A 72,089-nucleotide genomic window follows, 5' to 3' on the forward strand; every position below is an offset into this window, starting at 1 on the left:
TAACGCGTTCCAACCTCCTTTCTTTTCTCTTCTTCTCTTTTTCTCTTCTTCTCTTTCACTTCCTCCTCCTTCTCGTCACCATCCCCTTCTTCCTCATATATTCGTACGTCTCTGCACCACGTGGTGTTACCACGCGGCTCTTATCTTGGAGGCGCATCATTACTCAATGACCAATGTCTTCGCCGGCGAAAAAATCATTAAGAACGTTCATCCATTATCAGGGTCCATGAAAGGCGGCCATGGCATACGCAACAGCAGCCGCCCTCCTTCAAGGCTCGTTTCAGTGCTCGAGGTGACCACGATATCTTTCTTTTCGACTCCCAACCACGCCTTGTTCTTCCACACGAACAAGAATCGATAGACGCCTATGAATCTCGTTCCCTTTAAAGCTTCGTACTCTATTTTTCCTCTCACTCTTTCTCCCATGTCTCGACGTAATTGTCTTTTTACTTATGATTGTTATAAAAATGTTATTGTATTATATGTTAAGCTAGGAGATGAAGTTAGTCGACGTCATGGGTTGGTTTGTTTGGCTTTTAAAACGAAAATCACGCGATTCCGACTAATTTTCCTATAATTTTTCGTTCAAATTATAATTCTTGTTTGTTCGAGGTCAATTGTAAATACGGTTAAAACATTTCTGTTTCTCCGGTAGAATTTTTATCGTTACGATCGTTATAACAGAGGAACTTGCGTTAACTGATTTTTCGATTAATTTATGATAGGAAAACACGTTCGAATAATTTAATTCATCGTCGTGTATAAACCGGACCGCGCGTCAATATTCATGCTTGAAATTATGAAGTAATTATATTTCACGGGTGCACACGCAAATGCATGGTTTTCCCGTACATCGACGCTCCTGGTAAAATAATTAACGCTCTTTGCCACGTAGATATAAATGAAAACACACGTTGGAAAAATAATATTCGAAATGCGAGTTTGGAATCGGGCGACGGCTGTTAAACAGGCTCGAGAAAAGGAAGGATCTTGAATTACGCGAAAAAATTTGACGTTAACGAATAGTGGTAAACCGATCTAAAAATAATGACATCTAAAATTAGCCCGGACTCGTCCGACCTTTCGATGGGTTCCATCGACTTACATCGTGTCGTCATAGCACGCGAATCGCTTATTTTCAAACATTCCCCACCGCTCCTTCTTCCTTTAGTTTACTTTTCTTTTTTTTTTCTTGTTTTTTCTTAACTAACGTTTACTAACGAGTATCCGTGTTTTTCTTGGCTCGTGATTTCTTCCTCGTTATAGACGAAAAATGATGCTTCTTTAGTCTACACACAGGGAACAAAAGGGGGAAGGTGAAAGAGCAGAACTCGTTCTCTAAAATAGGAAGTATGTTTAAGATACGAGGCGAACTAGATTTTTATCGCCATAGAAGCACAAAAGAGAGAAAGAGAAAAAGAGAGAGAGAGAGAGAGAGCACGAAAACGTTTTCGGTTTGAGCAACGAAGATTTGGCCGCAGGGTAGGCAAATTCTCAGGTGTCAGAACCGACAGCTTTCGGTTCGTAGCCGAGTAAAGAGGAAGAGAAGAAGGTGGAGGATGAGGATATGGTGGAGGAGGGTGAGGAAGAGAGGGGCGGGGGAAGGAGGGAAGAAATCGCGCCTTCGAAGAAGCTTCTTGTCTCCTCGTCGTCTTCCTCTTCGCGGCGTTTAGCTCGGAGTCCCGAAGAAAAAAAAAAAGGGCCCCTTCTCACTCGTGTACACACCGAGGACGACGTCATGGGATGAGACGCGTAAAAGATGAGAAGTCGGGGGCGTGGCACCGCTCGTCCTACCTTCACCTCTCCGCTTTTCGGCGTTTCGCGAGAGGATGTCGGTGAATTCGCGGTTATAAGGCTGAAACTGTGGTAAATCATTAACGTTGCCTCCTTCCATTCCTTTTCCCCTTCTGAATACCCTTCACGAACTTTCATTTTTACGCGTATTTTCTTATTAAAATCTCCCTCGTCGAAAAGGTACGAAAGAACCTCCAATCATTATTTCCATGCCCGGATAGGTCATTACCACTCATTATTTCCTTTATAATCTTATCTCACAAATGTTGTTTTTTTTTCTTTCGGTCTTATTGCAACGAAAATGACGATTTTCGTATCGGTATGATTTATTTCTTTATAATATGTAGATAGATTTAAATTTCTTTTTGTTTTAGTGAGAGGAATAATATTAAAGTTTTATGTGTGACGCAAAGGTTTTGAAAAAAAAAATATCTATTAGAAAGTCGTTCCTTCTACCGTAAGCGTCCTTCTATTCCATAAGTAAAACGCACGACGTCGAAGACACACAACGGTTAGTGCACGTCGTGGGGACAACCGCTATACTCGTTACGGAACAGAATAGCGTTGTTAACGTTAACGGTCCGTTAACGATTATAATCCTATGAATCACCGTGTCGTCGAGAACGGTGCACGCGGTATATTATCGCGAGTTCGTGAGCGCAGGTGAACATAGAATCGTGTCGTCTTTCCTTCGGGTATGTTATTGATATTAAGACTTAAAGAGAATGGGCGTGCAAGAGAGATAAAGATAAATGAATCATTATTTAATTGTCGCTGGAGGTATTGCACTTATTTAATGAGCCGCATCTCGATCGAGCCATTTATCGAATAAACACGTTTAAGAACATTCAGATAGAAGTTGACAATTTTTTTTTACACGAGAAGACATTTTTTTCTTTTGTTATTTTACGGAAGTAGGAAGACAAAGAATAGTAGGAAGGGAGAGAACAATTTTTTCATTTACGTGAGAGTAAAGTTTCACGGTGGAGATGGACGTCTTGCGCCTGGAAGGTGAATCAAAGCACCGGTGGCAGGAGAACTAACTTTTTAAGGAGTAAAGAGAAGAAGACGAAGAAGAAGAAAGATAGCTACAGAAAGAGAAAGAATGAAAGAGAGAAAGAAAGAGAGGGACGGATTCTCTGGCATACCTCGCAAAAGTCGAGCGTGTTCCTCCCCTGTCACTCGCGCTTACTGCACACCGAGCGAAGCAGCCGTAATCGAAGCGTGCTCGTGGATCCACGACGGAATATAAATGGATCGGAATAAATAAGCGTTCGTTCGGCGATCTCGAAACGAGATCTTGCAGGGTGCTGTTGCTTCTTCTTTCCTCGTTGCCGGGGAGGATCTCGGCAGAAACAGGAGGAGGAGGAGGAGGAGGAAGAAGGAGGAATACGAGACGATGAGCCTTCGTTGTATTCCTCCAAGAAGAAGAAGAAGGAAGAGTAGTCACGGGAAGGTGGTGCGAACGGGCGCGAGCTTTGAAATGGACTTCGTCCTCGCCGTCATTGTCGTCCTGTTGCATGAAAAGGATAAAAGAATGACAGAGAGAGGGAGGGAGAGAGAAAGAAAGAGAGAATGTGCGCAAAGGAAAGTATACGTCCTGGTGGCACCTGTAAGGGATACCGAAAGCTACCAATGCACTGTTCCCCATCACCACTGTGTCCCTTTTATTTCCTCCTTTCTTCTCTCGTCTGCTTTTATATATATTTATTTATCGTTTTATTACATTTTTTTTACCTTCTCTCTCTTCCCTATTTTTAATTCTTTTTCTATTTCTCATTACGATTCTTCTTCTACTTCTTGTCTTATTATATTAAATTCCTTTCTCTTTAAAATAATACTGGTACTTTCTTTTTCCATTTTTTTTTTTTATCTTCTCCACGCACCGAGTTCGATCCGCCAAAGAAGGACGAGAAAGAGATCCGTATCGCAATCTTGTTGAGCCGAATGAAGAAATGTAAACTCCAATTAAACATTTTATTGATATGCTTATGTCGTGTTCGAATGTCTGTTCTTTCTCTCTCGGACTTCCGTTCCGTCCCTGTCTACGGAGGAGGACAACGACGACGACGACGACGACGACGACGACGACGACGACGACGACGACGACGACGACGACGACGACGACGACGACAAGGAGTAGTTCAGAAGAGGAAAAGGAAAGGTGGTGGAAGTAAATACTTGTGCAAACCAAGAGAGAAAAAAAGGACTTGTTTGCGTGGTCGGGTTAAAAGGAACACTTGGAACACGTTTCTCTTTTTGTTTGTGTTTTTTAAGGGCTTGCTTCTTTTCCTGTCTCTCTCTCACTCTCTCTTTCTTTCTTTTTTTTCGGTTAATCCTTGTCCAAGGGATCGGGAGAGATCGAGATAGAATCGATTTCGTATAGTCGACGTCCAACGAACGCTAATCGCGCGAATGGACGTGACTTTTGCGAGAGTACCCTTCTTTCCTTTCTCTAAATGGTCCGAACGGACGTTGTCCTTCGAAGGATCGACTTATCTTTGGTGCAATAAGTCCCACAGAGGATTTTTCTTGTCCAACCTCTGTCGTAACTCTTTTTCCCCTTTTAGTTACGATTTACAGTCGGATATTTCTACGGAGCTGACATTTCGACGAAAGCGTAAGAAATATCGAGATCACGTGAGACCTCGAAAGATGAAAGACGCTTTAGTGAAACCGTGTTTTTTTTTTTTTTTTTTTTTTTTTTTTTTTTTTTTTTTTTTTTTTTCTTTTTTTTTCTTTCCTTTTTTTCTGGAAAGAAACAACCACGAACGAAATTCTCAAGAACGAGCGCAAGGAGTATCGGTCGTTATGAAGAAAGAGCCGAGCCGGTCTTCTCCAAGCACGAAAGATAATACGAGAAGGATGAACTTCTCGCGAGATAATTAGACGTTGCCACTTCGAGTAAGCCGCGAGAAACAACGCGTTGAACGACGACGGCCCAACGAACGTCTACCTTCGTAAACGTAAACGTAGGAATCCTTCCTTCGAACCACGTGTTACTTACTCTCCTTTTCTTCCGAAAGAGAAACCGTCGTGATTCTTCCACTCCGGCTCGTTCATATTTGCCAACCCCTTTCGCGTAACCACCCGTTATCTTTCTTTCCCTCGTTACTTTCTTACTTTCTTTCTTTCTTTCTTTCCTTCTTACTTTCTCGTTCGTTCTTTCTCTACGAGTACAGGTAATATGACTTATACTGCTTTTCCCGCCCACTATAGAGTAATCGTACTCGCCACGCCTTATTTCGCGAGGAGCTACCGTATATATGTGTCTCGAGACATTTCAATTAGCGAATCTTACGAGATCGTTGATCCTCTCCGTTCTTTCTCTATGTATCATTTTGTTTCCACAGTCTAACCACACACACACACACAAACGCATATACTTATAATATATACATACATAGGTACATAACATTTTAACGTAATTTAATAAAATATATAATACCGATTTTTCTATATACACTTTCGGACCGTCGAGCCCGACTATGCTCTTAAAAATTTTTTATCCGCGAGGCTCTTCGTTTTAATTTAATTCATTAATAAGTCCCCCAAGTTTAATCGAGGGAAAGGATTCTTTCGTCTCGAGTTGTGTTTCCAGAGAGAAAAAAAAAAATTATTGACGTTGAGCCGCACTTTCATTGATAAAATTTTATCTTTCATTCTCTCGACGACAGTCGTTCACGACGACGACGACGACTACGACGACAGCATTTTGTGAACGTTTCTTTTTCATTTTACCATCCCTCTTGAGAAACATTGAAACTACGAAAGAAAGGAAAACCCATTCAACTCGTCTCGTATCATTCGTATACTTTTTAATGTTGAACGATAAAATATAATATCAAAATTCGGAACGAGACCGAAAAAAACAAAGAAAAAAATGAGAGAAGATATGAGAATAGATGGGAAGAAAATTCATTCCCCTTTGGCGGATTAATGAGCGATCGTCGAACATTGATCATTATCTTCATCCCGTTGCCATAGATCTCGATGTTTCGTACCGTTATCTCGAGCAATGCTCTGTTATCTTTTACCATCTATCCACAGTGTGTATCGCCTTAAAGGTTACGAGCTCTCAAACGAGCTACATATTCCTTGGGTTTGATACTAGCATCGCTAAAGTAAGAGAGAAAGAGAGAGAAAGAAAGAGAGAAAGATGAGTATCGTTACTGTTACGATTATTATTACGATTGTTGCTACCGTAATCGACCGATACGAATCGACTTTATTGCCAGGCGCCTACTTTCCTTATTTCCTAGAGAAAATATTATTTACCTTTTCTCTTTAACTTTCTATAGTTTATTTGATATTATTCATTTTATTATACATTTTATTATTCGTTTTATTATTATCATGCATTTACTCAAACTCGTGCGATTAATAATATAAAATACTAAATCTAATTACAATTAGTGTTATTGTGCAAATAACATTGATCTTATTTTAGTATCCCTAGTTTTCCTTTTTGTTTTTTAATTTCGTTAGAAAATTATCATAGAGAGTGAGATTTAAAGAAATAAAAAGAAGTTGTTAGATTAGAAATTTTAAAGTCAGATACGTCGTTGAGATAACAAAAATTGTTAATATTAATACAAGTATGTAAGTAGTGGTGGGGAACGCGAATAACCATTCTCTATCTATCTCTCTTTCTCTCTCCCTCTTTTCTTCCAACATCAGAGGTGATGTCGCTCACATTGTTTGCTGTTATGGTGGTTGAAGAGAACGCGTTCCTCTTTTGGAACGTTTGTGTATAAGGTTGTAGTATACGCGTGCTTTATATTTACTCGCGAGTGCGAGACGGTGTACCTGAGAAATGTCCATTGAAATCTTCTTTCGAGTGAGGAAAAAAGAAAAAGAAAAAAAAGAGAGAAAGAGAGGTAGAAGAGAACAATCGGCGATATTACGCGACCGTCAGAGACGTAAGAAACTGGATGGACGTCTTCGTCCGGCGCGTCATTTGCGCGAAGGTGGTGGCGAAGAGTAGAAACGGGAAGAGGGAGTGTAACGTGGGGTGTCTTTTAGGAGGGAACGCGAGGAAAGAGGTGACCTCGGTCGGTGCTCTCGCACTGACGAGCCACCATGAAGAATAAAGAACTTCACCGATGGATATCTTAATGTTTTTGAACGTGTACGTGAGTTTGCGCCATGTCGCGGATCGTGTATCTCGAAGGACCACCCGACGTTTTCAACTTTTCGACTGGAATAGAATAAACAATCAAACAAATACAACGCGGACGCGAAATATTGTTCCCATCCCTTTCCCCGTTTATCGTATTTACTTTTCCCTCGAACAATTTTGATTTATTCCAAATTTCAGATTGTGTGTCTGTTGGTTGCAAATGGGAAAGGATATTAAAGCGAGTCGAACGAATATTCTCAGGATCCCCGGAGAGAAGAAGGATGAACCGGTCGGTTCCCTTTCTCCCTTTTCTAGCCCTTTTACGAAACATCGAACATAATTCATCGGTGCGAATGCGACCAGTCTACCGAAAAAACGCACTTTTATTCTCCTATATTCGACCCATTCGTGTATATCTATCTATCGGTCGCGCGTTCCCTTTTCTCGCACGTCGGCAAGTTTCTTCTTTCTGCACTTCATGTATCCTTCCACTACTTCTTCTTCTTCTTCTTCTTCGACTTCTTCTTCTTCTTCTTCTCCTCGATATGGCGTGTTATCCGGCGCGATCTCGATCGGATCGTTCTCGTCCTTGATCTCCATCTCGCCTCTACGTCGCTCCTCTTTTTTTTTCTTTTCTTTCTTTCTTTCTTTTCGTTCTTCTGTATTATTTTTTCCTTCCTTTTTAGCCCTACATCCTTTAAGAAAGAAAGGTATACCGAAAATCGTCGCAAATCTCAAGGTGCCGACGCGCCGCCCAAAATCCTTTCGAAACAGAATGAGAAAGAAATATATAGAATAAAAATATTGCTTATTGTGATGGCGAGAACGCAGAAATGCAAGCAGTTTGTTGCTAATATAAAGTTACGAACACGTAACTATTTTGTGTATTAATCGACAACGAGAAAAATAAAAAGAGAATTAAAGGAGGATTGCGTATAGGAAGTCAGGACGAAACACATTTTCGACTTTGCAACGTTCGCGTGTATGCAAAAACGATAAAGAAAGATAAAGAAAGGAAGAGAGAAAGCATCTCAGTTAGCAGCAAGGTTCGCTTTGGTTTATAGCACTACATCCGTATGACAATGTCCACGCGGCCTTAAATCTCCCTACTTTTTGCCAGCACACCACTACCCTACGAAAAGGGTACGGAGACCGTCTTGGAAATCTTTTTCCCTTTTTTTTTTTTTTGCCCTTTGCATTATATCATATTCCATTCCTTCCGTCGTAAGTTCCCGGTTTTCTCGTTGCTCTCCACCTTATTCTCTTCTTCTTCTTCTTCTTCTTCTTCTTCTTCTTCTTCTTCTCTCCTTTCCAACACGTACCATCACTTCGTCCCTTGGCCCTTTTGCTTTCTTATTTTATGAGTGCCGGTGTTGCGTTGAATCCCTCTCTTTTCTCTTCTTCCTCGGTGATCTCAGTGGTATAACTCGTATCGCAAACATACACTCAGAGAGAGAGAGAGAGAGAGAGAGAGAAAGAGAGAGAGTGAGTGAGAGAAAGGGAGACATAGAGACAGAGAAGAGGCACTGCGGCGTGGAGAACGAATGTTTATGCACTGATAACCGACGGGTAGTCCCTCGGAGAGTCCGACCAACTTAGCTCTTACTTCGATCTCTTTCTCTCTCTCTATTTCTCTCTGTTTCTCTCACCGCCTTCTCTCTTTGCAAATCAAAGTCCATTTCTGCGCTCGACACCCTCCAGACCCCTGGAGAGACCGCCGCCACAACCACGGCTGCCGCATCGTCCATTCTGAGTTCCTCAAAAGCTTTCTTCGCCTTCTTTTTCTTCTTCTTATTTTTACTCTTTCTTTTCTTTGTCTTTCTTTCTATCTTCTTCTTCTTCTTCTTCTTCTACTTCTTTTTTTCTTGGCTATTTTTCTTTTACTCGGATAGACTATCGGGAATGATATTTTACGAGAGAAAAGACTTTATGAGAAAGCCATGTCAGATTCGAGAACGAAACGATCACGTTCGTTCTTGCGAAAGTAGGTCTTCTCTTTTTTCCTCTCTCTCTCTCTCAAGTAATAAATCCTTAAAAATCAAAAGTATTTTGACTTATCTGACGTACTTCTTGACGGAAAAGCCGATATTCTGCCGTTCGTTTTGGTGTCTTAGAAATCATTCGTTTCGTTCATTTCTGTAAGATTTGTCCGAGCTTTTGGTTAGAGATGGTTTCCACGCTGGTCTTCGAAAGTACTTTCTCAACTCGAACTCACAGTTTACGATCGCGGATCCGTTAATTCAACGGTCCTGAGGCAGTCTGCTCGTTCAGAGATTTACGGTGGTGCTTGGCGTGAGGAATACTACCCCGCATGAACGCGAGTCACTATGAACTCGAACACCCTTTTTCTGTTTTTTTTTTTTTTTTCTTTTTTTCTTTTCTCTTTATCTTTCTCTCACTCGTAAGTAGACGACGAGACCTTCTTCGCTCTAGTATGACAAATGTTATCCTTGACAGTAAATGTCACTAGTTTAGGTACGATGATTCACTGCACCATGGGCACACGTGCGAAAGAGAGAAAGATAAAGAGAGAAATAGAGAAAGAGAGAGAGAAGGCGTGAGGCTTATTTTATTTGCGGCTTAATTTTATGTGCCCCTTCGAGAAAGCCTCGTTTCGTTTCCACCCCCTCCTCCTACTCATCCACTTCCAAGCTCAATATTGCAGTGCTTCGTTTACGAACATGCCTGGAGAAGTCCATGAGGGCTAGCTTGCTAGGACGAAAAAGCCGAGCGAGAACCAAAGTCCATCCTCTTCTTCGCAGTAGACGCAAAGCCGATCGTAATTTATTTCTCTTCTTGTTATCTCCACTGGTTACGCGTTTGTTTGGCCCAACGAGGGCGTCAGCTTCTTCGTTTACAGTCTCGATTACGCATGACAATAGAATTCTTTCCTTCTGCGACGGAACGATGCATCGTTAACGAGAGCTCCTTATTTTGATATCTTTTAACCTTTTCATACTACCACTGTTACCCCTAAGTCGTTTTCATGGAGCATATTTACGAAAGTTTACTACTCGGATCGGTACAGAAGATTGCTCGAAGAATCGAGTCACTAAATAATTACGAAGAAGTTTGAACAAGACGGTTAGAAGAAGAAAAAGAAGAAGAAGAAGAATCGTATTTCGCGTTTCCGTGGCTTTGAGGAAAGCAGGAGTTCGTACGGGTTGTGTGTAAGAACGGGCTAACGGTGGAAACGTTACGACCGGGAGATGTCGTAAGGGAATTATGATGTCGTTTTACGAGCGTCTGGTGAAGTCGAAAAGGGATTAAAGGGCACGGTTAGGTTCGTGCCGAGGTGTATCCTTGCTTTGTGTACATACGAAAAGGAACGACGAAAGGATCTTTGAAAAAAAAAGAAAAAAAGAAGGGATAGCGACAGTAAAAAGTCATCGTCAAATCGTCTTTATCGTAGTTGTTTTTCTTTTTTTTGGACGGATTATGGTAGAAATATTGAGCGAACTTAAAGATGGCCGTGAAAATGAAATTGCATCGAATCTCAGCTTGGATGGGAAGGAAACGTTGGTAAGATGACGAATGGATGAAGTCTTGACTCCCTCTGAGATCTTTGAACTCGTCACGAAACGCGTTCGCTCATGTACGACATTGCGACGTGTCGTGTCTCCATCCTCCCATCTTCTTTCTTTTTCATCCTTTTCTGTACACGAAGCTTATTATCCGTAGATAGAACGTTCACGATTGTATTAATCATAGGAGGATGCATCGTATATCTATGACCTCTCCCGAGACCCAGAACTTAACCTTAAGAAATCTCCCTGTCGCTTATCGATAACCATCCAAGCTTTGAGAAACAGGTTCGACGTTTCATCTCTCCTTCTTCCCCTTTTTCCTTTTTCTTTTTCTTTTTCATTTTCTTCTTATTCTTCTTTTGATTCTGATTCAGATTCTTCTTCCCTACCATTGGAATAACTTGATAAAGAATTTATCTACCGGAAGACAAACTACAAATGGAGCTTTAGTTCTCTTATATAGTCAACGCGTTCCTTGCGATTCAAGAAAACGATTTCGAGCGCGTTTTAGGCGTGCCCGTTTCAAAGTCACCTCGTCGACCCCGACGATGCTTTCGCAAGAAATTTGGGGGCGTCACCGAAGACGAGGCGCCGCGACTCCAAAACCGTCTATCGTTTTGCGGTCGGTTAACGCGTCGGTGGCTTTTCCCTCCTTCCTTCTCTGCATCCTCCTTTATCTCCCGAGGGAACAGAGGGAGGATCTTCAAATAAATCAGTACCTCGTTCAAAGCCGAGATTCCGAAATCCTCGGGAGTACGGTTTGTTTTACGTGAAACCAAATGTACACCGAGTACGTTTAACACGAGCAAAGTCACCTTTCTTCTGTAGTATTATTGTAATTCTTCGGACAGATTTCGTTTGTAATCTATCACGAATAATCACCGTATAAATTAACACGGGAGACGTTTTATTTCATTGTATCTTAATTAACGAATACAAACTACATCGAGTTATACGTGGAATGGAAGAATTTTCATTTAAAAATTCTCATTCCTCTAACCGGCGTAAAGGTAAACCGATTATAATCTCGAAGTCGCGTAGGCGTAACGAGAAAAAAAAATGGTACACGAATGCATTGGTCTTCTTATTCGTTGTCGAGAGGTAATCAAAGGTATTTCCAAGCTTCGGATGAAAGCCTTGGTTGGAGTCTTTAGATCTTGAAAGAGGCATCAGTTTTGCCATTGAAGGAGCTTGGACCGCCGTCGCATCTTTCGTGGCATCTCGGGGAGCTAACGGTGCCGTGGAAAGACGATCGTAACGTGGTTTGGTGCGAGCGTATCGCATTTAAGAATGACGAAGGAGCACGAGAAGGTGTTCTTTAGAAGAGAGAGAAAGAAAATAGACAGAGAAAGAGAAAGAGAGAGAGAGAGAGAGAGAGAAAAGCTAGAAGAGGATAGAGTTGAGTACCAAGGCAAGTTTGCTGCTGCTGCTGTTGCTGTTGCTGTTGCCGTTGTTGAAGTCGATGACGACGCCGACGACGACGACGAGAAGAGCAAGATAGAAGAAGTTTGAGAAGAGAGGGCACGCAGAAACACGCGCGTTTGTATCACGAGTTACATGCTACAAAAGAAAGAGAGAGAGAGAGAGAGAGAGAGATAAAGAAGAAGATAGAGATAGAGATAGAAAGAAGGAGAGAGTAGCAGAAGAAGAAGAAGAAGAAGAAGAAGATAGATATAGAGATAAGGAGAAAGAGAGAGAGAGAGAGAGAGAGATAGATAGAAGGTCGCTCGAACGGCAAGGAGAGAGAAGTGTACATTCGTTATCTGATCAGAAACTTAAGGCTACCTTGAATGAGATGAATGCCTTTACGTGTCTCTTGCACTTGCCTAGGCATATCCATTCGCCCTTTCATTTCAAGAGCTCCGCTGCCCTTTTGTGGGCGACTGCCCTTTCTCCGCGGGCATCATCGCTCTTTGTGCCCCTTCTCGCGGACTTTTGCACCGTGTAATTTATCGTATCTGCAAAATTTCGGCTTCCCGAAAGGTTACCGACCTTTCACCTCTTTTTTTTCCCCCTTTTCTTTTTCTTACGTCAATTAATTCATATTAAAGTTTCATTCCAGTAAAGAAAGAGGATCGGTTTTTGGACTCGACCTTGTATACCGGTGACCCTGATCGATTTCTCGTCGTCCTTTAATTTAATTTAATTTAATTCGCGGGGAGAAAGTTAGTTCGTTGTTTAGTGCGAAAAAACTTGACATATTATCGAGCCGATAAACGTCGTTTAGTTTTTCAAAATATAGAATTGATTTTTGTTCAAAGAGATTTTTGCTTTAGGGTTTTGGTGTCATTGAAATTCCATCGGGTCCGTGATACAATGTGATCGGCAGTTTTGGTATCTCGAGGGATACGAAAAGAAAGCGTAATGGAACTTGGCGGATCGACGATTGGCGGTAATTTAACGACGTATAAATAAAGGCCGAAGTTGGGAAGACTTTGAGCAGGGTTCGAGTGGTGAGGATATAGAATGAGAGAAAGGATGTGTCTGGTGGGTCGAGGATAAATGGAAAGGGAAGAAGAGGATAGAGAAGGAAGAAAGAGAGAGGTGGTTGCTTGTGCTCGGTCCGAAAGCTGGTTAGTTGTTTCGGAATGACAAGTTCATTTTATTAAGACGCCTTCAGCCGCATTATGGTCGTCACGTGTTATTCGCGGAGCCGTCGCGGCCGAAGCCAGGCTACCCGTATCCTCCACAACGCAGCCCTTCCTTTTTTTTTTTTTCTTTAGCCTGTGCACGTGTTTGCGTGCCAAGTTCTACAGCTATGTACAAACACACATGCACGCGCTCACGCATAAACACATATGCATGTATAGAAGAAAGACATGGTACATGTAGGCACCGCTGGAACACGAGAGAACATATATGAGTGTCGAGTGTAAACGGATATGTCGCCTTCTTTGATGTCTCCGTCTTTCGTTCAAACCGACGAAGATGAGGACGACGACGACGACGACGATGACGACGACGACGACGACGAAGACGAAGACGACGATCATGATGACGGGGTCGTGGATGACAGCAAAGATGCTGCTTTTCTTTTCCCTTTCTTCTGATCCTACTTTCTTTTCCTTGCAGACGTCCCCCTTCCTTATTAAGAATTTCTTAATGCGTATAAGAATGAGAAAATAATCATTTCTCATGAATATATTATCGTCCTTATACTTTGAATAATCCGTTGAGAATTGTTAATTTATGAAATTCTCGTGTTGTAGTACTAATTTCGTTTAGTATTATATATATATATATATTTGAAAGTATTTGAGACGAGATCAAGTTTGTGTAAGGAGGGAGGGACATAGAGAAAAATCGAATCAAATATACGTCGTCGGCGAGGAGGACGGAAGTACGGTTGGTCGAATGTAGTGGAAACGGCAGAATAGCTCGATTCGGTTTTCGGCTGGTGCGGGAATAACTCTCACAAAGTAAGCCTATAAATAAGACCAGCCGCCTTTTTTCTTTTCCCTCGTATCGGAGCCAGAAACATTCCTATCGTCAGTCCGGGTCTCCGTTCGTTCTTCTTCGTTCTTCCTTCGGTAGTGCCATCTTATTTCTCTTTTCTATCTCGCGGTCCTCCTCAACGTTAGTCCGCGTACTCGCTCAGAAGGGGTCCTACGACTTCGCTTGTATCTGATCGAATCGAATGGCCGCCCTTATACCCGATCGAAGAGAAGAACTTTACCTTCGACCGGAGTACGATCGTCGCGTCACGTTCCTCAACGTTCGGAGAGGTCCTGAGAACCGAAACGATCCCTTCCTGCACTTTTTCTATTTTAAGACCTTTGAATCAAATCACGATTTATACTGTCTTTTTACGATCGTCCTTCGAGGCAATTAAGAGTTCCTTATTTTTAGAATTAACAACACTCTGATCACATTTATTATTATTATTATTATTATTATTATTATTATTATAAATATATTTTTTATAATTTAGTCAGCTGGCATATATATAATACAATATTAATATAAATGGCCCTCAACGATCACATAAAACAATATCCACAATTTTATCATCTTAATTAATGAGACTTCGTTACGAGAAGGTTTATAGCTCGTTAAATTGTTATAGCGTCAAAGATCGCGAGTTCGTAGCGCGGAAGTAAACTGCACCAGTTAATAGTTTCGCTATGATACGTATGAAAAACGATGCCATTTGTGAAAAAATATATTTTCATAGTCCTTACCCGCGCGATTTATTAACGTACGAAACGGCGCTTGTTGATTTCAAATGGTGGCAAGGTATACGCGAGGATTTGCACGTCGTTTCAATTCTCGAATTTTTGCACCTTTGTTAATTAAAAATGTTTCTTTGCCTGCGATTCATTACTCACTTTCTATCTTTCCTTTATTTCTCTCTTGCTCTTTGAGCAAGTTTCTGATTACCATCATTGATGAGGTTTTCTAACGGTTTACTTTCTTCTTATGTAGGGAAATGAACAACGACGAAGAGGAAGAGAGCACAACAGCAACGACGACGACGACGACAACGACGACGACAACGAAGTTGCTTTGAATACATAGACGAGAGAGCGACACGATAGGAATATTAATTAAGTAAGATCGCATCAGGTACGTCACTGGCAGCTAATTAGTGAGAGGATTTGCGTATTCTTCGTCAAAGTGCATCGCGAAGAAAGCTAACGAAAAAAAGAAAAAGAAAAAAAAAGAAAAGAAGAGAAAAGAAATAAAGAAAAAGAAACGAGATCTCTGCGTGATGAAATATTGCGAACAATCGTGTTTGATACCGTTATCGGTGTATATTAATTAATTATTTATTCTCGTCGTTGCGATTTTACTTGTAAGAAAAATAGGAAAAAGAAACACGGTGGAAGGATATTTTCTTTTTCTTTTTTTTTTTTTTTTTTAAAAAGAGATTATTACCTAACTACTCAATCGATTTTATCTTTTTTTCGTTTCATGCAAGAGAGATGAGACACACCTAAGAAGGCTTTGGAACGACTTCAATGCTATTACTGTCGACTTATTATTCGCTCTCTTTCTCTCAACCTGTCTATTTTTTTTCTCTCTCTCTTTCTTTTCAATTGTAGAATATCTATCTCTTTTTTTCTCTCTCTCTCTCTCTCTCCTCTTTCTTTCATGATTACGTCTCGCAGTTTACCAAGATAGTGCTCAAAAGCAAGCTTTCCATTTCTCGAATATCTCTTCTCTTTTGTTTTATTATTTTTTGTTCTCTTCGAGATTTTAATTATCGTCTTTTAAAGAGGGTTTTTTCTTCATGAAATTATTATAAGATGCAACCTCGACAAGAACCGTTATCGAAAGTAGCGTTCGAACATTATATTTCATAGTTGCCTTCACGTTCACGGCTCGGTCCTCGATAAAGATGCACGTATACCTCATCGCGATATATCACACGCTTCTCTTTTACCCTTCTTCTCTTTCTCTCTCTTTCTCTCTCTCTCTCTCTCTCTCTCTCATTCTTTCGTTCTTACCTATCTCTATTCCTTTCTTCGTTGACTTCTACTACCTATTTTATCCTTTCGCTTTAGAGTTAGCGGCATACGTTTATACGTACATCGTCGTCGTCCCTGGGTGCACCTACCTATGCACCTGATGCACCGAGCCATGCAGCGACGCTAACGACCAGCACGATCTTTGAACGTTTATAAGAGGTCTTCTTAACGAAGAGATGTGTCAGGACGTTGGGCAGGAAGGCGCTTAGAAAGTTTGCGATGCGTGCGCTTAGGCGTATGCCATACTCGATCGTGGGCGTGATCACCTGCTGCTCTCCCAGCAAACCTTTGCCCTACGCACCTATACCATAATACGAGTTTTATCTTAGTAAATGCACCGAGTTCAAATGTTCTTTCTAACGCGATCATAAATATATTCAACCGAGATTTATGACGTACAGATTTAAATGCTTTTTGTTTTTTTTCTTTTTTTTTTTTTCTTTTACGATAGGTGATCAAATTCGCGGTGTAAATGATTCTATTAACGTGAATAATTATCTTTATTACGAGATAAAAAAATAGTGTAGGATTGTTTGTGTTGTTGGGGGGGGGGGGGAATAATAAATTAAAATATTAAAAAATAAAATATTTCAATCTTAATTTTATTTAAAATGCTTAATACAAGAGGAAATAAAATGTAGAAAATGTACGTGATTCCGCTTTAATATTAAAGAGTTAACTTATACGAGAAAGGCCACGCGGTAGCGGGACAAAAATCTAAAAGAATGAAGTACCGTCCGTAATATTTCTGCTTATGGTACGCGCGTAATTATACGCGTAACCCTAATTAACGACTTGGCCGTAGACTATTCCCGTTCGAGGAACGAAGGCGTTACATGCCACTCTTGCATTCCACGGGCATTACCGAGCCGTCATTATTCCGGTCATTCCGGACGGGCAGCTATTCGCGTGCACGCGCGCGACCAACTCCCACGACCATTATTGTCCTTTTTTCTTTCTCTTTTTCTTTTTATGTCTTCCTTCTATATATTTTTTTGTTGTTTTTCGTCCCTTTTCCACCTCACGGCAATTGGACTCGTCTACGCAAACACGTATAGGTTTATACACACGTATAAGAGCGTATTTTTAGCTAGTAAGTACCGTATGCGTTCCGAAAAAAAAAAATAAAAGTAGGATGTCTCGTAACGAGCCGCAAATGACGATAATGCGAAAAAACAAGTTCATCCGTTCGTAATAAATTATGCCTCATGATTATCGTCAATTTTTATAAGATTGGTTCGCGTGTTTGTCGTAAATAAGGTTTGCACTTTATCGAGCTTCCTTCGTTATGTTCTTTATCTTGTTCTTTTGTTTTAACTTTTTTATCTCCTTTCTTTTACCACCATTCCCTTATGCTCTCTTTCCCTTGGAAAGACCGCTTATCGAGCGGGTCCGAAGGTAAGAAACCATGACGGCGCAATTAGCGAAATTGCTAATTTACAGGCTTTTTAATCAAATTAATGAGAGGGTAGAGGCGCACTTTTATGCCTCTGTCTAGTTATTTATGGTTTATGGTAACCGGGCCGAAACGGACAGTGTTCACCGGTCGTACACGGGCCCCTGGCCACGTTCGTTGGCCACCTCCGCGAGGGTTTCACCTTTCGCGTTTCGCATCTCGCATTTGAGAAACGGGAGGATAAGGAAGAATAAGAAACAGAAATAAATAAAGTGGTACGTCCTTTCACCTTCGTCGTATTCGTTTTCGATGGGAAGGAACGCTTTGGAGGCCGACTTTCATTAGACGGTTATTCTCCCATTTAAATTTGCCAAGTTAAATGGAGACTTTTAAGAATAAAACAAATTCAATGTCTTAGCGGATAGGTTGGTGGAAGCTTGGCGAGGTCGTCGTTGAGGTTACCCATTCGTATAGCGGTATATACCTACTTTGCGCGTATATACCTGAATGCACTGGGCGCAGATGCCCATCGTAACGGCTTTACTCTCTCGCCGTGAGGAGAGGAGGAGAGGACGATCTTCTAGAGATGGATCAACGACCTCCGACACAGGATGCCTATCTACGGACGCGGCTTTGCGAGAATCGATTCGCCGTTGACTCGCTCAAACGAAGATCATTCCGTTGTGATACCTACCTAGATGTACCTACTGCGAGTTAAGAAGCCGCGTGACTTGATTTTTCTTCTTAACAAATACAATACTTCTTTCTTTTATCCATTTATGTTATTTTAATCGAACGATTATAAGCCAAGGAATTATATATTTCTAAATAAATAAATAAATATAGATATGTGGATTGGAAATAATCGTTAATAATTATTATTATTACTATTTTGAGACTGATAGAAAACAAATGTCAACTATAACAATAAAAGAAAGAGAATAGAGGATATATGTCCCGTTGAATCAAGACCGGACTTTGATGTACTGTCAAGGGAACATCGTAAACGCATTAGTTCCCGGTACATGCTGCCTCCATGAACGTCCCCCTACGTCGTCACAGGATTCCGTTATAGACGTTAGTCCAGCTACGTCGGAGTCCATATCCGTGCAAGCGCAACATACCTTCAGAGCAAGCGGAGCTATGCGCACGCGATGGAGGCGGATAGACGTGTACCTTTGATTAGAAAGAAAGGACAGAGAGAAAGATAGAGAGCAAGAGAGGAAGATTTCAACAACGTCGAGACGAGGGCAGCTGGCAAAGGTAAAGAAAGAAGAAAAAGAGTGAGTGAAAAAAAGGAAAGGGGGTGGAAGAAAGGGACAAGTACAACGCGAGAGCAAGAATCGAACACGAGAGGTGATCGATGTTAGATTATAACGCGTTCAGGACCCCGCGAGAATTGTAAAGAATGTTCGACTAACAAGGCTAACACACGGCTGTCGTAACAACCGATAGAGAGGTCTCTCTCTTTTTGTTGGATGAATCCTCCCGAGAAAATAACAGAACGCACGCGAGTCAATATCGAGAGACCATGTAATAGATATCAATACGGTTAACTCATCTTCTTCTATTTTCCTATTTATCTTTCTCACGTGATCCGCGACATCCCGGATATTTCGATTGGAAAATCAACTCGTGTCTGGGAGCGTATGTATTCGAGAGAGAGGTACGATCGAAGATCGAGAAGGAGAAGAACAAAGAGGAATAGGTTGGAAGAAGGAAAGGAGGAAGGATGAGGAGGAGGTAAAGTAAGGTTCGAGTAAGGTTACGAGATAATCGAAGGATCCTAGAACGATGTCCAGTATCTTGGAGCAAAGAAAGCCATGACCTCCTCTGCGGCACCGCCTAGGAACGCGAGGTCGAGCATCCATCATCCAAAGATTCACGGGACGACGCGATCCATCCGCGTTCAACGATGGCGATACGATATCTTTGACCGCTTCGTAGACGATCATAGTTTAAGAGAAAAAGTAAGAGAGAAAGAGAAAGAGATAGAGATAGAGAAAGAGAGAGATAGAGAAAAGATGGTTCCTCCATCGACTCGTTAGCCGTTAACCTACGAGCCGCGTATCCTAGCCGTGAGTACGCGTCGTCGCGAAAGCTCAACATGATTCATCGCGAGAAACTCGGCAAGACTATGCGGAACCATGCTCACGACTCGGTCGACACGAAGACGACACATAGAAACAGAGAGAGAAAGAGAGAGAAACAAATAGGAAAAAAAAAAAACAAAGATTCTTATTGTTGGAAAACGTAAAGTAACCCTTCTTCCCAACGGATTGACCAGAGGAAAAATCTCGTAAGACCGTTATAGCTTGCTGTTGCTGTTGCTGTTGCGGTTACTACCGACGATTTGCTCTCGGTTTAGACGTCGTCCTCGTGTACTATACGAGTACGAGACTAAAAGAGAAAGATGATGAAGAAGAAGAAGAAGAAGAAGAAGAAGAAGAAGAGAGCGCGATACGAATCGTCGAGAGTTACGGGCGACCTGTCGTGACCTCGGATTATTGCCTATGAGAGTATACTAATTAGAGTGAATATCTACTACTGTAACTATTGCGATAAATATCATTGCGAATAATATTCGCGTATATCCCGTTACTGTATGATAATGAAAGGTAAGAGCATTATTTCTAGAAACGAGAAGAGAAATCTTTTCCAATCTTTTTAAAAGAAAATGTGAAAGAAAAATTTGATAATGTTGCTTATTATAGTAGTAGGAGGTTTCAAGTAAATGAGCATCCTTTAACACGTCGTCGGTGACATTAAAATAAAAGGTCAAATCGCGATCTTTGATTCTCGTCGATTTCATCGGCGTTAAAGATCGAACGCTTTGCAGTACCTCGAAGTAAAAATCGATGAGTGTGTGATAAAAATGAAATAAGAATAGAATTGTCCAAAGTGGAATAGTCGAATCTGTCGTTCGGGAACGCGCCACCAGCAGGTGGTCGGAAATCATAGTTCTTGGTGTTCAAAACAGATAGACCGTATCTCTGAAACGAAAGAGAAAGAAATAAAGAAATAAAGAAAAAAAAAAAAAGAAAGGAAGAAAGAAAGAAAGATAGGTGGATAGATAGATAGTTAGATAGAGAAAGAGTTCCTTATGGGGGCTATCTTTTGCTCGGCCGCTGCCACGACTCGTCGTGTTCCATGAGAAGGAAACGTAATACTAGGCAGAACGGGAGCCCCGCACCTTCGACGTCGTCTTGCCACGAGAGAAGAGAAGAAAGAGGAAGAGAAAGAGAGAAAAAGGTAGTCAGGGTTGCCTACCACGTCGGTGTGTTTCGGTTGGTAGTCGAGAGCATTTAATATGGCAGCGCGCTCACAGGAGACACTGACAGATCTTGGCAATTAATAAAACGTTTCCCTGCTTATTGTCGTGGGCTACTTGGTTATGCTTCGTGGCTACCCTTTTCACCGTAGCTACTTTGCCTGGAAGTATCTTTCTCTCTCTCTCTTTCTATCTTTCTTTCTATCTCCCTTTCTGTCTTGTTCACTCGTTCGTTCTCTCCCTACTATTTAGGCCCAGTACAGACTCCATCTTCCTCGGTATGTCTTTTCCTTCTTTACTCGGAGTAGAAGTTACCTTCCATTATCTTTTTCTCTCTTTTTCCTTCCTCCTTCTTCTTGACACGAGGAAATACAAAGATGTACCGGGTGTGCCGTGAAAAGAGCACTGATCCACCCAGGGAGAAAAAAGGAAAGAAAGAGATAGAGATAGAGAGAGAGAGAGAAGGAGAAAGAACGTGTTTCGAACGGACGCGTATTAATTGGGTCGGGGGCCAATGTTGGCACTGGTGGATGTCCTCGTGTCGAGTTTCCAACTTGGCGATTGTTGCCCCGCTAAGACTCGAGAGATAACGAGGAGCGCAACTCGTGACGCCTCGTCCGCTCCCGTGCTCGTCCGTACGCGGACCTCCTAGGCTCGTGAGATCGACCCTTTCGTGCCCTCTCTCGCTTATTCTCTTTTATCTTCTTTCCTACATCCAAAACTTTCCCTCTTTCTTCACGAAGAAACAATTCGTGCTAACCGATTCGAGCTGTGACATCATTTGGATCGGTGAAAGTACGAGATACGATCGAGACTCGTGCAAAATGAAATCTTAGGAAGATGGGAGAACTGAATGCTCGAGATAGGTTTTTAACTTAAACGTGGAAATAAAAAGAAAAAGAAAATAAGAGGGTGGGAATACCCGGAAGTATATTTAATAATCTCTCAGAACGTTCTTCGAAAATGATTACGTGACGGATTCTTTTCGGATTCTCGCGGTCTTCCTTTTTTATTTCTTCTTTGATTCTAGCTATAAAGATAAGAAACTCGTGGTTTCTATTTGCAAGATGGAAATGGTTTAGATTGCATTAAAGCAACATACGCGAATAAGAAGATGTCGTCGAGAAGTAAGACGACTAGTGTGTCAAAGGATCATTGTTTTCTTTGTCAGCTGTGGATTTAGAACTCGTTCAAATGGTCTTTCATTTGGGTGTAGATTTTCTATGTGCTTGCGCGAACGTGTAAGAGAACGTATAGAAGGTTCCGAATATAGATCAAAGAAGTGATTCGTTTTACGATCGTCAACGACGTCTCGGGCAACATCTTTACACGGATTCAAACGGCAAGGGAAAGGTTATTGGCTATTAGAGTTGCTACTCTTCCAAAAGATGTGAAGAGAAATAAAAGGAATGTCGCTTCGATGGTACTAAACGTCCTGTCTCATCTTACTCGAGTAACATTGCTTCGTGCGAATCGTGCTAGCGAGAAATCGCGAAACTAAGCGAGAAACCCACAGGACGAGGTACGGGAAGAAGGAAGAGAAATAAAAAAAATAAGAAAGGAAGGACGGAAGGAAGGAAGGTAGGAGGAGGAGGAGGTTGGTGGACGAATAAGAGAAAGTTTGGCGAAGGAGGAAGAAGCTGACCTGGACGTCGGTTCATTTCGAGTTTCAGATTCGGGAATTGGTTATGAATAATGCAAGCGTTCTCCGCTTGGCGTTCGCCGTGCCGAGCTGAGATCGAATCCGCACTGGTCAAACGGCGGAGGTTCCGGCTGAGAAAGAGAGAAAGAGAAAGAGCCAATTTTAAACGCGAACCGACGATGACGACCAAGACTTGCTTGTTCCGGTTGACTCCTCCTTCTACCCCCTTCTACTCCTCTTCCAATCTCTTTCGTCTTCTCTTTTGCTATACCGATACTACTCCTCTTCTTTGTGCATAAATACCCTCACCTTATCCATTTGGAAGGGTATAACGATCCGGAAGCGTCCGAGAAAATACGGAACTCGGTTCTTCCGATGAGCAGCGTTTCGGTATTTTCATGAATAATGGATCCAAACGTGGAACTACCGTGCTCCTTACAACGTAATGTTGTAAGATTTAAATGGGGGAAAATCTTTTGGTTCTTTTTTAAACTTTGAGTTTAGAAAAATGTTGGAAATAAGGAGCGCGAATACGTTTCTATAATTGTCGAAATACGTTTTGCGATGTTATAGCATTGTCATAGAAATATTTGTGTAATGCAAACACGTTTGAAATTTTGGTTACATCCGGTAATAGATAATTGAATTTCCAACGCATCGACATTCACGATTCGTGCAGTTTCTATCTATACTCGTCGATAGGAAAACGTCTGCGTTGAGAGTATCTAAGAGACGCGATGTTTCTCTCTCTCTCTCTCTTCTTTCCACCCCTTTGCACGCAACGTTATTGGAATCAAACTGAAATCGAATCGGACAGACGTTGTTCTATTCTTCCAATCGTGGACTTAATACCATTAGTTAAATTGCTAAGTGCTTCGCTGTCTACGTGCCATACGTCAAGAACAAACATCGTCGATTTCGCTGGCAGTGTACGTTGAAAAGTATTACATGTCGTGAGTCATTCGAAAAACGAGACCTGTTCACCGATCGATCGGTCGGTAAATTTGGAAAAGTAAAAAGAGAGAAAGAAAGAAAGAGAAAGGAACGGGGAGTGTGGGCAAGGGGGAAAGGGGGCGGGGACGGGGGAGATCATCCGGTTGACAAACAAGTTAGTTCCATTGGAAAAACACGAGCTTTGGGGTACGCCAGTTTGCATTCTCGTTGGCCCGTTTTGATGATCTAGGCGAAATACATCGAGTTTCATCCCTTCGACCTATTGGGCCGCAGATGTTTTCGTTTTCGGACCTTTTGAGGAAGCCAATTTCGATTGGGTAGATTTTCGCCCTCGGCATAGTCTGTTGCTGACCGCACTTATCGACTCGAAAACCGACTTTCTATAAGGATACACATATACATATTCATATGTATACAAAATAGTTAGATCAAAATGTGGGAGAACTATAGTTTATTTCTAACAATGGATATACGAGATATAATATTTCCTCTTATTTTCTCATCTACCTCTTTCGATACCATGGTTTCGTATTTAAAAGAAAAATCATATTTTGAAGAAATGAAATAGAGGAAGAATATCTCGAATATATATGTTGGAAAGAAAATCAACGGGAGATGGAAGTAAGATTTATCTGTAAAACCTTGCGGTGGAATGATTGATCTTTTTCACTTAGGTACGTCGTGTTTAAAAGAAATGAATTTTTGGCGCGTCAAATGCGCTTAAGGAAGAGAAACCCTTTCGGTAGCTCGGAAGGGAAAAGGTACGCGTGTAAAGTGCGCGTAACGCACTTAGCGCTTATAGGAAAGAGATGTGTGTCCATCAATACGACAGTATTCTCGCCTCAAGAGCCACGATCATCGGCTAATTTTGAATAGGCGCTCATTTGCGGACCGTGGAAGATGAATAAAGAAGAATAATAAAATGACGAGGTGAAGAGAAATAGAAAGAAAGAGTGAGAGAAAGGCGGAGAATGAAGCGATGGGTGGCGAGAAAGGGGGTAGGAGGGTGTGGAGGATAGGACAGACGTGCGGGTTGTCCAAGCGGGTACGAAAAAGAGGAGAGAGTGAATGAGGAGGAGGTGGAGAAAGGAAAGAAGTCGACCGTCTGGACATGGACATCTTTCGAATGCTCGACGTGTGCGTTCTTCCGTTCCTTCGAACGCCGTATGTCGTCCTTTCAACTTCTCTCGCGGCTAATCTCCGCAACCATTCGCGCGACTCGTTCTTTCAGACTTTTTCGAGAATTTTACGAAGCGAAACTAGTCATCGTATAGATCCTATCGACTTTGCGGAATGAGAGAGAGAGAGAGAGAGAGAGAGAAAGAGAAAGAGGAACAACGAAAAACTATTTTACGAGATGGACTATTCTTCCTTATATTCGACACGAGACACGTTTCTTCCGATAGCATTTTACATGTTGTAAACGTAAATAAAGAAATAAAGAAAGAGAAAAGTAACATTCAGGGGAATAAAAAGAATAGTAAAAGAAAGGAAGAAAGAGAGAGAAAATATAAAAGAATTGACGATGCCTTAAACTTCGCGGTCTTTCCTAGAAGCCTATCGTTCAGGAAACGTGCCACAAACGAGTAAACGAGTGAGTCAGCGCGTCTCGCGTGATTATTCAGCAGTCAAAATAATCGATGAACCATCGTTTCTCACTCGCGTATCGCTTAACGTCGTTAGAAGCTTTTCTCCAGCTCGCTGATCTTACCGATTTGAAAAACGATCCATTGTATTCGAAGTGAGAGCACGAGTCAACCTCGACGCGACGTGCACGTTTCTGCTCAGCTCACGTATAACCAGCCACATATGTGAATAACATTTTTTATGATATTCGTTTCTAGAGCTTGTACTGGTTCTGGTTCGAGCTGAAAAGGAAAGTTCGACCGAGGTCAAATCGATTTTGGTTCTGAGATGATAAGCCGTTCGCATTTTTGCACGGTCGGAGATCGTTGTTGCGTAGTCGTCTTCGTTCGTTCGTAGTCTCTCCGTCTCTCTTATTTCTCTTACTCTTTCTCTTTCTATTACTTTCTCACATACTCGCGCGCTCGTGTATGTGAGCAAAAGCATAAAGGTCGAAGTCAAAGGCAAAAGGCAGCCGAGTAGCCGACCGACGCATTTCACACGTGTCAATCGTGCCAAGATTTACCGTCGTTCTTTCTCTCCTTTCCTTTCCCTTTTCTCTCTTTCTCGAACGCATTTGCGTTTCGTTCGTTCGTTCGTTCGTTCGTCTTTCTTTCTCTTACTTCGTAAATCATTGCATATGCTTTGCTCCGTGGAATATGGCACGACGTTTACGGGGTCCTACGCTTATTGGATCGACTCGAAACGAGACTTTTACGGAATTATCGTTCCTCCAAAATATTTCTTTTATTCGATTTAAAATAAAAAAGAGAAAAGAAATTAGAAAGAAACATTCGTTTGATAATACTCTACGAATTCGTATAATTCTGATAAATTTATTTAGCACACAAGTGCACATATTCACAAAAGAGTGTCTTTATTTTTTAAAATAATATAAAAGAAAACATGTTTGTGTCACGTCAAACGATTTTGCAAATATACATAATTCATCAAACGAGAACTAGCATTATAAAGTCACGCGCTTTTGCGAAACACAGGATGTGATTGAGGAAACACGCAATGTGTCAGAATGACGCATTTCGACGTAAATCATCATCGTCGTTCTCTTTCGCGACCACAAAATAGTACATTCGTTCGCGAATAGATTTACGACGACATTGTTATCGTAGAATTCTTTTTTCTTCCAATATTTTCTTCGCTCGTCCGTTACTCACTTCGCTCTCTTCTCGTTCTTTCTTTTTTCTTTTTTTTTTTTTTAATTTCCAAGCACAGAATACATAGCGTGGGTATCGTCCGAGTAGAAGTGGTCTAACGCGTAGGGCAAATTTTCCTAGCAATTTACGAGAAAATTCCGCGTTATTTCGCACGCGTTTCGCGGATGGCGTTCGTGCACAAACAACATTTAATAAGGGTCTATGCACGAGTTCATTGTGTATACGAGACCAGGAGTTGGTATGTACGGTATATACGGTAGAAGCATGCACGTGGTGCAGTCATTACACGTAAATCACCGAGTTTATCATAGTTTCTTGGCGCGATAGGTAAGTTTTTCATTTGGGATTAAATACTTTTTCTTCTTTTTTTACGTAGACGGTAGCGTGGAGTTACACATTGACGCTCCTTATTCCGGCTAATAGAGCGAACGAATAGATAAAAGAAGAATAACAATAAGAGTAACAAGTAGAAGAAGAAGAAGAAGAAGTAAAAGACGAAGAAGAAGAAGAAGAAAACGTTTCCGAAGGAGGAAACGCTTGACTGGTGGTGCAGCCAAGCGCGAATCCCGAAGAGCTTAAAGATACAAAAGCGAATGAAAGAGAGATATAAGGTTAAAGTATGAGAGTAAAAGAGATAAAGAGTTAGAGATAAAGATAGATAGGTTAGTCCTTTGCGGAAACAACGGAGCCTCCAATTTCGAAGCCGTAAGAATGGAATTCATCTTCGTAGAAAAGGTAGGTAATCGAACGAACGCAACGTTTAGAACCAAAGAGATGATTTTTATTCATTACATTTAACCACGGACCTGGTGGAATTCTTCTTCGAACGTTTACACTCGCCAGTTAGGTGGGTCGCATCGACGTCCTTTTCAAAGTCGGTGTACTCCAGCGGGTCCCTAGATTCCGTTAGGAATCTCATCTGCGTTCCCACAAGAGGAATAAACGTCTGCGGATAGCTCTGTACCATCTTTTATCTCTCTCCCTCTCTTTTTCTCTCTTTTTCTCTCTTTTTCTCTTTCTCTTTCCTGCTTTGAAAACCGCCTTGGTGTTCGATATCGATGCTTACTGCGCGAACCATCATGGTGCGGCTTCGAGAGAGCCGGAAGAAAACCAAGGAGGTCGTCTCCGAAGCCTTTGCTGGACGAACGAAGAAGGAAAAAGAAGATAGAAAAGATAGAAAGGTCGCTCGTCCCTATATACTTGACGTTGGAATTTCTTCAAGGGAAGGATGCGTCGATATTGGAATAATCGCAAGCGTTAGATTCTTGAAGTTCATCGGTAACGAACGTAAACCCAATTCGATTAAGTCATCGTTACAATTTTTTCGACAGATTTTTAAAGAATTTTTTTTAAAGTAGAGAAAAAGAGAGAGAGAGAATGTAGAATATTTCAACGGCTTAATCTTTCAAAATGTAAGCTAATCGCAATTATTTAATAACAACTCTCATTTCTCTCTTCGTGCTTTTCTTTTTTTCCTCCACCACGGTGAAATATCTATCTTTTCTTTGTTGAAAAAGCAAGGAAAAAGTGAAAAGTAGGTCGAGTGAATTCATCGAGTAATTATTTTTCGCGTTCCAAGTGCACCATTAGGAAGCACCATGCACTTTGCCTCCGACTTACGCGAAGATAACGAATTTTGTCGCGCGTATCATTTTTCTTTCGTCTCTTTCTCTCTTTCTCTTTGGTCGTTTCTCTTTCTCTCTTTCTCTCTCTCTCTGCAGGTGGCCGTTATCGCGCGAGCTACGAAGCACCGGGAAGAATTTTAACCAAGAACGAGTCTCTCTTTCGCTTTTGAGTTTATCTATTCATGCAAGGCCTTTACAGCGTGTTAATGAAAAATGCGGTCGGTCAGCTGGTGCTAGTCGTTGCTTATACCGGGTGGTCTTACGAACGGTACGATAGAGTAAAAAAAAATAGGGAAGAGAAAAAGAATGCTTCTTCTTCCAGTTGGACGAACGGTCGCATCGATTTCACACTTCTCCAAGTTCGGTTTGAAAATGTTCTGCAAATATTCTCGTCCGTTCGCATTTCGATGTTTCTTGCTTTCCTTCCTTCTTTCCTTCTTTATCTTATTCCTGGAAATTGACAGCAAGAAAACTTGGGAAGAAAGTTACGGGCGTCGAAGTAATGAGGGTTCACGTAATTGTTGGAAAATAATATAATTAGTTTATTCCTTTAAAAGAATGTCTTCTAACGCGTCAACTTTGATACCACGGCAAGCGACTAAGAAAATTCTGCTTTTTTTTTTTAAGAAGTGTTTAAAGCAAGTTGGAAGGGATATTTGAAAGATCGCACGAGAATGTTACGACGTACTTATAACGGCAAACGTAAACGTGTTGTGAGTAAATTCAAAGTCGTTCAGTCGTTTCTTGTCTGGAAGATTATCTTATAGTTTCTTGCGAAGATCTATAGCAAAACAGATTCTAACGGATAAACGTATAACCTGTATCTATGCGCATCGAGTTGACGTAAGTATCGTTCTCGAATTCGTATTAAAAAAGAAAAGTAAGATATCCGTCACCCGGTATAGATGCACTATGCACCGACTAAGGTGACATATACTAAATGTCTACATAGATACCTTAAATACATACTTAAGCTTAAATGTGGTGGCACATAAAAGTCCATAAGAGATGGCTATCTGTGCACTACGTGGAAGACATAGGCACTTGCATTATAAGTTCCTGCCTACCATCAGTATAGCGTCCATTTATGGCCGGCTTTTCAGGCTTGCCCGAGGCGTGTCTTAAAGCGTCGAGCTTTGTGTGTTATGCCTTCGTAAGTAACATAGTATCAACGAACCTAAATGCGTGGCTCGCGAATTCATCGAGAAAAATCGGGTCGACGAGGATCCGCATTGCTATTCCTACGAATTATTAACGAATTCACAAACAAACTTCGACGATTTGTGAGAAAGTATCGAGAAGAAACTCTAACGAAAAGCTTCACCTTTTTTTCCTTTTACTTACCTACTTTTTAATCCTTTTTCCCGAACGAACGGAAATAACCATACAGCTGTCACTAAAATTTTCACGAATCAAATGCCGGAAATTATTCATCCTTCGATGATCATCGCCGAGTGTCGTGCATGATTGAATCGAAAATAGAAATCGGAAGATGATACTGTCGGAATCCCAGGAAAGTTCAATTTGTCGTTATAGAATAGAAACGGTTACCTATATTATTTTTTTTTTTTCGGAGCGATTCTCGGTTCGATTGAACGAACGGCACGTTTTAATGGGCGAATATTGAAACGCCATTTTGACCCGGTTGTTTAAATTAGAAAAGACAAATGTGGATGAATCGGGAACCTATATAATCCGTGCACGTATTTAATTAGTTTCATTTGTATCCACGGTAAGAGTGGATTTACAGGAACGTACGTAGATAGATTGGTTCCTTTTATTCACGAGTTAATGATTAATTCTATAGAAAAAAATACGAAACTCGTGGAATAGAGAAAGGAGACAGGAATGAATCCTTATTGCAAGAAGTCGATGTAGGAAATAAGAAAAATTTGCCTCCTACGACGATGACTACAACGACGTTGCGTTCGCAAAGTCTCACTGTTTCGCATCGTCGAACGAAACACCTCTCCCCCTCATTTTCCAACTGGTTAACATCCATGAACTATGAGCGAGTCCTTAGAATGGACCGCGAGAACAGCTGAAAGACATTATCAATGAATCTACCTTCGCGTATACCTACCAAAGGTTTTATTTGTGCTGCTGTTAAGCATGTGCATACGTTATACGAAGATTGTTTGTTTTTTTTTAACGACTACTCCTCGTATCTCCTCGAATGTCGACCTTTCCTTTCACGTTTATTTTTCAAACTCTTTATCGCGAATATGTGCACGTTTATTAACGTCAACCAGTTCGATGTATTTACTTCGATGGATAGATATCATATGAGTCTTAATTTCATATACCATATCCTCAATTTTCAATATTTAATATACTTCAAAGTAATTTGCATATATTATATTTATACGATTAAATTATACGCATGGATGATTTTTATTAGAAAATGTCGTAGAGATCAGTTGCTCGATGATCAAGACGTTAATATTACATGCTGCGGTAATTGATATTTCTCATAAACTTTAAAACTTTATGGGATTCATCGATAGTTTCTTCATTTTGATTGACATCGATACGACGCGTTTACACTTGGTTGTATAATATATAAGACTGCGAAAATAAACATTGAATATTTCATCATAGAAAAGTTACGATAAAAAGGAGAAAATCATAATATATTTTACGATGTCTTGAAGAAACATGCTAGTATTGGTAAAAGTATTATTTTATTTTCCAAGCATGTTTCAAGGGTTGTCTTGTGTTTATAAGTACTAAAAAGACAGACTCGGCAGCATACAATGAGACGCGGCCTGCTTTGATCACTTCTGACATTTTGGATTTTAATAATTTATTCCACGCTTCGGGCTTCTTTTCATCGTCTTTAAAACTCCCTAGTATTTCGACTGGCACCAATAGAATCTCATTCACTCCTTCCTTTCTATAATTCTAGCATACTGGCTCGAATCTATTCGTTATATCCGCCTGTTTTCTCCGTCTGTTTTGAAACTTGTTGGTTACGAGGTAACATACATAGAAGTGCATTAACGCCATGTATTCTTCATAAATTAAAAGTCCAAACATGAACGCGTGGGCAACGTTTAATAAGGTATTTTAGATAAAAGACGAGCCTGTCTCGAATTTCTTTTGAATTTATTGCTTCTGAAAGGTTCTCCAAGTTGAAACAGAAATTTGTCTATCGATCATTTTAATCGAGGACGAGGAGTATGCGTTTCACTATTCGACGTTCCTTTTTTTTTTCTTTTTTCATTTTTTGCGTAAACAAATTTCATAAGATATTTTTGTTTATTTTCATTCTACGAAACGCTTACGGTAATCTTGTTTGTACCGAGCATTAACACACGTGCCCGGCCGATTTATGTTCCAGATGTATGGTTTCCAATATCACGTCTGACTTGCAACGTATGTCTGCCTTATGGTCTCATTAGGCCGGAAACTCATTACAAAGATCCACTAATAGCAAGTTCGAAAATTAGAATTCCGTGCATTCTCTTTCTACGGAACACCAAACAGTTGTTAGTTGTGAGTGGTTCTAAAAACATATCTATTTTTTGGCTTGGGTATGGGAAAACGCACAACGATCCGGATCTAATATATTTCAGGATGAAAGATATTCTTCTTAGAAATCCGACGTTTTAACTGACGCGGTAAATACCATAGGATCATTGTGAATAGTCGTTCGAGGCAAATTGTATTTCTCCCTTCGTTTTCCGTGAGTATCAACAGTCAACACAAGGATTCGTGCACCTGAGAAGAACGCTCATTAAGGGCTCGCCGAGGTCGTCTAGGAAAGAGAAGCAGAAGCAACAAACGAGCCCTAGGAATTACGTGGAGATAATTAATTGAGTGACATGGTGTGCGTTGGTTTCTTCGTGGCATCGTTATATCTATTCTATGGTGCGTTATAAATAACGCGTACCGCATTCACGTATTTGCATATTAATTTCATGTAATGAAGGCGATTAGGCTAATGAGCGTCGAATGTGGTCTCCATGTGACTGTAAGTTGTAACTTTATATATTTTCTTTCTTTTTTATACTTTCTCTTTTCTCTCCCACTCTCTCCCATTCTCTCCCTCTCTCTCTCACTTATACAAGGTCTTCAGTACTTGCCGATAAACTCCCGTATCAATACGTGAGTTTGCGTCGTATGCGTTTTGTCGATCGATTCAAGTGGAATTCAATTAAGCCGGCGCATAACGCGCCTATCTGAGCGATTCAAAAATCTGCATTGAACGCATCGCGGATCACGAATATGCATATGGGTTCCGATTATATGACACGGCCGATACTCCCTCATGAATTATCCTATCGCTCGGAGGCGAGATCGTTAGACTGCGAGCGGTGGCCGACCTTTGTCAATTCGAACGAGGATAAATAAATTAAATCGAAGCAGATATCGAGGAATTAACCGGTGCTCCTACAGAAGCCGTATCTGCTTTTTCTTTTTTATTTTCATTCGGCTTTACAACCCTTATCCAGGTACCGACAGTAAAACAAAAACTTCCGCTGAAAGTTAGGAAATACCGAGATAATAGGAGATGTATTAGTATACATATAATAATTTAACATTTATGTCATTTCCGTTAACACATAAAATAGTTTCTAAATTTAATTCATTTGCAGTCCTTTCTTCTTTTAGTTAAAAAAAATAAAAAAAAAAAAAGAAGAAAAAAAAATGCTGTTGTAAATAATGATTGCGCCTATTTGTTCCCGGACTATTAGGATCGATAAATTTTAGTTAAAATCAGTGATAAAAAATTGGTTTCATGCGCAGATTTCACGACAGAGAGAGTCAGAAAGAGAAAAAGATAGATAGATAGATAGATAGATAGAGAGAGAGAGAGAGAGTTTGTCCAAGCACTCGACTCAAAACGTCCGCTGAGTCGTAAGCGAAAATTTATCGGCACGGCTAGCGTGTACGCCCGTATGATTTATTGGCGCGGATAAATTAGCGACTCGCTAATTAATATGCGACCACAAAACGAAAGGTCGGAAAGCGGTGAGTTTTTTACACATCGCGGTGAGAGTGTGAAATACAAGGAGAAAGAAAAAGAGAAGTAGAGAGAGGTGGTGGTGGTGCTAGCGCAAACGAGCGTTTCTTCGGACACGTTCATCGTCATATAATTTGTAGAAGAGACTTTTGCAAACAGGATTTATATTATATAGCACTTCACACGGAAATTCTTCATCTATAGGAAATCGCAGAAATATGAAATATCGTCCGATACTTGGGATTTATGATGAACAATGCGATATATCGAAACAAAGCGCGCCTATTTACGTAACAGATTCGGCCTAGCAAGCTTACTCGCATACTCCGATCCATGAAAGTACTGTTACAACGAGGAGTCGAACCCGTGCACGATGTGGTTTTGAAATATCGCACGATTCTAATGATATATTACCTTCCAACTTCCACGTGTAACTTCCATTCTCAACTCCTCCAAGTGGAAGTCTCCGTACCAATTCGTGGCAAAATGTAAGCCAAAAGAGAAATGATTGTTCTTTTGAAAAATATTCAAATTTAACATTGTACCGAAGTTCGGAAAATAACGTAATAATTTGTTATTATTTCACGATAAGAGAGTTATAAGACAATTGTAACTTAGATATTATTTCATAGTATTGTACATCATATAGTTATACAAAATGTAATTGGAAATTTTTTAATGAGAAACTTTGAGTAATCTCTAACTTAACTCATTGAAAGATAGATTTTTATTTTTGTCTTTTTTCTTTTTCACTCTTTATCGATACTCTTCAGCACCACCTTCGTCGCCGAATATTATTAAGAACGTTTAACAGCTTGTAGGCATCTACATCGAAGCAGCTCGACGCGAGTATTAGCTGTATAAATCACCGGGCCCGCCCGCGGGTCCACTGACCGGCCATTCGTAGGGAAATTAGACACGCGTTACTAGTCTCTCTTTCTTCCTCTCTTACTTTTTTTTTCTTTCTCTTTTTCTTTATATTTTCTATCTTTCTCACTTGTTCACTCTCCGTCTTTCCTTCTACTTTAAACAGCAATATCGACGCACCGTTTCTTTAAGTTTTCTTTTTCTCTCTCGTTCTTACACACACGCACTCAATCTTCTCGTTTACCACCGACGAACGACTAATTTATGTAATTATGCGATCCTACCGTCGTAGAAACCATCCTCCTTCACCTCGTATCCTGAAGCGCGACCGAAACTTTATTTACACGAAAATCTTTCGATAGCCTAACCTGTGTTTCACCGCTCTACATCATGCTGCTCTTTATATTATCTTTTTTTTCTTTTTACTTTTCTTTTCTTTTTTCTTTTATCCGCGTTATTTTCTTTTCTTTTCTTTTACTAGTTTGCATTCAGAAAACTACATCTCTCTTTTCGCGATGTGTAAAAAGGAGGACACGTAAATTTCTTACGAATAGAAGAAGAGTTCATCCACTATGTGAACATGCGTTCTCGAGTGTTGACATCGCCATGCAAAACATTATTCTTTTAAAACTCCTGTTATATACGAGTAGTTAGTACGAATACATACATTTTTTCGCTTGTTCATCAACAATTCATGCAGAAATACAACCAATTACTTAATTACGCGCTGTTTACATCGATAATAACATGAAATGTTTTCTTGACAACGAGCATTAACTATCATTAAATCGTATTTCTCGAATGATCTTATACGTGTATCAGTTAGGAATAATTTCTCTTATTCACTCGAATGCATTAACTGCGGGATAAGCATCGGTACAAGTATATTTTCTGCGATTCTCCGAGTAGCTCGTAACATCGTATCAAATTTCTTCGGTACTTCTCTTTATATCTTTCTATTTCTTAATTAAACAGTTCAAGGATTTTAAAACAATATATTTTGCATTAACTATAATATCGCCTAATGAAAAAGAGATGCTTGATAATTTGATAAAAAACATGATAGAATTTCATCAATTATAATGTTCCACGATTAATCCTTTCAATTATATTTATCATTTTATCTAAATTCAATCACGATAATTTATTTCATCCCATTTATTCTTAATTTTGTTCGATAAAATTATACTTAGTAGAAAGTTACAACAACAAAAAGATGCGTTTGGTTTTATCAAAGATAATTGTTTGTTGGAGATCGAAAAAAACCGTTAACGAGATTTACTCTCCCGGAATATAAATAAATATCATATCGTTTTATTTATTTTTTTTTTTTTTTATCGAGAGAGTTGCATACGAGCGAAACTAAAGAAGAATGCGGGATACTATTTCACTTTTACTTTCTCACTCTTTCACTCGTCCTTCCTCTCACTCTCACCCATTCTCCTTTAGAAGCGTATACGAGAAGCCGGAGGACGCACGTATCTGAATCAAAGCGGCTTAATGAGCGGCAGATTAGCGCCTGGCTAACGTCGATACGCGTCCCAACCGTATCGAAGGATAAGGGACGACAGGTTGTTGTACGTGCAACGAGCCAAGAGAATCGACGATCTCGTCCTGCATTCTGTCTCTCTCTCTCTCTCTCTCTCTCTCTCTCTTCTCATCCTCCGAACCTCTTCCTCTCGGTCGATTCGCACACCGATCGAAATAATTGGATCGCCCTTATTCCAGCACGGTTCGAGGCATCGCGAAGTGTTTCTTATCGGCATGGATCCCCTTCGGCAGTGTAAATAGCATTGTTTGTACGACGAAGCGATCCAAAGAGTAGAAAGAAAGAGAGGCAAGGGAAAAATCAAATGAAAAAGAAAGAATAAGAAAAAAGGAAAAAAAAAAAAAAAAGAAAGGATAGAGGAAAAGGATGGAAAGGAAAAAAAAATGGGAAAAAAAAGGAGAAAATAGGCGGGCCTAACGAGTACGAGTAAAAGGCGAAGTCCATTCATCGTCGTGTCGATGATAACGCCTCTATATTTTAACCGACTTCTCCCTAAGAACTCCGAGTATTCTCTATCCTTTGATAATTTAAGCGAGACTACTTCGCCGGGCTCTGTGTGTGTTATTTCGATTTCGTTTAAGAGAAATTTATCTTAAGGTATTATCTATCGACACGTTTCATCTAAAGAAAAAATTCGGAACGTTTTCATCATCGAAAAAGGGTGCTTAATTACCGGGAACGGAATACGAGAAAGAAAGAGAGAGAGAGAGAGAGAGAGAGAGAGAGAGAGAGGGTAAGAGGGTAAAAGGGAGGTGGTAAGCGTGTTGTAACAGGAAGTTAGACGGCGTTATAACGAGATAACGGTAATTGGTCGCGAACCACCAGCGGTATACCATAATTCCATTTAATAATCCGTGGTTTAATGCCGTTTTCATGCAGCCACGTTGCAATGCCCGTATATAATACATTGTATTCGAACAGGGCTAATAATCGGCGAGTTTGCGCGCAAGCCCTCAGAAACGAACTCGAGTAATCACGAAGAGAGAGAGAGAGAGAGAGAGAGCACGAGGGAGAGTATGGTAATAGTGGGTAGGTGGTAGCCAGGCTCGGTGAACAAAGCGACCGATGAAAGGGTTCTAACTCTGGTTTAATAATTTTCAACTTCTCCCATCTAGCAAGCTTTTAATCCACAGTTGCTCGACGGTTATTCGATACTTTGCAGATTTCATTTAAAGGAAACTAGCACGGGCCTCATTTATAACGTTAACGATTTACACGAATTCATATTTTCCAATTCAAGCTAATTTCATTCTCCTACCTTTCTTCGTTTACGAATATTCAAATACGAAAGGACGTTAATGAAAAGAGTTGAAGATTTTCGTTTAAGAGATAAAAAAACCTTTTAACGTTACATTTGAAAGTCACGAAACCGTGACCGGAGATATTAAATAAATTTTTCTCTTGTGCATGAGAGACTCACTCGACCGAATTTTTGGACGCGTCCTCTCGTCTCACTCTCACGCAATTACACGACCGAGCGAAGGAACAATGCGCGTTTACGCGCGCCGTCATAGATGCGCCCCAGGGCGGAGTTTCATTAGACGCACGCACGCACGCACGAAAGCAACCGAGCACGTAACACGCACCAACGGGCCCAGCAAGGTCCTCGTCTTTCTGTCACGGGGGCGTGATCTCGAAAATGCCGGATACATTCGTCTGAAGTTGTTTGAAATAACGTTTGCCTGCACGAAACCCATTTTCTTAACACTCTACCTATTGTTTAACTCGAGTTGATTGAATAACAATTTGTTGGCAAATTAACTTGTCTATATCTGTCTCATTTAAATATATACACAACTATTAGATTAATAATTATTTCTCTTGATTATTCTAAATGGATGTTAATGCATCGTTGGACGTTTATCTATGAACAATCATCTTAAAAATATCTTAACACTTTGTAAATTAATATTTTTCCGTCATCGATCCGTACGATCGCAAGAGGTAACATTTTCTCTCTACCCCAATTTCTCTAAGGAATTGCCGTCGGTGAATTTGATGGATTTCAAACTATTACATGTAATCGTCTAATTTTGAAAACTTCCCTCAACGAAGGTACAAACTTCCTCTTCCTGGGTGACGTTGTATGATTGAGAATGGGAAAACTGTAACGACTACGATCAGTTATGAGCTCAAGTGCAAGAAAGTAAGAAAGTAAGGAAAGATGGAAGGAATTAGGTAAGTAAAGGTATCTGTTATGTAAACATTATCGAAATATTAACAAACGATAATTAATACAGCTATAAGGAAATCTATCTCTAATAGTAATTCTATATTTTATACTTTAACGTTTATTATTATAATATCAAGCGATAAGGATCTTTTATCACGATCGTCGAACAATACTCGATCACCAGGAAGATCTTTAAAAGATCGTGCTCCTTGTAGATCGTGAGGAAGCAAGAACATCCATATGCTCTATAAGACGAGTAGGTATCTTTTATTGGCTGGCTCTCTCTCTCTCTCTCTTCTTGAGAGGCACGAATTATTCTCGTCCTATCTTCGTGAAGCAATTAGTCCGGCGCAGAAGCCGCCCACGTTGTATCGGACAATTAATAGATAGGAGAGAGAAGGAGATCCTTTAATGCACGCGATCGCACGCAGTGAAACGTTGTGGCCTCGACTCGCACAATACTCTCTCTCTCTCTCTCTCTCTCTCTCTATCCTCTTTTTTTTCTCTCTTCGTCTTCCTCTTTCTCGTTCTCGCGTGTGCGCAAGAATACACGACAAAGACAAGGACGAAGATAGTCCTTTGAGGAATGGCCCGCCGGGGAACCAAGATCTACCTGGTCGAAAGAGCCGATCTCGAAATAGATCGCGAGTCTTTGTTGGCGCAGGTAAAACTTGCCAAGCATTCACCCTTTTTCGCGAGAACTTATCGCCCTTGAAACACGTGATACTCTTCTTGCCCTTATGCCTTTTTTTGACAGGAATATTTAGTCGCTAGAGAATAAGAAACTTCGAGAAGTAAGGGAAGAGAATGGAAGAACGAAAAAAAAATGGTTAATTTCGGATAGATTTTAGTTTTAAATAGTTTAGAAAAAATTTTCCATCGAGCCCTTTCCGTAACGAATCTTTTCTGTCATTATTTTCAGAAAGACTCCCTACAGTGTACAATTTTCAAAATAAATGTCTCTGACATAAGTCGAATTCGAGCAGCATAAAGAAAAACTTCAAGGTAACAGCTTTTAGGTACGTTTCGAAAATGAAAAAACGATCTGGAATTTGGTTCGTTTAGAATGGAAATATTTTTTATTTTGAGAGCAAGTCTTAAAGGATAAGGTAAAATTGCAGAAGAGTTGAAAATGGAAACATTTGAAACGGAATACACACCGTAAGATCGATTGTGTGTGGTCTGCCATCTGTAGGATTCGTTTTGAGATCTTTCTGAATTGTTTAGAGAACACTTCGCGTAGGTGGTGAATCGGTTACGCCAAAGTCTGTTTACTTTGGGCTCGGGCTTTTGAGTGCGAGAAGACGATACTTCACTTCTTCAGAAAATTTCCCACGTCTTCGATTGAGAACGATTCGAGGGCAGTGTTACGCTTTAGCAACAAATTCGCGGCGAGAAGAACCTTTGAGACATTCTTCTATATCAGAGCCCTTCGTTCCTTTTTCCCGTCAGTCTTTCTCAATAACCATTCGAAAGTTTTTCATCGTTCGTTATATTACAAAAGAAAGAGAGAAGCCGTAAGCATAAAAACGGATCAAAGATTCGAACCCTATGACTAATCGAAAGGTTGCTTCAATGCCCTGTGTGTCCTTCGATTTTGATACTAGCGCGTAGGACGACGATGAAGACGACGACGACGATGAAGAAGACAAAAAATAAGAAGAGGAAAAGGAAAGATAAAAGATAGAAAAGAGAGAAGAGGCAGAGAAAAAAAAAGAACCCTTGATGATATCGAGATCGCACAATTTTTTCGTCGGGAAGGTTGCTTTCCTTTTAAAAGATGTTCTCGTGTTCCGACATGAATTTGGAACGCATAGCAGACCGGAGAGTAGGAGTAGGCAAGAGGGAAAGGGCCAAGAGAATAAGGTGATGGGGAAGACGAGGAGGAGGAGGAGAAGGCGGAGAAGGAGAGCGAAAGAGAGAGAGAGAGAGAGATATGTGTGGAAAGAGAACGAGCCCCGGAGAAAAAGAACGCTCTGTCCCATAGCGAGTTGTATGGGTTGGGCATGGGTCATTCAGTACGCTGAGTGACCCATTGTAACGTAGGACAATATGGTGCCGCTCTTCAATGGCCGGCTGTTCCCGAGGTGTTATGTTATGTGTTAGCTGTTATTCAGATAGAGGTAGGTAGGCATTCAGCGCCATTTGCCGTTGCTATGGGTTCGGGTCACTGTGCACAAGCAAGGAACGTGCTGCTTTCCAGCGAAATCGACCACTACCAACATCGCCGTACACACATCACCCTCTCTTTCTCTTATTTCTTCTCTGATCTACCGTGACATAGAACGACGTTAAATCTAGCGATTTGTAAGTACAACCAATCAACAAATTGGATCAGTTCGAATATATTTTGTCTCGTCGAGCGAAAATACCTTCCAGGGACGAGCACGACCACCTGTTTGGATTCATGCTTTATATTTCTCTTCTTCATCTCTATTTCTATCTCTCTTTATCTATTTGTCTCTTTGATGTCTACCTTTTTTTTTCTTTTTTTTTTTCTCTTTTCAAAGGAGCAATCAAGAAAGTAATATCGCTTTGTAGTAATACGATAGGTTTTAACAATATTGACGCATCCCATATATCCGTTACTTCTCGTTAATATATCTAATTGTTAATGGATTTATACAGGTGTCATATACAAAGAACGAACTATTGTCACGAATACCGGACGTGCTTGTTCAGAATGCCGGTAGGTTGATGAAAAAATGATAGAAAGATCAGTAGGGTTGAGTCAGCATTCTGCTTCAATGACTCATCGTCCAAGTGATCTTATGTTAGTCAAGAAAAGAAAAAGGGGTTAAAGGACTGACCAGAGCATTGAGTCTGTTGTTGAGATTCTCTCTTACTACCACTTACGACTGATGCTTTAGAAAAAGGGAGAAGGAAAGAGAAAGAGGGCAGAAGCTACTAGAGCTCGAAAACGATGACGACAACGAATACATATACCTTTATGTATTATACACTTCGACATATACCTAACTATGTATAAAGATCGTTTCCGTTCCTCCCATTATGAACTATTTGGAATAAATATTTTCTATCGTAAAGAAAATCCAATATTTAAAGTCCAATAATATTTCAATTTAGATGCCACCTAACGCTAATATAAGAGAGTTTATAGAGCCTAAGAGTATTTATTAGATCGATATAAATTTCTTAGAACGTGCGTAGGAGACAGCCTTGCAGAGGTTGTTGCTACGGTTTCTTCAAGCAAGATCTTCTCTCTTCTTTTCCCTCCCTCTCCTCATCCCTCCTCATCCCTCCTCACTCTTTCTGTCCCTCTCTGTCCTCAACATCTATGGTTCGAAGCACGCAATGCGTAATACACGATTTCCTTTCTTATTTTCAACCCCACTCTTGTACCTTCTTTCTCTATCTGTCTCTCTCTCTCTCTCTCTCTCTTTATCTCGCATGCACGAATATACATACTGCAGTTAGCAGAGAGAATAAGAAAGGACGAGTCGTCGGTTGGCACACTTTATGCATTGCCAACTTTAAATCATAGGCTGGAAATAACTTACGTATGGATAGGTATTGCTAAGAAGCTAGCAGAGAGTAGGGTAGAAAGAATTTGTGAGGGAGGGAGAGAGAGAGAGAGAGAGGGACTCGTGCGTGCGGATAAGAACACCAAGATAGTCGCTCCCTTGCACGACCGTCTGACCTCAACCTCTTCTTTCTCGTTTCTTTCAATTTTTCTCTTTCTCAGCCTCATCTTCGTCTTTCTCCACCTCTTCTCTTGGTCCTGATATTTTCCGAAGGTTGTATTGGTGGTAGTAGTATTAGTATTAGTAGTAGTAGCAGTCCTGTTTCTGCTCCTCCTCACGACAGGATCGTTTCTAGTTTCTATGCCGGCGCACACGTTTCTTCCACGTGCTCGTTTACACCGGACGAGAACTATTATCTTACGCGTCTAATGTTACTCATTCGAATAAAAAAAAAAAAAAAATAGAAAGGAGACAAGAAAGAGTTCTTGATGAAGGATTACGAAAGATTTTACGACTTATGTTAGATCGGGGGATAGAAAGAATAGGAATAAAATCGATAAAATTAAACGAAAAATAAGAGGACAGAGTGGATATTCGAAAGGAAGAGATATAGATGCATTAAATAATACCGGTTTTCAATCACGATTACATTTTTATATCTAAATCTTCCCAAGTTACCGAGCGGATGCCGAAACTCGTGAAAATAACTATTTTATTGGCATGTTAACTACCCTTTTATCGATCGTTTCTTAACGTTCGCGAAACTCGATACCGATTTCGGGTCTCTCGTAATCGTTTGAATATTCAAACAAGGTTGAATTCGGTAAGATTTTCTAGGTAACGATATAAAAGAGCGTCGTCAGGCGACAAAAATGTGCGAAGAGGAAATGGCGCGAGAATGGGAAAGGTGTCTTTCGTTGTAATAAATTAACAGCGACGATGCGGAAGGAACCGAAAATGGTTGGGAAAAAAGATTGGAATAACGGGGATCGATCTGTCGGGAAATGACTCGTGGTAAGACAGAATCCTCACACGGTAGCGATCGTAAATGGAACATGGTACGCATGGTATTCTACGTACGGGTTAAACAGCGGAAAGAGTACGAGGATGCAAAAGAGAAAGAGAGAGAAAAGAGAAGAGGAGAACGGGACGTTCTCAAGTCTGGCCTGCCTTCTTGCTGAATATCATTTTTTCCGCTCGAGAAAATTTTCACTTTTTCGTCCTCGACTCCCATAGCCGCCAACCAGCGCATTTTTCAAGAGGATAAATGCGATACGAAAGGAGGAAGATTCTTTTTCTCTTTCTAACTTTTCTTTCTTTCCTCTTATTCCGTTTCTGTATTCGAGTATATGCTCAACGCCAGACGTGTACGCCTCTCTCGTCCTGTCGTTTGTCAAATCCAACGCGAGATCTCGTCCATGTCCTTTCACGCGTTCTCGCCTACTTCTTTTACTTCTCTTACTCTTTTTCTTTCCTTTCGATAGTGACAGGGAAATCGTTGTGGATTGAGAAGCTTAAGCGTGGATCGTCGCATTCGCGACAACGAAAGGTACGGAGTGAAAGAAGGAAGAAAAAGAAGAAGGTGACAACTTATCGATGGGTGACAGAGTATACCGATGCTCGTGTCCCTCGAGAAATCGTATTGAACAGACGACGCGTCTCGATCTTGGAACTTTCCAATTTCTTTTTTTTCTTTTTCTTCGATGAAAAAAATCCTCCCATTGATATATTTTTATGACGTATATAACGATACGTTCGTAAATATAAATAAATGCGTAAATAATTTTTTCTTTTCTCTAACCGGATCAACTTGATTTCTTCTTTTTTTTTTTTTTTTTTTTTTAAATAAATCGATTTATCACGGGGGGGATGAATTATTATAGGAAATTAGCATTTTTCGTTTCGGTTCGTATCGGGAATTTGATTTGGATAACGAAAATATTGGAATACATTTGAAAAATGTATTAAAAAGGAGATCTTCTTCGAGGATTCATCGTTATTACATGCACGTGGACACTCGGATGGGGTTTACATTCTTACGGGCGAAGAGGTCGGACCGATGCATCGATACGAATAGCTACGCGAGCGCACTCAAATACGTAGATACACTTATGTATACATTTATACTTAACATGTATAAGTTTGTGTATCGGAGGAACGTTCGGCAAAGCCGCAAAACGAATACACCGTTCACATGCGGATGCGATACGCGAATCACATTATTGCAGGAGGGGCATAAAACATGCGGATAAACATATTTAAAGTCGTGGATGGGGAAAAAAGGGCGGCCGTGGTCCATCGATTTGCCAAGGCATACCAACGTTGGAGTGAGCGAACGAAGGGAACGAACGAACGAACGAACGAACGAATGAACGAAGGAACGACTGAGTAACCGGTCGCCCCTTGCTCATCGTTGATACGATGATTTTTATACACTCGTGTGCCTCTTCACATTCGACGCTGTATATTCAACGATCTCGACTAAATATTTTTCATTACGAACACCGTGTTCCACCTCTTTTTTATTCGAGTTCTTTCTCGGACGAAGAAAAGATTACGAATTCACCGAATAAGAGAATTTAATACTAAACCAATGTAACCGTCCCGTTCTCGGAGAATCGACATTTTAATCGTTCCTTTCTCACGTTTGCTTTTCTACGTATATACATATGTGGGTATATATATAAATGCATAACTACATCGATTTCGTAGAAATTAAAATTTAATCGATCCGCGACCTATTCGACTATTTTAACCATTTGATATTTTTCTTACACGACGGAGAGGTTCTTTTTTTTTTTTTTTTTAAGAAAAGAAAAGATATTTTTGTAGGAAGGAAGTTGATAATTCGTATCCGGTCAGGAGAACGTACGCGGGCATAAGAAGACCGTCCATATTTATTCGGCGTATTTCGATTTTATCGCGAAACTTGAGAATCACGTTCCACCACGAAACTCCTCCTGGCCCGGCATCTCCGGCTGCAAGAAACTGGCAAGAACACCCCGGGTACCGAAAACTTATTTTACATGTTACTTGAATCCGCCTACATAGGTACACTATATAAAAAGAGAAGAAGATAGGAAGAGAGGAAGAGAAGGAGAGTGCGGAACTTGGGTTGTCCAAGCGTACGCTGTGGTTCAAAGATAGCGAGAGGTCTAAGCTGAGGTCACGAGACGAGCGCATTACCCTAAGCGTAAGCGCATAATAAAGTCGCCGAACTAACGACCGAAAGATTCTGCGACGCGCCGTGCAGAGGTTCCCCAGCAAATTACACGTAACCTCTTTTCCAAGACAATTCCCACAAAGGGATTACGATAAATGCTTTCTCTCTAATTCTCTTGGAAATGTTACCATTTCTTGGAAGATTCAAGTTACCGACGATCCTTTCGATTTAACTGATAAATATATTGAACTTTATACAAATTTATTTTCTCGTAAAATTAGAAGAAAAAATAAAAAGATATAAAACAAGAGTTCGTCAAATAAAATCCACGTTATTCATCAAATAGTTGAATATCCGGAAAGAGGATTGTTTTAAGCTTCGATAAATGGTAATAAAAATTGTTCGTTTTAATAGAACGAAGAGGGATAAAATATATGATCCTGTTTTGTACAACGTTTGAAAAAGACATAACGCCGGGGGCTGTTTTCTCGGAGCGGTTCGCGCAATACGGGCGCTTCCGATAAACATTTCCGGACACGCTTGGGGCGATCAACTTCGATTTTCGTTTGGACGTTGGTCGAAGAACGAAAAGTAAAGGGAGTGTATTTACCCACCCTTCCAGTACAATCTCGCGATCCCTTCCATTTCTTCGTTTCACAGGTTCGAGATTTAGTGTTTTTCGCGCATCCCTCGGGCGATACGTTGGATAAACGGCAACGTGTTGCTTGCTCTTCAACGAGAGAGGGGTTACATTCCCTCTTTTTTCCCTCCCTATCTTTTCGAATATATTGTATTTTCAGGAAAAATCTCTGCATCCTCGGTCATCGATCTCTGTTACTCTAACCCATCGAACATCGAAGCGTTTAATTACGCTTCTCTGTAAACTCTCTCTTGCTCTTTATTTTTTTCTGTAAAACTTCGCACACAGAGTCGAACTTTATCGGAAACTCTAGGTAGCTTTAGCATCGTTATTGCTGTGCGAACATCTGCCGCGATAAAAGTAATTGCCATTGCGGAAAAGCTCGTAGAATGCTTTGTTCTTCTTTCCACTTACCTACCTCTTAATTCTCTTTTCCTCTTAGTTCAGTCGTTCTACTTCGTAGCGAGGCGCATGTTATCGGAAATCGAGAAAAGTTTGCAACCAGCTGGCGACTACTTACCTAAAACAAAAAAAACAAAAAAGGAATGTGAACAGGTGATTCTACGGACTCGATCTATCGCGGTTAGGAAGATTAACGCTTCGATATCGTCAGATGCGGGAGACGGAAATTACGATCCATCTTTTACCAAGTGAAAAAGAGAAAGAGTAAGAAGGATGGATAAATAAATGGATGAGTAGATAGATAAAGAGAGAGAAAGAAACCTTGGGAAAGTTCTTCTTCTCTGATCGCTAATTCTATCCATGATATTTTACACGATTAAATCGTAATAGTTGATCACGTTGAGCGAGTTTTTCGCATTTTTCAATACACCTTCGGCACGTGGTAAGAAACTGGAATATTTATCGCGTTAAGACAAGAACTCACGCAAGATATATATCTGATTCGTGATTTGGCTAATTTGTTTGCACGAATCGTTGCGCGTTTGAAACCGATTAATCGGAAAGAATTCGTTAACCATCTCGTTCAATGAGATTCTAGTGAGTTTGGAAAAATGTCGAAATTGCGATTGGAAAAGGTGGATAAGGAAGAGGAGAAGGAGAAGAAAAATGGAAAGGAACCAAGTGGTTGGTTAGGTATAATAAATTGAGAGGAACTCGAGCGAACGCGTTCGGACTCGCTTATACGGTCTTTCTTCCCTAGAAAGTTGAAAGGAGTAAAGGAGGAGGTGTACGCGCTCGCGTGTTCACAGTCACTTACACTTTAGTTGTGTACCTATGAGTTTAACGTAGAAGAGAGAAGGTGCGAGCAGAGGTGCGACGTGTGAGGTTTTTCACGCGGTTCACCTGGACGACTCCGCTCGAGGTTTAAGTGGGTGTCCGGGAGATAAGCGGCCACGACTGGCATAACAGCTCGATAAATTCTCGTGTTTATTGGATCGCCTTGCTTTTCTCTCTCTCTCTCCCTCTCTCTCTTTCTATATCTCTTTTCCACTTTTTTTCGTCGCATTCGACTCGACGCCTCTATCCCTCGACCTTTTTCTGATTCTCTCTTTCTGGAGTCCATTGCGCGAGTCTTTCACTTTCCTCGGTCGTGTCCTCCGGGTAAAACAGGGTCTTCCTATCCCGTCACCTCTTGCCCCGCTTCTTAACTTCGAATTAGAGACTTTCTCGACTTCGATAATTCTCTTGAAATTTTCGATAGGAAACGGTAAAAAGATAAAATAATTAATATAGGTGAGTTAAAGTGATGGCTTTTAGAATATAATTTATATTGAATATATATACATTTTTTTTTTAATCGCGATAACGTTCTAAAGAGTTTCGAAAAGATTATAAATGTTGAAGGAGAAAAATTGAACGAAGTCACAACGACGAAATGTGAAGCTTTGAGAGAAAGAAATAACGCGAGCCTACTTACATCTATCTCCTTTCTTCCTTTTCTCTTTATTTCTTTCCTTTTACGAGACTCGCATAGTAGAACTTTGATTGGATTTGCCACGGAGTGGCCACACAACGCCCACTTGTAATGCTGTATTAGCATTCACGGCCGGTCACCGAGAGTAGCAGCGCCTATATAACTATCGTAAATCGTTGGTAACAGTACTCTCCTCTCTCTTTCTTTCTCAATACGCCGCTCGGTTCACTTATATACCTACATACACACATACGCGATTCGATTTCAAATACCGATCGTTCGAGCTCGAGAAAGAAGAATAAGAAGAGTAAGAAAAATAAAAAGAATAAAAATAAGAAGAAGAATAATAAAAAGAAGAAGAAGAAGAAGAAGAAGGGTTCTTCCTTCTTTCGCTCTGCACGACGAATTTCAATTATCGTGACTTTCCCGTTAAGCGGATTCCGTCGTTTTGCTCACAAAGACGACGTAGACGACACCAACTACGACGACGACGACGACGACGACGACGACGAGGACATGGATGATGAGAGAACAGAGTACGTTATTACTCGACGTGTAGTATATAAGCTCAAGTCTTTATGCGTTTCGTGGTTTTCGCATTTTTTCCTTTCTGCATTCTCTCGTTGCAATACACCGTTATATAAGACGATCTTGGATATCATAGGTGGCAGATGCATAAATATATCACGAGTTTTGAATCTTAATACGATGGCATTCATAGAAATCGATCGATGGTTTATTCAAATTTATTTCTTATATATATTATTTCCTTCTTTTAAGTTTATTTCAAAAGCTCGAATTTTGAGTTTCGAGATATTGTAGTTATTAAGATTTTTGTTAGCAATTTTTTTTCAATTTTATTCTATTTCAGATTTAGTAGAATGTATATACATTTATATAAGTAATTGCGAAATTTCTTTCTCTCTCTCTCTCTCTCTCTCTCTCTCTCTCTCTTATGGAGAAAAGAAAATAGTTTCCTTTAGTTATATGTATATATTATCCCGTCTCGTTCGTCTCTTATCTCGCAATACTCGAGAATGCGTATTCTAGGTGTTGCGAGATCAGATTATCAGGACCCATTGTCTATATTTTATAGACGCGGCTGAATAGGACAGATAAAGAGAAAGAAGAAGAGGAGAAGATTTTAAATTGTCGCGATATACGCGAGTTGTCAAGGTGCCGCGTGTCGCGAGTAAATGCGAATGACTTTTGCTCCTGCCATTGCTCGTCGTCCAGCACAAGTACCAGCAGAATATCCAACGATGTCTTTATACCGAACCCTCTAAAGTCTTTCAGCCCTCTTTCTCCATGTGATTTACGAGCTGCCACGGCACGTCAATGCTTCACAAAGCATTCGTTGGGGACGCATCTTGCCTATTTTACGATAGTTTGTCGATACGAGAACTACACAATTCTTCAACAAGAAGAAGTTTGCGTCTTACAACTCTTGCTCGATTCTATTACCTACTTTTCTTTCGTGATAATTTGTTAAAAGTCGACGAAACTCTGTTCGGTTTAAATGAGTCATTGAAAACTATAAAAAAAAAAATGTAATCTCTCTTCATAAAAAGTAATCTCCCTTTCATAAAAGAAAAGTAAGATTATTTTTCGAGTCACTTTTGTATTTAAGAGATTCTCGAGATTCTTTGACTGTTAATCCTAGTGCTGTGAGCTTAGAGATAGCGCTGCGAAATCTATCGTAATTTGAGAAAAAACGTTTCCACTCGAAATCGGGTTGTAAAAAAATACTCTCGGGTTTCTATCTGTCCGTAGTGGTGGGTAGAGATGGAGGAGTTGAAAATGAAAAAAGGATTCGAGGAAAGAGAAGGAGGCCTCGTATATCCTTATCGTCACTCTCGTCACGCTCGGCTCCTCGTAGTTGTTGTAGTTTCTTCTCTCCTCTTCTAGCTCGTTTAACATCAACCGTCGCACCTCAGCACTATCTTTACTTCTCGGCTCGGAATGCGAGACTCGGCCGTGAACGAACGAACGAGCGAGTAAGCGAACGAGTATTCGAGGCCTTAACCCTTTCAACGTTAAAGCATTTGATAAAAACGCGTCGTTTCAAACACCTTAGGTTAAATTGAATAATTTCGATTCCATCAATAAAAAAGGTGTTCGTTCGATCTTAGCAGCTCGTACGTCTCCAAAATCGATTCGTTGAAAGCCTCAAAGCCTAATCTTATCTATTCCTTTTTCGAAAGACGAGAGAACAAATTACAAGAATGGAAATTCTACTTTCTAACGATTAATATGCGGCCTATGAACTAAGATCGAGTCGTAATCGAGACACGACCGAAGCCGGTCGGTCACTGGATCGAGTTTGTATTACCAATACACACATAAATGTCGAGCTCGGTATATTGCTATAATGGTTACGACGGATAATTGCTAACAAGTCGCGTTTATGCTCAACTACTCATTGATCGGGTTTATACGTTCTTCAAAAGCCTGTTGGAAGCTGTACGTAGAATCATGCGACCATACAAGATCGAGTTTCTTTACCTTGTTATGTACCTTTCCTAAGATCGTTTTCTTCGTCTCGAATCCTTTACAATCGCCAACGCAATTAGTACCTACTCTATTGGACGATTTTACTCGAGCGCAATGAATCGTGCGTAGGATAAAAAGTAAGTACAAGGCTCGTGCTATTCTTGTTGAAGAAATAACCACGAATTCGATGATTTTGGTAATCAAACTATATTTATAGGTAGCTTCTGTGAAATCGACATTTGTTGTCCTTTTATATTAGTTCCCACTAATAAAAGTTTCAAGAAAGATCGAGAGGAAGAGTAGCGGATTCTTGCAACTGGATTCTCACTTAATACATGGCTACGTTCGCAGATATCTCGGATGATCGCGACTCGATCCGGACGCACGGTTAACGGAACGTCTGACATTATTTTCTTCTTTTATCTTTCTCTCTCTTTCTCTCTCTCTCGCTCTAGGTACTCTGTTTATCTCACATTCGAGTTTCTACCTTCTCTCTTACTCATTATATTTTTCCTTTCATTCGTCTATCTCGTTCCGTTCTTGTAGCACTGTTTTTTTTTTTATTTTTGTTTTTTTTGCTAGGTATACGCCTCACATTCCAATCAATAAGAAAAACACGGACAAGCAGACCGCAAAACGGTAGCTCATTCACACGGTCTCTTCTTCTTCTTCTCTCTTCGGTTCGTGGCTCGCGAAAGAAGATTCTATGTATATGTTTCACTTTATATCTATATATGTATATTCATAACTGTTACCAATACGAAGAATAAGAACGACACAACATCGACAGCTTCACCGACTTTATATCCTTTTACCGTGTACAATAACGTGCAACTCGCTTTGGGATAATACCTTTCCACTGAAAATGAAACAACACTCGCCGCAGCACACCAAGGAAAGAGCACGGAATTGCGGCTCTTGATGGATCCCGAGAATTGCCTTGGCAAGTGAGCAAGCAGGACGCAAGAAGACCAAACGAATAACTCGGGAAAACTCCAAGAGAAAGGACGGAACAACGAAAGCCGGATAAAAAGATACTATAAAATAAAAAAGAAGAGAAAAAGATACTTTACGGTCACTGCATCGTTTCAATATAGAACTTCCTCCTGGTACACTAACTTTTTGACCACTCTGTGTGAGTTTCAGTAAATATATTGTAGTATATCGTGCAACGTGAAATTGTGTCAAACGACACGTTTTTCTAAAACGAGCCAGTCTATCTTTTTATCGAAGTGTCATCGTTTAAAATAATACTCTTTATTATCGACACATTTTATTATTATTCTTTTTTTTTCTTTTTTTTTTTTGGCAAACAGAATAGATTTTGGAGATCGAAACAGTCACCAAAATAAAATTCGCTTATGGAGTTTAATTTTCCCTCAAAATGCTTTACGTTTCTCTGTTCTTTTATTTTCTCATATTTACATATTAAATAAAACGAATTCGAATCGAATGAGAATCGTTTAAAACGAGAATTTCTTTCATCAAATACGATTGATTTAAACGAGTGCACGAGATGTATGTTTTGTTATAATAATAAACTCACATTGTTAATTAAAAAAACGATGCTTGCCAATTGTTACGATAAAAATACGCCGAATATATATTTTGATTAAAAATACAGTGATAGAGAGAAAGATATGGATACAGTTACAAAAAAAAAACCAAGTTAAAAATAAAAGATCATTCTTGATTCGATAATAATTGCGTTAGAGTTTACATTTTGGAAGAGAGTATCGACGTTGTTAACGCGTTTCAGGACCGAACAAAGGGGAATGCGTTCATGGTAACGAGGTTTTGGGTGGGTCCGTAATTTTCGGACAGATTTTACCAGCGCGATAGTAATTACTTCCGGTCAGTGAGAACTCGGCCTTGAACCCGAGATGTAGCCCTCCACCTCGGGACTTTAATTAAGAAACTATCTCGCCCGTAAGCTCGGCACATCACAGAGAAAAAGAGAAAAAATTCTGTAGAATGGGTAGGAGAGGGTGGGCAAGAGGGGGAGGTAGATATACAAGAATTTTTACAAGGGTCGTAAGAGATGACTGACGATGATCGATGAGGCCCCCTGAACTGTGAAAATTTTTACGCGTTGCTAACCACGCTAACGCGCGCTGCCACGTCTTTTGATTTTCTTACCGATTCAAGGGGGGACGACGATCTTCGGATAAGCGTTAAATAGCCCGTCACACGTATGGTCGATCCTCATTTTTCATAATTAAACGAGATCTGTTTGAGAATCCGCAAGACACCACAAGAAATATAATATTTTCTTAACGAAAATAATATCGATCGTCATAGTCGCGGGACCCAAGAAACGCAGAGAAAGTTCGGACGAGAGATTAGCGTTGAGTTTGAATATGTTTAACTTTGCTGAATTTTCTCTCTCTCTCTCTCTCTCTCACTCTTTCTTTGACCGCAGTTCACTTATCCTATTTTCTTTACGAGTACGTGAGTTTGTTCCGCACGGACCGTAAAAGAAAACGATTCGATTAACGACAAAGTTGAACTTTCCATTCCCGCGTGTCTCTTGCCGTAATATCATTTTTAGCGGTTCCATTTGATCATCTTTATTCAGAGACTAATAAGATAGACGTTAATTATTCTAAATTAGATACATCGTGTTCTTTCATTTCCTACCATGAAAATAGATCTTTGGGAAATGTTTTTTCGTATTATGGTGGTAAAATGATCCCAAAGAGAAATCACCTTTATCGCTTTCGATATCTCCAAAGCGAAGGTTAAGAGGCAAGATCGCTTTCCTTTCGACCGACGAAGACTCCCAGGTGCGAGGTTGATATGATTTATCGTTTTAGAAGGTTTTCGTTGCAACCGGTCGCCCTTGGACCGCGCTCGTTTTTCGACCAACGTCGTAGAGAATCATCGTCGATGTGTCTCGTGTATACACGTACTCCGTCTATTATACAAACCCGAATATATATATATGTATATATTATTCCGATTGTAGCGTATCATTAGGCTTTCGCTTTTGTTAATCATGGTCAATGCATTTTTTCGGACGGTTGGAACTCCCGCACGATCGATCGGCTGCCTGTTTTTAATTCGAAGAATCGCTTAATCTTACTTGCCAACAATAAGCGCGATTCAGAAAAGTTGTGCCGCAAAAGGATTGGTTTTAAAAAAAAAAGAAATTACTAAAAAAGGATAGGGCGAACGAGTGAAAAAGAATAATTTCGAATCCGACTGGAATTTATTTCGTTGTTGTTTTTGTTGTTGTTGCAAAAAGGTAGTAGAAAAGAAACAAAAAATAACATTATAATAGCTTTATTTTTTAACAATACGAATCACGAAACCAAAGTTCGACAAGTTGTCGAGAATGTGTACGGCATAAACACGAATCAGAAATTTATTTAAATATACGTAAGATACATAACGTGTGTCTTGGTTAAATAAAAAAAAAAACAACGAAATAAAAATAAAAATAAATAATCAAATAAAAATCGTCTCTCACACGCACAAACACACACACAAAATTTTGTCGTGATGAGAAACTAAAATTGATTTATAAATAATAAATTGTGATTGAATCGAAGGAAAGAGAAAGATGGTTGAGATTTCGGAAGCGAACTGAGCTCACGCTTTCAAGGATAATTCGAAGGATCCACGAATCCTGCGGCAGTTGCCGTACGATTATTGCGCCACGCCGCGCCGGCACCGCATAATATTATGTCATTGTGGTTTCATCGTCCGCGGCGTGGCTTCGTAAAATCCCTTTAGGGTCTCGACCGCGTCCGGGCTGCGGCTATCTTCCTCTAACGGCGTGCCTTGCATTCTGAACGTGGTTTCAGAAGAGAAGACGAAAGGAAGAACTCCTTAATAACATGTTGTTCCCTAACCTCTGTACCCCGAAGAAGCAGAAGAAAAGAAATAGAAAGAAAATGAGAGAAAGAGAGAAAAAGAGAGAGAGTATCGAATCCGATCTCTTAGAGCTCGACTTTCTACTGAACAGAGACTACTCTCTTCCGATCGGATCGTGACTCGGTCGTTTTTTAATTCGACAAGGCCGTTCTTGAAAAAAGTACAAAATTCGATGGGACTTCTCAATGGAATAATATATTTGTATTCATATAGGAGCATATACGTATATATTATATATTTACTTACACGTACGTCCATATACATACTTACAATACAGACGTACGTATTCGTGATTCGTGTATGTTAATTATTCGGCGAGAACGAGCACGTAATCACCTTTCGTTTCCTCTTCCTTTGGCATAGAGTGAACGAAAAAGAAGATAGAATGAGGTGGGGGAGGGGTGAAAAAGTGAAAAAATCAACACCAATATGGACGAGCTCTCGGTCCACCCGTTCGATGCTCGGACATTGCTTGCAATTAGTTTTTGACAGTTTGATCTGTTTCGAGCGTATTTCCACGAGGCAGGCAATCAGCCCTCGAGCTAGACGTTTCCTTGTTCCTCGCTCAAGGACCAAACCCGTAGCTGTGGTCGTAGTCGTCGGCGCAACCGGCCATCGTAAGTACACGGGACTACGTTCCGTTTAAGGAAGATTCTTAATAACGAGCTGCCTCCACCCGACACGTCCATGCCTTCGAGCAATAGTTCGATCGACGCCACGGTAATTCTCAACGAGTTCGAAACGCCGAGTGTCCGAGATTATCCTTCTACGTCCTTGAACTTGTCAACACCTAGAAAATCCTAACGAGTCAGGGAAGATTCTTTTTTCGATCTCTCCGGCTCATATCCTTGATTTTTCTTCCTCCCAATCCTTTTTCTCATATCGTCGAATAATTCTCTTTATTCTTTTCGACTACGGTAATGGCCACAAAGATCGCGAAAGCTCGCGACTAACTTGCAGAACTTTTTCGAACTCTTGGAGAATCTTTAAAGTTTAGAGAACAACAGTGGACGAAGAACAAACGGGAAAGTTCGTGAAGTGCGCTGGTTATTGCCGTGAACTCTGGAATCCACAAAAGTCAGGAGCAACGTTATCACGAGCGCTTACCCTACCGAAGAAAATACTGATTTTCTAGGGTCTCAGTATATATCAACTTTCCGAGTAGATCTTGGCTAAAGTATCCGAGACTTTGGAAAACTAGCCGGAAAAGTAGCCGTAGAAGTGAACTGGACTCGTCGTAAATTATTTTAATGAGATTCTAACGACTACGCCGATACCGGCAAAAAATTGGCAACCGTCTACGTGGTTCTATCGAACGAACTTACATTTTTCCGAGTTTATCCGTTTCGAATCGAAAGGAAACGTGATCCAATAGGAGGGAAAAAAAGGTTGAGAGAAAGAATCGATCGAGACCATCAACGATATCGGTATATCTAAAATACGGTAAACGATTCTTTTAAAAGAATGAAAGGAACGCGAGTTCGGACGTCGAACCGGTCTTAACGGGCGCGAGCAAGGAAGCATGCACGCACCCACAATTTTTTTGCGGAATCGCGTGAGATCGTTCTCTTTCTCTTTCTCTTTTGCTTCCTTGCACGTAAAATCCTTTCATTTCGTTTCGTGCGAACAACTAGAATTTTCGCACCTTTAGAATTGCAGCGGCAAGGGAGAAAGAAAAGGGTATATTGCTACGGCCTATAACGAGCCAATAAACATCGGGGATCTCGGTGCGTTTTGACCGTTAACGGCAATCAGGAAGCAGTCGTTTCAGCGGATCTTTCAAGAACCGGGAGAAATCGAATCGTGATCGGTTACGTTCGTTCTGCTCGATTTTCCAAAGCACGTTGAACGAGAAAGAGGCAAAAGAACAACGATCGATGATGATAGTAGAGAGAAAGAGAAACGAAATCGCTATCAGATTCTAAGCGCGTTGCGAAACAATTTCGCCAACGCATCCGAGAGATTTTCTTTATCTTTATTTTTCTCCATCTTTTAACTCTTTCTCTCGATTTCATTCGATCTCTTTCTTTCTCGTTCGCTCACGCGCGATCACTATAATTATTTTGTTCCTCGTTAAAGCGTAATAGACAAGCGGTGCGAGCGTTTGCTCGAGGATAGCTCGATCTCCGGGCGATTTAGCCGAATGGACGGAACGAAACCGTGACTTCCATTCGAGCCTTTATTCTCCTACTCTTTTCTTTTTCTCTCTCTCTCTCTCTCTCTCTCTCTTTCTACTTCTTTTCTTGTATTTTCTTTTAATCCTTTTTTTCTTTTTCTATTTCTTCTTTAAAATCCTGTTGTTGTTGTTGTTCTTCTTCTTCTACTTCTTCTTTACAATCTTGTTCTTCTTGTTCTTCTTCTTTCTTTCTTCCTTCCTTCCTTCCTTTGGCCAACGAAGTATCTCGTACGACGCGCTCGTACACCTCCTTACTTTTTCTTCCTTTATCTTCCGCGTGACTCATCCGCCTAATCTTCGCATCTCGTTTCTTCTCGCTCGCTCCACCTTTTCATCGTCTCGGAATTTCCTACATCCCACGACTACCCACCCCGTAGATCTATCCTCTATCTTTCTCTGTTTCAATCCTTCTTTTTCTTTTGTATTATCTTTTCCCTTTTTTTTTTTCTTTTTTAGCCGTCTTGCGTACGTTTACAGAACGAGTTTCCATGACTCGAGAAGAAGAACGAAATTAGTCGATCGAACGGTTTACACTCGAAACTTTCGAAAATCTTGGAAATCGAACGCTGGACGACTTTTTTTTTATGAAGGGCAGATCCTATCTTCCTTCTTCCTTTATTCTTCGATCATTACACGCGAAGTTGTTTCGTTGGAAAGCTGGCCTGTTGCCAACGTTTTGGCAGGTTATAAGGCCCTCTTTTTCTCTTTTTCGTTTTCTGTCTTTCTTTCTCCTTTTCTTTCTTTATTTCTCCCTCTCTCATCCTCTCTCTCTCTCTCTCTCTCTCTCTCTCGTACCGGTGCATTTCGCATCGAGGGAAGGATCGTAACTTACCCGTCCCGTATCTCCTTACACTTATCTGCCAAGCCCGTTGTACATTCTCGCGAGTGCGGTTATCTGCGTGACGTATGTACGAGGCTTGAAGCCACGCTAATATACGGTTAATGAAACTTTAAGTCGCGCGCAGAGTCAAAACGACCTCGAAAACAACGCACGTTTCTTCGAGTCATTGACGTGAAGAAAAATAAATAGGTAAAGGTAGAAAGATATATCTATATGAAACACGATTCTTTTCTCGAATTACAAATTCATTAATATGACACTTTGGTTTGTACCGTTAGAAGAATATAACATGTCCCGTTTCGTAGAAGTAATTTGAGTTCTCAATATTTTCAAATTATTTAGAAAGCTGTGGTCTATCAAACTTCTCTTATTTGAGATTTTTCTTCTTTTTTCCCATGGTCTCTATAGTTCAGGGTTATATATCTAAATTGTCGATGATTTTTCAAAAAAAGAAATCACCGATGAGAAACGAAAGAAAAGAATAAGCGTAATTCGTGGCGATCCTCGTGGATTTTTGGTCGTCTCTGGTTGGGCACGTGGACAAAACTGCTGCATGTCCATGATTTGTGAATTGAGCTTTGGATCCTTTTACGAGAAAGGTCAGAGATCGTTTTTCCGTCGACGTACGGCGACGGTGGCAGTGGTAACAACAACGACAACGACAACGACGACGACGACGACGAAGATAGAGAAAGATGCAAAAAAGAGGAAGGAAGGAGAATAAGAAAAGAGGAGGTGGAAGAGGATGCACCCTTCGAGCGTAATTCATTGTCCTGGAGTGCACGCCGTACGTATTTCCCTGGTGCGGTACCTCGCGTATTATCCAGATAATAGCATCTCAGATGATCATCTCGGATGACCATGCATCGGTTGACCTTGCTGCTTTAAAACGACACACATGGACCAGCGGTATCTCCATCTTATTTTAGATTCAATAAAGGATACATATTTCATCCTTTATCCGAAGGCCTTTCGTAATTCAAGGTTGTACGCAAGCCACCGAGGCATAATTCTGAACGTAAGTCGCAAAGCGCAAAAGAATTCGGGACAAACGCCAAGCTTCCATCTCTCCCTTTTTTTTCTTCCCTTCTCTCTATCTCTCTCTTTCTCTCTCTCTTTCTTTCTCTTTATTTTTTTCTTTTTACAATCCTTTACATTCTCTCTTCGTTTCTTCATCTACCTTCCATCTTTCTTTAAGAGTTGTACAGCCATAACAAAAACGATCGTATTCGGTACTTCTTTTCCGATCGCTGACCCGATCGTCTCCCCTCGATTTAGAGAATTTCACGCTTGGCTCGTCACTGCTACCGTCTTATATATAACTTTAAAGTATGGTGCTGCGAAAAATGTATGAAAGAGAAAGAGAGAGAGAGAAGGAGAGTGAGAAAGAATTCCAAAGTCGTGACATTGCTTCTTACGAAACGATGAACATGTATCAAAGCGATTATTTAATGAAATTCATCAGTAGAATCCTGAAACATTCACAATCTAGAAATAGAAATTCCAATTTCCAGGAATAATAGGATTGTTAGAATGATTTGTTTAATTTCCTACAAGATTTTAAGCAATCTAAATCAAGAAGAATATTGTACAAAGCACCGATAATTGTAACTAATACCTTGACTCTTTTAAAGAATTAGAATTGTATTAAGGAATTGCTCGTAGGATTATTTCATTAATAGCAAAATCAGTTTTTTTGTGATCAGAACTCATCGAATAATATAGTACAATGAAAAGAATTGGGGAAAATGAGGGAATCAGGGTGTGGTGGAACCTGTCGCGCGAATTAATACGATGCTCTTTATTTTTCTTTCTCTTTAATTCTCTTTCTGTTGGCTGGTCTTCCGCTGCCGAGAGGGCCAGCGTCTCGTTAATAACCGGGTAATGAAACCTTAAGCGGTAATACTTGCTCGCTCGATCCTACGCCTACGTACGCTCCTTTCGAAGAGTGTAAAATGCACCTACCCATCCGTCGCCGATGTTAATATCGGCGATAGCAATTTCGAAGCTAATCTCGGCAATGGTTATAGTAAAGAGTACGGTGAGAAAGGGACAGGCGGAGAGATAAAAAGGAGGAAGTGGTGGTGGATGATCAATCCAAGTAATAGAAATGACGATAATAATGGTGTGAGAGGAGCCATCGGTTCTGGAATAACTGCCTCGACATATATTGACATGTAAAAAGGAAAAATACAAATGAATAAATAAAAGTACAAGCGATTTCTATATCTGAGAAGAGTATTCTTAATGAAAGTGATAATATTAAAAGAGTGTAAAGGATCGATGTGTGAAAAGGAAAGGAAGAGTATACATATAATGTGCAGGTGGATATCACAGCGATCATGCGAATCGCCAGACGAGCAGACGCGTCTACTTAAGAGCCGACAATACGCATGAGAGGCAAAAAGATGATGACGACTGGTCGGTCTTCGGCCAGACGTAAAGGTAATTGCATAATTTAGCGCGAGGCATTAAACATTCGCGATATCTTTTCTCTCTTTCTTTCGTTGTATAAAAGAAGAAGAAGAAGAAGGAGGAGAAAGAGAGAGAGAGAGATAACATTTTCTCATCTACCTTTTATTTTTTTCTTTCCTCGTCAATCCTGTTGAAACCTTTTCGAGCGGCGCCGGAGATCTTCCTCAGGGACTCCTTTCGTTTTTCCTTCCGCCATCGTTCCACACCTCCGTGGCCCGCGGCCTTCGAATACTTCTTCTCTTCTCTCTATCTTTGTTTCATTCTCTTCTCTTTCTCTCTCTCTCTCTCTCTCTCTCTCTTACTCTTCTTCTTATACATACACTCCTACACCCACGCGCGATAGCGCACGAGCGGAAGAAGAGACGGAACAACTATTTATTATTCCAGGAACGACATAACCCCCCTGAGAATAAGTACACCGTCGTCGATGATAGAAGCAAATAAACGGCATGGCAAGTAAAACACGCGTGTATGATGTCCAAAGAGAAGGATACGAAAAGAAAAAAAAAAAAAAGAAAAAAATGAAAAGAAGGAATACCCATTTACGATGTAGTCTCATTGCATTACGACGTGCAGCCACGATGACTCGTTAAAAGATTCCTATTATGCATTCACCAAGATCATCGAGTGATGAATAGCTTAAAGAGTATAATCAAATGTTTTTATAATTTTAAAAATACATTCAGTGATAGTCTTCAATGTGATAACAGAGAGAAGGAGAATAAGGAGGTCAGAAAGGGGCGGGAGAAAAGGGAACAAGAAAGTCGCGTGGGAGAAAGCGGGAGCGGGAATGGAATGTATGCAAGTACTAAGTGAGTTATGGCTCTCGGGCAGATATATCAACTTCTTCATTTCCGGCGCAGACTCGACCGTACATACTGGCCCGTGGTAGTAGCACCACTACTGGGCCCTCACTTTCGCTCTCCCTTTTTCTCTTCCCTCTCTCTTTCTCTCTCTCTCTCTTTCTCTCTTTTTCTCCCTTCACTTCCTTCCTTCGCTACAACGGACACATCGTCTAAGGATTCAAGATAAGTCCGGCGTACCGGGTAGGACGCGTGCGATCGCACGCGGGAGCACATTCCACCTTCTTCCTTTTGCTTCTCTTGTTTGGTTATCGACGTGCTTCTACTTTCTCATCTCTTTACTTACCTTTTTCTTCAACGAACGACGATTAATAATCGACCTTTTATCTAGATTCGCGGATATTTTATTTATTAGATTGATCGAATTGTTGTAATAATTATGACAAATATTTGTACGGGAAAAAAAATACTTCAATATAGATTACAAGCGTCAGATTAATAATAATCGATAAGAGAGTTTAACGTGTTATAAAAAAAATAAAAAACAATGTTATTGTTTCGTTTGACGGAGCAAGCGAACAAGTGGTTGTTGCATTGATGCGTGTCAAGAGTACGTTAGAATAATCGCAACTAAAGGCATTGAGATTTCATAGGACGTCGTTCTTCCAAAGAAAAGTTAAAATAACGATAGAAATTCTCTCATATTCTAGTCGCAGAACCAGCACGACTATTGTTCACGAGTTCTACGCCGTACACTTTATATATGTTGTATGAAAGAGATTTTACTTCGGTAAGAAAAGTTATTTCACGTGACGAAGTGAAAGAGGACGAAAACGAACGAACGGAACTAGACAGAAGAAAGAAAAAGAGAAAGAGAGAGAGAGAGAGAGAGAAATAAAAAAGGAAAGAGAACCATACATATAATGTTCATTGTGTTACTTCTAACAAATGTTTATTTTTTGTCTGAACCGTGGAACGTGCATATATGTATATACACGTTCGCGGAAAACGAACCCGCAGCAAAATCCGTGCGTTTCGAAAGCAACGCGCAATGCGAGAAAGAACTATACTTCTCGCACGTAGAAAGCGTAATTCTTTCGCATAATGGTCCATCGACGTAACTCATAGACGTTCGTGCCGCTTACGGGAAGCGTTTACGTTACAAAACTGAAATCCTTTTCGATGAGTCCTCGTTGAAAATAATATTCTTCCCGTTAAAACCGCGTCTGATTCATGCAAGATATTTCACGGAAACGTGTTCACCGTCAAAGAAATAATAATAAAAAGAAATTAACATTAGGCATGCGAATATTGTTTTCGAGTACCTATTTATCGCGATATCTTTTCTCGATATACTTTGACCTTCTCAAAATCACACGTATCGATTACTAACGAGTCTTGTTTTATTCGACACTTTAACTGAGATTCCTGACACGATTGATACGCGACAAGGTGGGCCTATCCTTTTCTTGGATCTTTACGAAGCGATTAGTAAGACGCGACGCGAAATTCCAATGTTTCCGCTCGACGATCGATGTGCGGTTTCGTGAGAGACGTTGAAGGAATTCGTCCCGCGGCGTCCGAATGGAACGAACATCATGGTCAACCTTGAACTTTGCGTATGTGAAAAGAGAGAGAGAGAGAGATAGAGAGAAAGAAGGAAAGAAAGGAAGAAAGAAAGAGAAGAACTAACACGGATGAACAACGAGGAAAATGTTTCTCTGTCATCTATCTTTATCATTCTTTTCTCTCTTTCCTTGACTTTCTCGATCGGCTTTCACGGTGCTAGGTATAACCCATCGGCAGACGCGGGCAACCTTAAGCCGAAAAACATTTGTGGCAATGCTAATTTTATTTTTCACACCCAGCCAGGAGGATATATGGTCCCGTCGTATTTAAAAATTTGCATAATGGCTCTTTGACATGTTTATGTACACACGCCGGAATATCCTTTCTCTCTCTCTCTCTCTCTCTCTCTTTCTCGCTCTCTTTCTCAATCTTTTTCTTTCACAAGGTAGTTTCGTCTCCCTACTTCGAACTGAACGTTCGCAACCCTCTTTCGCGCGCGTTTCTACCTACGTGCTGCCGTTACTTGCTGGCTGTTACCACTGTTACCGCGTTGGGAATGAAAAAGAGAGAGAAAGATAGAGAAGAAGAATGAGGAGAAGAAGAAGAAGAAGAAGAAGAAGAAGAAGAAGAGAGAAACGAAAAGACGAAATATAACGCGATACGACCGGTCGTCGGTAAGTCCCGCGAGGTCGGGGCCGAGGGATTAAAAATCTCCCCATTGTGCTGGAAGATCATAAATACGCGATTTGTCCGGGAGAGACCACACCGCGCCACACGGGTTAATATCGTCGTGCCTCTTTCGCACTTTTCTCCCCCATTCCCCTCCCCCTTCCTCCCCCGCTACCACCTTCCTTCCTTTTCTCTCTCTCTCTTCTATTCTACCGCGATCCTGGAGCGTCCGTCGTTGTCGTTGTCGTCGTCGACGTTGCTATGCATTTATATACTTCCGCTGGTAACGTGTGCGCAAGCAGAGGGAATCGTTTAAGCCGATGCTTAAATCTCGAAATGTTCCTCGTGCTTATGCTCTTTCTCTCTTCTCACGATAGAGAGGAAGATTTTTGTATAATGCGTAGAAAAGAAAAAGAAAGAAAACGTTTTAACTCTTCTCTCTTCGGTTTGATATATTTTGTTTAGTTTAAGAGAAAATATTTGATAACTCGCGTGTTTAACTAACATGACTTTTCAAAATAGGATCATTTTAATTTTAGTTTGAGAATAGGAAGTAATATCTACATAACACGCTCGTACCTTTACCTATTTAGTTAATCTTTAATCGCGTAGGGCTTCGGGTACGCTTCATTAAGTCAGATCGAAACGTTATCTCGACGAGATCATGGTTGGTAAACCGAACGAAAGGACGAAGTGATCTTAGTAATCCGCTCATCGTTGGTAAGAAACTCGAATCTGAATCTCTTGAAGAGAAGCGAGCTATCGAAAGAGGCTTGTCGTTCGATCTTCGTCGAAGACATTCTCCCGTACATCGACGATATATCCGACTAGTCTAATTCGAGAATCGCGAGCAGTCATCTCCGAATCGTAGGCGTTTTCGAGAGATGCGATTTACAAGTTAAACGCCGTGGCATGCCAAGTAGGTAGACATTAAAGGTGGAGGAAAGGTGGTTCCCTATAACTTCCTTCGATGCAAACTCACTCGTGGCTTCCTTCTCTGTTCCTTGTAGATATTCCTTGATAAATTCGACCGATGATCATTGTAAGGCGACGATTTAATTTCACGGATATATACAACCACGGAATGACTTTGTACGACAACGTACGATCATCTTGGTTAGTATGTTACTCTTACAATTGATACTTATATTTTGCCTATCGTTAAAGCTTTGTCATCGAACTCGAACTCGAACGATATTCTTGTTCAATGATTTCCACTAGTCTTAAAGAAAATCTCTGCAACATATTATATATAGAATCACGAGAGTGTGTATGTGTGTGTGTGTGTGAGAGAGAGAGAGAGAGAGAAACCAACCAGTGGTATTCGATTCAACGAAAATGAGCGGATGCAAAAGATCGAGCAGATTCGGCCAGTCCTGGTGAATGCTGCGGGCACACCACGCCCCGCACACACACGTCAATATTCGCGTATATACTTATTTATAATGCGCAGGGAGTAAAAAGATTGGTAAGAGAACGCGACAAGAGGGAGGAAGGGTGGGAGGGAGGGAGGCAGACGAGAAAAGAGAGGGAGAAAGAGAGACGTGAATGCGTTGCTGTTCGTTCGACTCCCCCGCTTGGAACGTACACTATTCCTCTCGACGCACATATAATTAAGAGCCCTAAATCGCGCGAAATCGCGCCTGGAAGGGCGTGTCCGCCCACCGCTCGACCACCTATCCATTCCATGGCTATTGGATGCTTATCCGACTGCTACCCCATCCTACCCTTTCCATACTCTTTCTCTTTCTATCTATCTATTTATCTTCCAACAAAACACAACCTCGCAACTTCTTCGTCCTCGAATTTGCGCGTTCCCTTCTCTTTCCTTTCCTTTTCTTCCTTCTTTTCGTCTTACGAGACTCAAACGAAAGTCGCACAGTCATTCATACGTTTTAACCTCGGTCGATCTTAGATCCGTAGTTCGAAGCAAACTCTCTCTTTCTCTCTCTCTATCTTTCTATCTCTCTTTCTTTTTTTCTTTTTGTTTTACTCTATACGCGCTGCGGTCGGTCCTCGTCGATTAAATTAAAGCTAAAGAATCAAACTACGATCAAAGTCGTATCGTGAACATTCACAAGCCACGTTACCTTCCCTCCAAAACCAAGATTAACAACCCCGATAACGTATCATGCGTTCAAGATGAGTTATCGATTATAATAAATTAACGTGTTGCGATCTCTACCTCGTTGGACTCATACGTCCACCTTTTTCTTTTATTTTTTTGATCTGTGCATAACTGTCGAAGGTTTTATCACGAACGCGAACCGTTTGGATACCATTTAGTGTATCTAATCTTCCGCGTACTTGTTCGCGAGACAAACGATATCTGTGGGATGAAGTGAATTCCATAGCGGAGATTTATCGTTAGCAATTTATCAAGGTGTGGCAGCGGGATTCAAATAATTCTTGGAATTTCGAACAACGCATTCTACTGTTCGACTGTTTTCGATTATTTTTTTTTTCTTTCTTTTCTTTCTTAGAGATAGGTATATAAAATGAAACGAAAGTTTGATTGCACGAAAAGAAGGGAGATAGAGAGAGAGAGAGTGGTATTAAGAGAAGAATGATCATTCCCAACGAAGATCGAACAATATGGAAAGGATTGGATGGAGAGATCGAAACCCGTGGAATCAAAGTTTTATCGGAAGGAGGACTATAAGAGAGAAAGTAGAAAACAGTCCTCGGATTGATTTATACCGCGAAATGGATTTCGCGGGGAGGAGGCAACGACAGGCCGCACTGGGCCCGATTAATCTTGAATTTATAGCTGCAATTATCTGTCTACGAATATTCGAGGGATGCGTGGAAGGTAAGAGAAGAGAGGTAGAATACGATTGAAGTTAAGAGGAGAGGTAAAAGGGGAGGATTTTAAAACGAGGAAAGAGAAAGAAGGAGAGGAGAAGATATCGGGAGAAGTCGACGGTCGAAACGCGGATCGAAAGAACCGATTTATCGTTTTTAAAGGGAAGAAGGATGGCACGTACGGTCCTTAGAACGATACCCTTCTCGCGCTCAGAGGGAAAAGAAGGATGAGGAACAGGACGATGAGAAAGGGAGGAAGAAGTGAAGGGAGGGAAACGTTGTGAGACTCACGCACGTGCACAAACTGTGAAATTTATATGAGGGACATCCATCGGAGTGGTGTATTATTAGACTGCCTGTTTCTAATTAAAAATTTTTTTGTCAAATACATTTCGCTCGTACGAGATGAAATTTATGGATTTTCACGGCTACCGAGAAGAAGGTAAAACGATACGCTAGAATAACACCGAAAAAAGTAAGAAAAGATTACGTTTTGTCCGTGTCGAATTTTCGTTTGATAAGATCGACCAATGAGATTAACAGGAAACACGGCTAACTAGATTAGGAAATAAACGAGCAAAGAGTTATCTCTTTTAGATAGTTTCGCCGAAGAAAAAAGGTGAATCCGCTGAAATGGGGTTAAGTACGTTTGACGTCTAATCGTGCGCGGCTGACCGAATCTATTAAGGGCCCAATCGATCTTCCCACTTCTGTTGATTCTCCTGATTAAAATCTTTCTCCCTCTCGTAAATAACAAAACATTCGTACGTAAGACGAAAGGGTAATCTTCGAGTCACAACATAGCCTACGTTGTCGTCCCTAATTTTTCACGTTCACTGCTGTTTTCCTTTCTTTTTTATCTCCCTCGTGAGTGTAAAAGCGGTAAAAATAACCGTTAGATGGGATAATATTTTCCTATCATAATTTCGTAAACGTATATTCCAAAAAAATGAATTTATTGCTTACGGAAGCTCAGTCACGTGAACGATTATCTCGGAAAACTTACATTAGATCGATCGAGGCCATATCCCTCGGTAGTTGGGGACGACTTACCTAATCCTAACTATTGCTAACGTTTTGTTTACACTAGCGATAACGACGTCGGCGTGACGCGAGGGTGCATGTGCAATAACATTCAGGTGCATAATTTAATATCCCCCTAATTCCTGTCGTTGTAGCACCTAATTATAGTCGATAATCCTGCCAGAAATACACCGAGCTAATCCTACCACCCGCCACGTCGTTATTTCGTGTCTCCCCTATTTGAAGCTTTCTCTCTCTCTATCTCTTTCTCGTAGTACGCAGTAATGCATTTCCTATTCGTTCCGGAGGATTCGACGCGACGTAATAATCCAATCGATTAGAGAGTTAACGTGATTCATGCTGATTTTCATTCATCGCGGCGCGAATATTAAGGCTCCGAAACAAACGGGATTCCGATAAGTCATGAAATCATGTAATCGATGATTTTAATGAATAATCTTCCACGTCTAAAGGAGGATCGTCATTTTGTAAACCCAATTGGCGATTGTTGTGTAAAAGCATCATTTCTGACGTAACTTTGTACACGATGAAAACTTTAAAGGGAATCGTGGGCGTTCGCGGGATTGCAAGTGAAACACAAGAACTCGTAATGCCGTTGTTCGTTTGGTGCCGTCATCTCTCTGCGACGCTTGTTTTAACGTCAGTACGTAATAGTTTGAAATCCGCTTGGAGAAGGTCTGACTCGCGAAGCAAAACCCGCGGGAACTGGGTCGAGGTGTAATCGTAAAATTAGCATAACTCCGTTCGCTTCTTCTTCTTCTTCTTCTTCTTCTTCCTCATCGGCGATTCGGTCACCGGTAAAAGCGAGAGACCTGGAGCAATGTTACAGGGATTACCACGAGACTTTATGACGGAGCTTGGTGTGATTACTGCTAGAAGAAAGAGAGAGAGTGAGAGAACACGAGAAAGAGGTAGAAATATGGAATATGAAATAGATAGATTAGTAAGAAGGGGAAATGTGGAATATGTTACGGTGAACCGACTTTATGAGGAGCGTTCGAGCGTAAAATACGATATCACATATGCCGTCTTTTCTGGTGGAAAAAAATCACAACTAACTTTTAGAAGAATAGGAGAACTTCGTTTAGGTTTCGAATGAGGGAAAGAAGAAAAAAGAATCATTCCGTTTGGAAAATATTGCGGATCGTTTAGCATATTCTAACGATCGAAATATCGGGCATTAACATAGTTGAAGTCATAAAGTGAATACGAATTGCGAAATAGAAATCTCGTGTTCTCTTCTAGAGCCTTTCGTAAGGCACGTTCTCTCAAGTTTTGCTCCGTTTCCTTAAGATGGCATTTCGTCTGAACCACGAAACAGGATACGAAGTAGTTGTATACAAATAATCGTTGCTAGTTTAAGTTAGTTCAATGCTGAGCCTAGATATCGATCATAAAGCGAATGCAATCTGGGAATTTGATATCTAGTACATTATGCGACTTACCGTCGTAACTTTGGTTTCTTATAGCAAATTCATTCGCGAGAGTATGCTCGTTCGCATGTTACACGAGCGTTAAGTGCAAATTAACTCGGCTACCGCTATAAATTTTCTCACAAGAACCTTATGGTATCGTAACTAGGGCTCGAAAGGGACGATCCTGTGGATCTCGTACTCGAGTTACGAAGGTAAGAAAATTTGAAGAAAAATGATTTCTTGAACAATCGAGTTTTTTTTCTAATGAAAGTCCTAAATTAAAAATCGTTTCATCGATGATAGATACGTTGATTAGAACATTATAAATACAAATGATTCCAATTGAAAAATTTTATCCGAAATTTATGATGAGACACGTTTGTACGACCTTAAAAAGGAAAGACATGGTCATTGAATTTACATTTCTGTCTCACGTTCTCCATCGTCGTTTATAAAAGATGGAAGGGTGAGAGATCGGTAGAACGATGTAGAAACTTTTATATGGAAATGATGGCACCTTGCGTACATTGTACGGTATCCTTTTGCTACCGCCTTAATTCAAGAGAGTCGGAAAAGAGAAGAGAAGAGAAGAGAAGAGAAGAGAAGAGAGGAGAGGAGAGAAGAAAAGAGAAAAGAGGAGAGAGAGAGCTCGCGAGAGCACATGGGCCAGTGTTTTCAGCGACGCGCGTTCAGGCGGCTGCGCTGAGCGCTATTATAATCTGGACCTGTATTTCTGACTGACTTCCAGAGAGTCGGACCCCCTTGCAGAATTGAGTCGAGGGTATGAATAATTCATTGACCGTGCGCCAGGAGAGAGGGGTTACAAGAAGGACCCCGTTTAATGCGATACACTGGTTAAGGCGCGGCAGTTTACTGAATAAAATCCCTGATTGACCGGTGGCAGGGTGGTGACGGTGGTAGTAGTCGTCGTTCGGGCAAGAAAGCGTCGAGTCATATACAAGGTGCCCGAATAAACTCAACCTCGAAGATTCGACGAGATGTATTCGAGAATGATGATGGATCGTCGATCATTGATATACCTGATAGCTCTTCGAGTAACGAACAAACGAAAATAAAGTAGATCAACGTATATACCTAACTATCTACCTTCCCTAAGAATAAGACGATCTAAGAGATCTTACCAAGGTAAACGAGGCATGTAATCTTAGATAAAAAAAAAAAAGGCCGAGGAATGATTGAAAATATGAAATTAGATGGAAGCACGGATTACATAAGGTTCCGCTTTAAAATTGCATCGTCTGTAGGACGAATCAGCTGTTAGGAAGGACGAACTGTGACAGGGATTCGAGCGACAAGAAAAAGTACTGGCATTGGGCCTTGTTCTGGTGAAAGCCAGGGACCTTCCACGTTTTACCTCTGCTTATACCCGCGGCTTCCCTCGAATGATCGGTGGTTAGGATGACTGACAGCTAGAATTGGATTCGAGCAAGAAAGCGTCGAGTCATACATATGCCATATATAGATAGGTATATGCACATATATATATACACAGATAGATATATACACGGTGGCCAAGCGGAACATTGGAAGAGGTCTTAGGGGAAGACTTCTCCAAGCTTCTGCGAAGTCATACGATTTTTCTCGATTCATTCTTTAGGAAATCTTTTTTAATAGACCAGAAATTTCCGTTCTCGTTCGTACGAGAAAAAGATGCGTAACGTTTTTCTTCTAGTAAGGCTCGAAAGGGTAGACAGGAAGGAGCTGTCGTTCCTAACTGTAACCTTTTGCTTAGGAAATTTTTCCATGCATCCCTCGTCTCGACGAAAGGAGGTAGGGGGGGGAATGCACGTACGTAGAATAGCTCGAAGAAGAGCTTAATGACAAAGAGAAAGCTATGGGAACTTGGGGTAACTGAATATACAAATGAGAATCCTTGATGCGAGGCGAGTCGTATCGTGACAAGGAAACGTGGAAGTAGACAGAGAAAAAGGAAGAGGAGGAGGAGGAGGAGGGAAGACTGACTCCTCTGCTGGACAACGAAGGAACGAGATGATGGCTCGTGTCAGTTGGTCTTATCTCCCCGTGACTATCTACCATGACTTTTTTTCACAATGCCTCTCTAACGTCGGATTTTCGTACGATCTCTTCTGTATCTCCAACCGATCGATCGATCGATCGATCTATCGATCTGCAAACGCTATGGTTTTTCGATCCTTGCGCCGATTTCGTCCACTTTTTCCAATTTTCACGGATTTTCAAAGCAAAAGCAACGTAATTATTTTCCTTTACTCTTTGGTGTAAGTATTAATTGAATATAAAAATGTGTAAATAAATGATTGGAAAATTTAATAAAACACCCCGATCGTCGACGTTAACATGAAATTTTTAATTAGAAATATTCGAAGTGTTTTCTTAAAAATTTCACAAAATAGCTATCACCGTAATTGCTTTTCGAATTTTTCAACGCATGTTTTAAATTTCTTCTGCTCTCTCTCTCTCTCTCTCTTTCTATTTCGTTCTCTTTTTCGCGTGTATTTTTAATAACGTATAATGTTCAAATTTTGATATCACTTTACTTCGTTACAAAATAGTTGAAGCGATCGACGATAATCGATCCGCTTCCGTTACACGTTAAATCTATGTATATGTATGTATGCACATATACCAATGGTGGAAGCGAGTAACGCGGGAAAAAAACAGGTTCGGATAAGATACACGGTATCTGTGGTTACTGATCTATTAATTATCGTGCACGTCCCACGGGGTGCGGGATCGTAAGCGTATTGTCGGATCACAAAGGACGGACACGACTTTAATCTCGCGCGCGTCTCGCCGCATCATAAGGCCTTGTACCATGACTGGCAGAATGGGGGTGGGAGGGAACAGGCACCATTATCAGATGACACCTATTATTTCATTCGTCGGAGTTCGGTTCGATTTAATTACACATTCAATTTCGACTGAACTTATCGTCGCAACCTTACCGTTAATAATCTTTAAACGTTTCCAATGATAATCATCAATATATTGTATTTTCTATCTATTAAAATTCGTAACGATCGCTAGTTGAATGGTTTCATTTTGAAAATACACCGGTAATTTGTTGATCCTTTTCACTCCATCGAATATTCTTCTTCCAGAGATAATGTTCCTTAACAATAAGATATACAAGAAAAAAAAAAGAGATTGGTATAGAAGAAAAGAAATATAGATTGACGAAAGAGGAAATGAAATGCCACGGTATCGAGCAATAAGAGAAAAAGGGAAGCAGAAAGAAGAATGAAGTCCTCGTGCGAAGAGAACGCAATCAGACCCCCGTATTGCATCCTTGCCGTTGATGCTCCTTTTCATTCTTCGCGCGTGCGTTCATTAATTATGTTTTTGCATATCGTCAGCATGAGCGCGAAAGAAGATGAGAAGTGAAAAGAAGAAGAGAAGTAGACGGAAGAAGAAATGGGAGGAAAAGAAAGTGCGGCAAGAAATGATGCACAATTATTACGCAGTTATTCAAAATTAGCGTATCGATTAACCTCGTTTCGTATACCATCTCGTTTCTTCCGGGATTATTCTCTTTTTCTCTTTCTTCCTCTCTTTCGTTCTTGCATTGTCACGATACAAAAGGGTACGCAAAGACTCACGATTAGAACGACTTTATGCTCTTTTTCGATCTTTTGCATGACTAGACGATTTCACATCACACGGGCACTATAACAGTAATCGTGAGTCCTAATTAATTATAGATTACTCTGTTCTAATCATAGTCTATTAATTAATAACAACATTATTTTTACTATTTTTTATCGTCGTGAAATACAACATGGCGAGAATGGCAAAGAAATTTGAATAAATTTGAACGTTGTTGTAAAAATTATTAGCAAGTCGTAGCAATATATTTCGTCGCTTATCGTAAAAATGCAAAGTCCGATAAAGTCAAAGGACCACTTGGAAGATCCATCGTTCACTTTCGATAATTCCAAATTTCAAACCTGTTCTTTTTCATGAGCAAAATAAAAGAGATGGAAAGAAGGAAGGAGAATAACCGATTATCGAGTCTAATTAAAAACTTCGAAGAGATAATAAATATGGCGATCAACCGTCGAGATTTCGTTGGAAGATGCAAAGTCGTGTTTAGGCTTGTAGGGATATGTCTGAAAGGACGAGTTGCATTAGAGGCTACGAAACGTATAGGCGTGGCCCGTTCCTCTTTCTTAAATTCTCTTTCTTTCTGTTTCTCTCTTTTCCTCTCAGCTTCTTCTTTCGATTTTGAACGACTCTAACACATATGCGTTCTCTTATGCATATACGTGTTAACATAGAAAGGCGCGGTGCGTTTCTTTTCCCTTGACCAGCAGATCCTTCTTCATTTCTTTCCTCCTCCTCCTCCTCCTCCTCCTCCTCTTCTTCCTTCTCCTCCTTATTTTCCCTAGAGTCTCGACCTTTGCTGAAAAGGGTCGAGTTTCGGGCTTATACATAAATATCTCATAAATATCCTGAACGGATAATCAATGTCGATTATAATTACCTACCGCTTGTATCACTACTCCTATTCGCATTTAAGAGAACCCTTCTCATGCTTCCCTTCGAGCTTCGAGAAATTCCCTCCAGTCTTTTTAAATGCGTCTCCTTCACGAGTTAACTTTGAAAAACACTGAGCGTGGGCCTAATCCTTTCTTGCCGGTCGAAGGCGAACGCGCAGAGATAAGTTATCTCTTGAAGTAACATCAGAACAAGAGAAGGTTTTCGAAAATTGTCCTATACCTTTGGATTAGATACGATTTTCTCTATTCATTTCTTAGACCCCGAAACGAAATGAAATCTGGCGTGAAGTCCTTCGATATAAAGTATTTCCTAGTTAATGTCTATGCGTTCTCCGTTATCGCTATTTAAATGGGTTTACCTAAGGCGTCGAGACTAGAAAGACTTACGAGTAGGGAACGTAGGCGAGAACTCTTCTCGATCTTCTTGTTTTCAGTCGGTCAATGGAGGTCTAACGATTCTTAAGTACCACTGATTCATAGACTTCCTTTCTACCTTTCAACGTCCATTACTAAAAACGATAGATTTACACGGGAGCTCGCGTGGACCACCGATGAACTAAAAGAGACACTGAGAGAATTAGAAGAGACGAAGATTCACCTCGAGATTCTTAAGAGTAAGAGAAAAGAAATCGTAAGGTTCCTGACGTTAATTAAGGTAGTTCACGAGCAGCACGATTGCTTATCGAAGGAGACGATCGATCATGAGAGTACGAACGTGCTCTACTAATTCTGTCTTAATTAGTTTTTCATGTCTGTTACTCATTCAGTAGTGATATTACACTAAGAAGTCATTGAAAAGGAAGATTGAAAATAAAAATGGGATAAAAACAAAATAACAATAATGATTTCTTGCATACACGTTATTACGAGTGACGCAGCGTAATACGAGTGGCAATTAATTTTCCAATTTCCGCGTGGAGTGATATTATTACTTCGCGTATATTCTTCCATCTTTATTTCTATCTACATTGAACTAACGTTGCGTGTAAGATTATTCTCGAAAGTTTATTCCGAACGGTCGCGCGTAATCGCAAGCTCGCGAGATCTCAGCCCGAGGTCGTTCGTGGTGAGACCTCCATTATTCTCGAACTCAGATGGA

This window comes from Polistes canadensis, unplaced genomic scaffold, assembly GCF_001313835.1.
Source record: "Polistes canadensis isolate GaletaPanama2010 unplaced genomic scaffold, ASM131383v1 scaffold_4, whole genome shotgun sequence".
Classification (NCBI taxonomy): Eukaryota; Metazoa; Arthropoda; class Insecta; order Hymenoptera; family Vespidae; genus Polistes; species Polistes canadensis.